Source organism: Anas acuta, chromosome 1 (genome assembly GCF_963932015.1).
Source record: "Anas acuta chromosome 1, bAnaAcu1.1, whole genome shotgun sequence".
Classification (NCBI taxonomy): Eukaryota; Metazoa; Chordata; class Aves; order Anseriformes; family Anatidae; genus Anas; species Anas acuta.
Genome location: NC_088979.1, coordinates 70,426,684 through 70,498,772, shown reverse-complemented (window position 1 = coordinate 70,498,772; position 72,089 = coordinate 70,426,684). Strand labels below are relative to the sequence as shown.

The window sequence follows — 72,089 nt, the reverse complement described above, 5'->3', positions numbered from 1 at the left end:
TCCAGACTAAAATTAAAATTAAAAGTCCATTTTTCACTACTGCATACCTTAGCATTTCAGTGCCTCAGAGTGTTTGAGCAGAACTGTTTAACATAATTGCTAGTCATTTGGATGCCGAGCACTGAGATGGCAATATTTGCAGATGATGCAATTACTTAAATGACCAGGACTGAATTATCTGTCACTAACCTTCTTAGAAGCAAAACATGAACTATGTAGATTGCTGATCTGACTTGGCATCTCCTGTAAAGCATTTTCACTGTCTGATACCTATACTGAGCTTTCAAATTTTTGTCTATCACTATTGACTAAAAACCATACGAAACATGAGCAACAGCAGCAGAAAATCTCCAGTAGATTTTCATGTGTTGTTCTGTTTTAAAGAATCAAAGTCCTGCTGAAGATGAGACAGAAGAATGGAGTAATTTTGAGCAATTAAGGTTTGAGTTGGAAAGAATATAACTGTATTATGAACCTGACTTTTGGTCAAGACTTTTTGTTTGTTTGTTTGTTTGTTTGTTTGCTTGCTTTTCCAATAAAAAACTTTTGAGAAGTTTCCTGAGCTTTTTTTGGAACATTATTCTATATCAAATTCCCTTTTCAGCCAGAAAAGTTTTATTCCCAATTTTCATGCATTTTGCTCTGAATTCCCTGCTGAGACAGAAAGGAGGCTCAATCCCCAAATGCAATCCAGGGAAGAAAGTTGGCAATATCCTTCTTACAGTATCTCAACACTTGTGTACTAAGTGCCAAAGTGCCAGCCAGAAAGCAAAAGTAAAGAGCTAAAGAGACAATCTTGAAATCTTGAAAATTGATTTTTTTTTCCTGTAAAACTTTAGCAAAATACCAGGGAATGAAGGAGCTCTTATTTTATCCACATCAGATTCTAATTATCAGAACAGAATTTTTTTCAGGTAAGGTCTATCTAAACACTGTTGTTTTTTTTTTTTTTTCTTTGCTGCAAGTCCAAAATGCAGTGGGATGAGAACTGAGAGAATACCTCTTACTTATTCTCTGCAGCTTAAAGACAGCTCTATCTTTGTCATGGAACAAGCATGGAGTAACTTTAATAACAACACAAGACACAGTGCTGTAACCCAGGTTCATAAGTTTCGTTTTCGTTGCCTTCAACAAAACCACCACTTAAATCAAACTCTCCTTAAGAAATGCTGATCTGCAGAATATTACCAGATGGGTCTCCTGCCTTCTGAAGAAAGGGGGAAATGAGAGAGCCTCATGTTTAACGGCATATGAAAGAAGAAATACAATGTGTAAACTTTCCACTGACGGATATAATAGTGTTCTCACTTTTAAAGAAAAACAGTACTTCCTAGCAGGAGGCCTGCAAGAAATTTAACAATTACTCAAGATTTAGTTGTACAGCATGGCATTTTCGAACATGTGCAGAGTCTGTTATTTTTTGTAATTAAATTAATTTAAATAATAAATAATGTAATTAAAATACATTTGGACTGTGCAATCCCTAGGGCTGGAACTGAGTGTAGAGAAGTGATGCATATTCAATGTGAAGTTTAATGAGTAAGAAAATGCAGAATCCTGGAAATCTGGTAATGTGCAATATAGTTTTGGCACCCTCCCTCTTCTCCCCCATTCTTTTTTTTTTTTTTTTTTTTTTTCAGAGTAAAAGAGGGCCCAATTTACTGAATCAGGTTTTAAATCATTCACAAGTCTCTTTTCCTAAAAAGGAAATGTTGCTAGTGTTTAGGGCTTTTTTTAGCACAACATGTGGTTGCCCAAATGTTTCCCTACAATAGTCCTAGTGAAAAGTGATAGGAAATTGACTCTGTAACCCTGTAATAGCAATGTTTACTTTACCCTCATCAGTATTTTACAGACTATAGGAAATCATTACTTGTCTCTTCGTTACAAGGCTGACCCTGATTAAAAACTCCTGCTGAGTTTTTTTGTTGTTTTTTTTTTTTTTTTTTTTTTCCAGAGGAGACTAATGCTGTCAGAGTTCTGCTTTTAGAGTTCATCACAGTCCTTGATTTGCTGAGGGGGGTGCTGCGTGTTTTCTGAATGTCAGGCTCTGTTATGCTCTGCAGCAAAAATTGAGGGACCCTAGGCTCACACCTCTGGGCAGTTTGTGCCTCCCTTCCTAAGGACCTTGACATTGCTTTCAAGGAGGACTCACGGCCCCTCTTATTTTCTGCCAACAGTGGTAATCTGCAAGCAGTAACCCTGCAGCACCCTATTCCCTTTCAGAGTGTGGTGCTATCCAGACAAAAGGCACTCTGAGAGGTCTCCAAAACCCAGAGTCCTGTGAGAAAGGGGAGTCCTGCTCACAGCAGAGAATCCAGGGCATGCTGCTTTGCAGGAGAATGACAGGGACCTTATGCTTATGCATCTTGCTTCTCTGGTGGCCAGCTTGGGATGCAAAAGTGATCCTGAGCTGTCAGAGAGAGCCAGGGATGCTGTCACCCCCATAAGGGGATAGCACCATTGCTAAATGACATCTTAATGTTCTGCATATCTTGATAGGCTGCAAAAAACTTACACTGTTGATCTTTTGAAATCAGAGTAATGCATTTTGTGGGTTTTTTGTTCTTCTTCAGTTATTTCCCCCCCCCTTCCTGTACTCCTCAAACCCAGGTCCTGCAGCCAGGTAATCATAGGAGAGCCTGCATTTCCACTAAAAATCTTCTGCCAGGGTGTCTGATGAAAATATAAAGCACAGATTTATAAAGATTCAAAAAAAAAAAAAAAAAAAAAAAAAAAAACAGATGAAAAATGCTACTAATAAAAACCTAAAAACCCCTACATCTTTATTATTGTCTTAAGCTCTGCTGATCGTAAGGCTTGTCTAATGGTTTCAGGAGGCCTGAGTCTAGGGTTTGAAATCATTAGCAATATTGATGCCTTTGGAAAGTGAATGTTTAATATTGTCTATCTTGTGGCTAGCCAAAATTAGTCTTCAGCCTTCTGCTTACAGAAAAAGAGACTTTATTTCAAGTGGTGAAGGTCACGTTTTTGGTGTTGAAGATCCAGGAAAATATTCTGGCAGATGATTATGGTCTATACATGTACGTGTGTATTTAGTTATTATCAGTATTTACATACCAGAGTAATTCAAGGTTTGAAATAAGTGATTGCAGAGAAGCCAAGGGATAGCTGAAGAATTCCTGAGAATTTAAAAGCTCCAGCAGCAGGAATATTCCATTCACACATGTTCTTTACCATTCCCGTCATGCCAAATATTAAGGACTACAAATTTGACATGTTCTTAACAAATGAAAATAGTGAGGGGTTTAAAACTCTTGTGATGGTTCAAAATAAGCTGGTTTCTGTTTCCATTTCCATTTTGATGCAAAATATATATAAATATTTAGATTTCTAACTCCCACCAATTTCATTGGTAACTTTGGGTATGTTTACTGGAGTTTGGTGTGTAATGCTTTTGTATGCTACATGCACAAAAGTGGGACCCCATTCCTAGATATTTCACTCATTATTGGATTTTCTTCAAAGCTCTTAATGCATTTTTGATTACAACTAATACCATGTACAGATATAGATCACAGCAGGATATTGTCGCCTTTCAGTGAGATTTTGCTCCTTTGCTGACTTGGTGCTATTTCTGCATTGGGGATGTGGAAGGATTTCCTTGTGAGCAGAAGGTGGCAGCAGATCTCTGCTTCATTTCTCCTGAGGTGATTTCTGCTTCTGTAGCAATTGCATAAGGGAGAAATTAAGAATAAAAGGAAGAAAGAAAAGTTTAAAATTAACTTTCCGAGAAAAAATGCATATCAATTTTAACACCACGTGTAGCTATGAGAGGACCTCTCACTCCTACTCATCACATTGCACTAATTTAAAGACAGTTCCTTCACCAGATGCCCTGAGGATTCAGCAGAGATGGGAATATGTCCCCATCAGACTAAGAGCACAATGCAAGTGATAGCCTGGGAAGTGGTCAACCTCTGTGCATGCACAAGCAAGGGCAGAAGTGGCCTCAGTTCTCACACTGGACATGTCAGCTGTGTAGCCCTCATAGAATCACAGAAAGGTTTGGGTTGGAAGGGATATTAAAGATCACCCCCTGCCATGGACGTGGACACCTCCCACCAGACCAGGTTGCCCAAAGCCCCATCCAACATGGCCTTGAACACCTTCAGGGCATCCACAGCTTCTCTGGGCAACCTGTGCCAGGGCCTCACCACTCACTTTACTCACACTGAACAAACTCAAGTTTTCAGCTTCTGCATTTCAACATATTCCAGTGGCCGTCATTGCAAACCATCATGGCTAACAAGCAGCAATAAAGAAAGAGGAGTCATTGCTTTGCCTTTTCATATACTGCCTCCTGCAGGCTTGTCTGCATTGCTTTTTTTTTTTTTTTTAATTCCTTTGATCTGTGGATGCTACTTACATGTTACAACTGCTGGAGACCACGAGCCACTGACACAGAAGGTTCACTGTTAGAAAAGGAAAAGAATTTGAAGGGAAAGGGGGGAACTGCTTAATAACAGCACTAAAAAGGTCATAATTAATGATTTGGCTGTAAAGGTGAGAAGCTGAAGCCCAACATGTACTAAATAGTTTATTGTTAAAAAGGGAAACTTCATCTGTGTTGATATTTTTAAGCAGGTGAGGTGGAGCTTACCAATGAAAGGGAAGCTTTCTTTTTCTATGTTCAGCTTAGGTGTCAAAACACATTTTAAATGAATTTACTTCCACTGGTGCAAAGCAGTCAGTTTTGTTTGTCTGGAGACTGCCTCTGATTGTTTTACTTAGTTTCTTTGGAAATAAAACAAGGCATTGGGTATGATTCATGGGACCTTAAATCCAAAGGGGAGTGGTGTAGGTACCTGCTCTGACCTGAGGTAGAACACAAGCCATACTCTTTCACTGCATCAAGTTCAGTGGTGTGGGTGGTTGAACTGGAATAAATCTTTTAGAAAAATAACCAGATTTGACTTATAGACTCCATGTGAGGTAGTGAAGTAGTCCCGATTGTTAGTTCCCAGCACAGTTAAAAGATGTATCCCATTTCCAGTTCTTCCAGGATCTTCCTAACTGATACAGGAATGACAGTAGCTACAGACCCACAAGGACAGGTAATAAACACTGGCAGCGACCAGATCAGAAGATCATGGGATGTCTAGAGTAGGAAAGGGAAAATCTGTGATGAGATGATGCCCATTACTGTGCACAATGCATTCTAGAGCTTTATTGTGTGTCTATTTGCCTCCTACAGAAAGACAACTCCTACTGGAAAATCCTAGAGTCCCCAGATTGTCAGTATTCAGAACTTTATTACAGATATGAGTATATTTGACCAGAAAATGTTAGAGAAATAAATCACAGTAGGTAGGGGCAAGGCACATCAGCAATCTAATAGCTGTCTTGTCCATGAAGGACTTCCACATTCTTATGTTGAAGGTTTACTTTGTTACTTTTACTGTTGTTACTTTGCCAGCATCTGCTCTCACTTCCAGTTTATACATTTGAGATCAAAACCAGTGCTATTGGTGAAATTATGCCACACAGTCCTCCACTCATCTAACTAGAAGCAGACACTAGCCCTTCAGCTTTAAAGTTTTTTTTTTTTTTCCATTTAATTATATTGTTAATTTTTATAATGATTATTTTAATTACCGTGAGTATAATTAAAAAATAGACTATACCTTGTAGCAATTATTATAAAAACATGCCTTTTTCCTAGGAGAGGGAGATAGTTCAGAGAGACATTTTCTAGCTCATCCTCTTAAAGCATCAACTCAGTTGAAGCAAAGGAAAACTCAAAAAAAGCCCAACTACTGGCATGAAGAAAGAGGAAAATAATGAGATGAACAATTCTTAGTAAGGGTTTCAAAGAGTATAGATGTTTAGTGGGGCTATGCCAGATTAGTATTACAGAATCTTTCAGAATAATTTACAGGAAGAAGCTCATTTTTTAGGAAGGAGTTGTCACTAGCAGAAACAGTGCCAGTATTGTAAAAATGGTGGTTTGGAAAGGAGGTTGGAGTCTAATCACTTAGATCCTCGAGGTAGAAAGAATAAAGGGAAGAGATTTGGAATATCCTTGTGCCAAACTAGTCAATAGATGGCTCAGGGCCCGGACTCAGCCTGTAAGGACATTTTTCTGGCTTGGGGGAGAACACTGGCCAGTCAGCAATTGGCCTGTTCCTACATCATGTTGTAAGAGGGAGATGGTGCAGATCTGTATTTGGTCTGGTCAATTGGAGCAGCACTGTAACAATATGTCTATATCTGTTTGGCTCCATAACACCTGGCTGGGAATAAAAATAGCTTTTAGGATATGAAAGTTGGCCATCCATGCTTTGGAGGATGAAATAAATCCCAAGCAGGTGTGAAGGGTAGACTATGTGAGATATTGAGTGCATCTCTGTCAACTCAAACAAGAACTGATGAGAAATTTGCCCCTTTAGGGACTATAGGGACTAAACCTGAGGTAAGAACAATGGTCACTTTTTTTTTTTTTTTTTTTTTTTTTTTTCACCAGTAAATTTGTTCCAAGCTATATTATAGGACTGAAAGACATCTATTTCCCTTTCATTATCATGACATGAAAGCATGTCTGATTACAAAGCCCTTATTTCTGAACTGATAATGTCTTGAGCTGATTGTTAGTATTATCCGTAGATTTAGTTTTACCTAAATATTTGCTTACTAAGTTTGACTAAACTCTGCTTGTCTGCTTTTGTGATTTCAGTTTATAAAATATATATTCACCACTGTGCATTTTACAAGTGGCAAGAGAAATATTCTTGTGCTTGTATTACCCTAGTGTAACAAAGACAAATACAAGGAACAAAACAAAAGACAAAGCTCAAATTACAGATGACAGGAAGTATTATACTTTACACTGATGGAAAGAGTAGGTCAGCCTCATGCTTGTTCTTTTCATGTTGTCTTTACACATGCATGGTTGCATTGACTCCAGACACATTTTTCCTGATCTAGACTCATGATAGAGAATAGTTGAAGTCAAGATGATCAAACTTTCCAGGATTTCAGTGAAGATCACTGCTCCTGGCGTACTTAGAAGGTAGAAAGTAGTACAGGAATTCTGGAATGTGTGGAATAACATCTGCTCTACAAATCTTAAACATTGTAGACTAAAGGTAGCACTGCTAAACCCAGACACTGAAAAATAATGTTTCTAAGCCTTCAAATATCAGGGAAGTATTCATATCAAATATTCTTTTGGAATAAAAGGATAAATAATAAATGATAATTTAAGGTAATTGTCTTTTAAAGTGCTAATGGCCCAACAAAAGTTCAAAGATTATTTATCTGTAAATTGGGAAAAAATAAAAAACAAACAAACAAACAGAAAGTCCTGATTACCTCTTCCAAAATACTATGTTTGAACTACAACTCCATGTTGTACTGTGAAATGACAGAGATTTCACCAAAGGGTCCTACTGAGAATCTGTTTCCTGCCTTACTTCACCCTGACTTGAATGTGCCCACCATCAAAACATATCGCAAGGCCCACTTATTCTGAAGAACATTTTCTGGAGAAGAGAGAACAAATGGAAGAACATTGGTAGGAAGAGCTTTGTTATTACTTCAGCTACTGTTGTTTGCATCTCAGAACTAGGTAGTTTAGGAGTGAAACATTTCATGATATAGTGTGACACTAAAACTTTCCCTCTTGTTATGGTAGGCTGTATGCCAGTGCAGTGAAGGCTGGACAAACAAAGAAAAAAAAATACACCAGAAAATAAGAATGTCATAGTACATCAGATCAAAGTTTAATATCTTCTAAAAGAACATAAAAATGGTTAAAAAAAAAAATCGCAATATTTTTGTGAAACACATTCTTGGTTTCTACTGATTTATAACTCAAGAGCTTCTTTGCATGTGATGGAATCTTTGCACATAAATGGAAAGAAAGCCATACAAAACAAACAAACAGAAAAACAAACAAAAAAAAAAAAAAAAGAAAAAAAAAGGGACACCAACTTCAGGCAAAGGAAGGTGCACATGTGAAGTACTGAGAACTGGTATTGTTTTGTTATACTTGTGGTGCTGTCCTTATATAAACTTGTATTAAGTCCATGGGACCATCTAAGATCACAGTATTGTCCAATCACTGTAATAAGGACAGAAGCTGTCCTAAACCACCAGAACAAACAGATGATGTAACTAGGACTTTTTCTGACATTCATTTGAGATGACGTGAGCTACAGAGAAAACTTTTAAATATTTACTTTTTCATATCTACCACATGCTACTAGGAGCAATATGTAGAGCAGGGCCTACTTGGCACCGGTGCCAAGTAGGCCCTGCTCTACATATTGCTCCTAGTAGCATGTGGTAGATATGAAAAAGCACTGGTGTTGCCAAGTATGTTTTACTTTGCTGTAAAAATGAAATATTTTGAGAGTGCTTTATATGGCAGTAAGCAGGGATTATTTAAACGTGGCATCCACATTCATAATGAGTGCACTTTAATCTGTAAACAGTCCTTACAGCTGAAGCAGGGATATTGCTTTTAATAGTGCATTTTCTAGTCCTATGAATGTGCATAACAAGAGAATGTTTCCTACTGTAGTCAACTGACTTCCCCCGATTTACACCATTTTTCAGTCATTGCTCCACATGCTCCAGAGGTTTGAGTTCCAATGTCTATTTGGACCTGATTTGGATTAATTTTATTTAATTCCCCAGGTAGTCCAGGCAGCAAGACAAGAATTACACACATGACTGTATGCATAACACTTGCCTCCACTTAGTAAGAAATATATTGTTTCAAGTAACATTTCCTTTGAAAAATAATGGTTTAAATTGAGGTGTGAAATGTTCTGTTATACTCCACTTTTCCACATCTTTTTTTTTTTTTTTTTTTTTTTCTTTCAAATGGAATTTCATGTGAAACCTAAAGGACTAGTTTGAATTTTACACCTGCTGCTGTTTGTACATTTGTTGTTTCTCATGGAATCATTGGTCATTTTTTAGAGATATGTTTCATTCAAAATTCGGTAGATGTGTGACAGTTCCATGAATCACTGCTCTACAGCCCTGGGGACTTTTCAGATGTGAAGTTCTGTGCATTGAATGGTTAGGAAAAAGGATGTTTGTCTATGTAACCAGAAAGAACAAAATATAATGTGAAAATAAAGGGAATCCACCTCATCATCTGTCTCCATCGATGTCTTTTGGGCATAGCAGGTAACATACTCCACCTCTTCACTTCTGTTAAATGCCATTTAAAAGAACTTAACGTTTTTTAGCTCTTGCAAGAATATGTTATGGAAAATCCCTCAAGGGATTATAAACCTAGTAAAATGGTTCATCATAGCATACATTTTTCCAGAAGGAGGTATGAATATGTTCTTGTTAAATAACATCAGAGTACAGGAATCACTGCAGTCCCACAGACTGCAGAATCATTAAGGTTGGAAAAGACCTCCAAAAACATCTGGTCCAACCAACCTTCTACCACCAATACCACCCACTAAACCACGCCCCTTAGTACCACATCCAACCTTTCCTTAAACACACCCAAGGACGATGACTCCACCACCTCTCTGGGCAACCAATTCCTATGCCTAACCACTCTTCCTGAGAAGAAAGTGTCTGGTAGCCCACCGTCTGTGGAAGGTCCCTTCTCTACATCTGGAATCCAAGTGCACAAATACCAGTCCAGAGCAGTATATCTAAGCTAAATTTAAGCCAGGTTATTCCATTATCAGTTAGATAACTGTGATGGAATAGATTCTACAAGGTTCTCCAGAGTGTTTTTAAGCCCTCAGATAGTTAAACCTGTGTGAATAGAGGTACTGTTGTTTAGGGCAATAGTAAGTTAAAGCTATCTCAGTAACACCTGCAGCACCATATCCTCTGACATAGTGTCTGTGTACTTTTACAGTCCAGTGCTACATCCAGCTTCTCCTTGCACTGACATTTCATACTGCCTAGACTGGAAGTCTCTACCCTGCACCTACATTTTTTTCTCTTGTCTGAAGATCCCAACACACTTTTTAAATACAAGCTCTCAACAGGATGAATGTTTCGTATCTGAATGTAAAATCACCCACAAGCTAAGTTTCTTTATTTGCCTGAAAAGGAAGGTGTCTGATATCAGCAAAAATCTCACTAACTCAAGTGAGCAGTGGGAGCTAACACCATTTTCACTTTGAGTAGGCATACTTGTAAGTGACACAGAACTTGTTTGCTTGGTTTGCCATGCCTGAAATAACCTGTTGGTAGAGGGCTGAGCAAATATGGCACTTGAAACCTCATGAGAAAGAACATATTTTTAAAATATTTTTATTAGAACAGCAATTCTATCAATAATTATATAAAGGACCTCACCTTAATAAAACTACATAAAACATAAAATGGCAGGAATCTCAGCTTTACTTTTCATAAGGAGTCTTTCAAAAAGTTCAAAGGGAATCATAACTATGGGAGATCCCATCCAAACTTTCATATGAGTAGCAATAAATATATTTAGAATATTATCGTTGTTTAAAATGTGACTGTCAACAATTCTTTTCAATTATCTAGAAATTATTTTTTCTTGAATTTATCCTTCTTGTATATTTATCAAAGCCCATTGAATTTTTCTTGACATGAACACCGCACATTTTTGTATAGGCCTAGTCTGCATTCACATCAGTACTGATATGATGGTAGGTGTGTAGTTTCCTTCCAAAAGGACTAGGATAAAGAAATTCACTCTTGATCTCATTACAACAGTTTAAGCTTCTGCAGTGATAAGGCCTTGATTTGTATAGTAAAAATGAGATGTTGACTTTAACAGATCTTAATCATCCCATTAAGAACAGGTTGCTCTTGTCCCTGATTACTTAATTGTAACTTACTGAAAGAAAATACCATTTGCCTGCTAATGTCAAGGCCAATGTTCATAAAAGAAGCAACGAACACCTGTAAGCTGCAGACTGCACCTCAGGGGAAGGCTTTAAGCCAGGGAAAGGAAAGAAGGATAATAAGGGAAATGCAGGAATATTTTTTGTTTGTTTGTTTGTCTGTTACTTATCATAGAGAAAGAAGTTAAAAAAAAATAAAATTGTAAAGCAATAGCTCTAGGCATGTTTTTGCTAATTCAGATTATTTACTAGTCATTTCAGTTTTAATGACTCAATAAGGTGTGTGACTACAACTGGCTATTGCCTTTTTTATAGGGGTATTTCCCAGACAGTGCCTGAGTTTGGTGTAATCAGAATCATACGTAATCAGAAGATTTTTTATGTTTTGCTACATTTTTGCATTTCACATCGCCCTGCTCGCAACATATCTTTACCTCTTTTTCTCCAAGGGATGCTATTTGCTTTCCTGTAGGAACAGATACATTCAAAACCTAGGACCTACGAACACAATCACCAAGTTTTGCAAGTGTATTCCACTCCAACAATTCAGTCTTGAAGACAAATTGGACAAAAAGCACTCAATCCAATATATTCAGAATCAGGTGTCTTACACCGGTAGATGTGATGAGATGGGGTGAAGGGAAAGGGAGAGAGAGAAACAGAGGACTAGAAAGTCTTAGATTTCAGTCTGAGCACCCAAAGCTATTTCTTCGTATTCGGTTCAGTGATTGCTTGATATAAAAGGCTACCTATGTGTTTTATCTGAAACTGTTATTGGATAAAAATACTCTTTTTGGATCAAAGATCCTTTTCATACAAACCACATAGAGAATTGGACCAAAACTGAACGTGGGTCTTCCATGTCCTAGTAAAATGCTCCCTGGCACCTTCGTTGTACCAAGCCTTCTTCTGCTATGGCCACACTGTGATGTGAGTTTTTCTTCCATCCAAGAGCTTTCAGTGTGTTCTGAAAACACAGGCTTCCTTGGCTGCCTCAAGGGTCTTTGGCACAGGCAAATTACTGTCTGAATTCTACTCAGACTTTGGTGTGAGATGATGCCTAGTTAAACTGTGCTGTCAGAACCAAGGTGCTTCCTGGCATGCAGAGAAGTATGTTTCCTAGGAACCTTCAATGGAAATTGCACATGGAAAATAAGGAGGTGATTGGTGACAGCCAACATGGGTTCACTAAAGGCAGATCATGTCTGACAAATCTGCTGGCCTTCTACAACGCGGTTATAGCTTTGGCAGGTAGGGGAAGAGCAACTGAAATCATCTACCTGAACTTTTGCAAAGCATTTGACACTGTCCCCCATGATATCCTTGTCTCTAAATTGGAGAGACATGTATTTGATGGATGTACCACTTGGTGGGTAAGGAATTGGCTGGATGGTTGCACTCAGAGTTGTGGTCAACAGCTCAGTGTCCAGGTGGATATCAGTAACAAGTGGTGGTCCACAGAGGTCAGTATTGGGACCATTTTTAACATCTTTGTTGGTGACATGGACTGTGAGATTGAGGGCACCCTCAGCAATTTTACTGATGACACCAAGCTGTGTGGTGTGATCAATATGCTGGAGGGAGAGGATGCCATCCAGAAGGACCTTGATAGGCTTGCGAGATGGGTCTGTGCGAACCTCATGAGGTTCAACAAGGCCAAGTGCAAGGTCCTGCACCTGGGCTGGGGCAATCCCAAGTAGAAATATAGGCTGGGCAGAGAATGGATTGAGAGCAACTCTGAGGAGAAAGATCTGAGGGTGTTGGTTGACTAAAACCTTGACATGAGCTGGCAATGTGTGCTTGCAGCCCAGAAAGCTGACTTGTCTGCATCAAAAGAAGAATGGACAACAGGTCGAGGGAGGTGATTCTCTCCCTCTACTCCACTCTTGTCACTCTGGAGTACTACATTCATCTGTATTGCTCCTAGCACAAGAAGGATATGCAAGTATTAGAATGAGTCCAGAAGAAGGCCACAAAGATGATCAGATGACTGGAGCACTTCTACAGACAGACTGAGAGAGTTGGAGTTTTTCAGTCTGGAGAAGAAAAGGCTCTGGGGAGGCATTATAGCACCCTTCCAATACATATAGGGGGTCTAAAGGAAAGATGAGGAGGGACTCTTTGTCATGGACTATAATGATACGACAGGGAGTATTGGCTTTAAACTAAAATAAGGTAGATATACTAAAGGTAGTAAATAAAAAGTAGATATACTTAAAGTAGTAAACTAAAATAAGATTAGATATAAGGAGGAAATTATTTACTGTGAGGGTAGTAAGGCACTGGAACAGGTTGCCCAGAGAAGCTGTGGATGCCCCATCCCTGGAAGTGTTCAAGGCCAGGCTGGATGGGGCTTTGAGCAACCTGGTCTGGTGGGAGGTGTCGCAGGGGGGTTGGAACTGGGTGATCTTTAAGGTCCCTTCCAACACAAACCATTCTATGAGAAGAAGTGATATGCTAAACGTTTCTCTGTACATACTCTGTTTGAGGCAAAAAACTCTTAAACTACACAGACCACTAAACTGCCTCTGTTAGTACCATTTCCAACTTCAAGTAGAAAGGAACGAGTAATATTGTAGTTTTTTTTTTTTTTTTTTTTAATATATATATACATATACAGTACAATCCATGCACAGCTGTTAGCTATTCTCCTTGCAGCTTTCACAGAACATCAACCACAGCCATTCTGTAGCTGTAGGATGATAAATCAGAGAGGCCTATGGAAGGAATGGACACCAATAAGATGCAGAAAATAACAAATGTATTCTTCATTTAACTTTAATGTTGAAAGCTGCACTGTCCAGAGCCACAGAATGATAACAATCACACCTCTGCCAGAGCTTTCAAAGTCTGTGAGGAGCACCTCTGCATATCCCAAGCGAGTGAGACAGGTACAAGTGCTGTTGAACACATGGTTGACTAACAAAGCAAAACTAATTAAATATACAAAATTTTGTCTCCTAGCAGAGTATAAAAACACATAAAACAGACACTACAGACTCCTCAGTGGCATTTTATAGGTAGGAAAATTTTATGTCATAGACACTTAGGAGTCAGAGTTAGGGATATGTACATATAGAGAGGTTTTTTGTTGTTTTTTTGTTTGTTTGTTTGTTTGTTTGTTTGTTTTTTAAGGGTAATAGCTCTCAGTTAGGTAGAGTCACACCCAGTTCTAAAGATTATGTTCTTCAGATGTCCATGCTGTGACTCATAGCCTCCCACCACACCCCACCATGTTCCCACCATATAAAGGAGCACACAAATACTTTTATTTACTTTCAGCCTTACACCAATAAATAAAATGCTCTTTACTATCTGGAATATAAAACCCATTCTGCCTTCAGGTGTTTGTAGTCTCAGGTAACTACTTGCATTTCAATTCTTGTTTCATTTAGCATTCTGAGACAGTGCTGTTTTACTTTGTAATCAATTAAATGAATCAATCAATATTTTCTCAATAAATATACTTCAAGAAAGAGAAAAAAAAAGTCATAGGACAGTGCACAGGAGTAGGGAAAGCTGCTCCATGACATAATACCTTCTGAATACAGGCAGACTGAGATGAAAATGTTATGTGGAGCAGTTTACTATTCACTGTCACTGCTAAGTCTATCCGCATTATTTGTTTCTTTCTCCTATGTAACATCTGCCTTCTGCATTACAATATTTTTCCCCACTTGCATTAGTTTTCTCAAAACAATCTTCAGTTTATTTTATCCTGTCCATATGCTTATCTCCATCATTATTATTTCTCTATTGTTTGCAACTTCTTTCCAATTTAACATTAACTGTGAATTTAATTAAACCATGGTCATTAACATTCATTTTATATGCCTCACTAACTGAATCCCTCTTCTAGTTCTTAATGACACTTAAATAAATAAAACCTAATAGAGATCCCTGTGGTACCTCACTAGACACCTTAACCTAGTTTGATACTTGCTACTTAACTGTTTACCAAGCTCCTTTGAACACTCTGCAAACCACAGAAGACCATGTATATTCAAACCAAACTGAATTAATATTTTAATCCAATTTTCATGAGACTCCATATTGAATGCTTCAGCTGAATGCAAATAACCTACATGTCTCACTTTTCCTTTTATCTGTAGAGGCCCTGATTCTTCCAACACTAATGATCATGTTTAATTTTAAGCATGTGTTTAAAGTCAATGCAAGTAAACACTACTTGCAGTTAAATGAGTTACGCATGTGCTTGCAAGCTGGTGGCTTATTCACCTGGCTCAGAAATGATTACCTTAAATCTGGAATATTACTGTACCATCAGTTCTTTATCTCCAGAAATATTATCCCTGCAAAGTTCAATGCAAAGAGTCATATATTGTACTGAAATCCTCAGTGACAGGTAAGTTTCAATTTTGCTTAGTAGTACATTTAAGGGAAAAAAAAAAAAAAAAAAGAAAAAAAAAAGATCAAAAACAGTGCAGTAATAAAACATATAGAGATAAACTAACATATTAGTAATCAAACATTTTGCAAAATTATGCAAAGAAAAAACATTTGAAAGTTCTGTACAACTAATTCCAGACCAACTACTGGTAAAACTACTGTTATTCCATCAGAACATACAGCGCTAGTCTTGCCAATTTTAGTGTTAAATTTCTCAAAAGGGAGATCAAAATTTTAAAGAATATATGACAGTGGTAGACAGATGTATTGTTTCCTGGATACTTCTGTAAAAATATTTTCAATTTTTATAGTACTGATTTCTCAGCCCTTCAACTTACAGGATTATGGAAACAACATTTCATACTCGGTCATGAATTTATAAAATTCTTTCAGATTTAAAATTTCAGAGTAAAGTGAAGTGTCCAGATAGATTAAGTTTGTCCAAATGCAAAATAAATGAAAGAGAGAGAGGAAGAGAGAAAGAATGAACATAGGAAAAAGTAAAAAAAAAAAAAAAAAAAAAAAAAAAAAAAAAAGTTTCAAAATATTTATTTGAAAAGAGGTAGAAAATCCTCAACCAATTTCCAGGTGACTTTGTTCACAGCCCCTGCCATCTTTCCATTTCAAAAAGCAAAGTCCAAATTATCCTTGTTCTCCAGCAGTGGATCTGACATCTTCTGCACCGGGACTGACTGATGATGAGCTGTGTCGTTAACACAGTGCCTTTTGTTGCGATAAATGGCTCATGGCAGGGATGCTATCTGAGATGACGGATCCCCTTGCATCCTATACAACAAGAAGACTGGTACAAAGCTTTTGAAGTTGCCTGTGAATGGAATCATTATGAAAATGGGCAAAGTAATATGTCTAGAGATGGTCAGAGAAATGAAAGAAAGAGCACAAAGCCCATCTGGTTAGAGACAATTTAAAAAATAATGTCCTTAAAAAAGATCAGGTTGTCTGTGTAGAAATGTATACTATACATTTATACACACATGTGGGACAAATACATTTTACTCTAATGAAGGTGAATAGCCCATTTAAAGTTGTTGGTTCCTTTAACCAAATGTGTTGAGCATGAAGGTCAGTTTTAATTTGGAGGAAAACCAAGGGATTTCCTCACTTATGGCCATGACTCAGAGAAAAATTAAATAATTTTAAAGAGAATAATCAAAGAAGAAAGAAGTAAAGATATTATTTGAACTGGATATTTGAACTGGATAAAGATATTATTTGAACTATTTGAACTTTCTTTTTTTTTTTTTTCACAAGTTGTGAAACAACTTGTTCACAAGTACCAATGCCAATGTAATTTCTAATCATCTAGACACATACATACGTTTATATAAATACGTGTGTGTCAATTCACTTGCAGGTAGACACCTTATAAATAAGGTGTACCTTATAATTATTATTTATTTTTTATATAATTATTATTTATTATTTATAAGGTACGTAAGGTATTACGTACCTTATAAATAAATGATGTAAGAATCATACGTTATTTTATTTGAAATGATGTATGTAAGGTCCATTACATAGATAATGTTTATGTATATATATATATATAAAATAAATCAATCTCACTCCATTCTAGTGAACAGAATAAATACACGAACTGGTTTCATTTTAAATAAATAAATATTGTGACTGGAGAAAATTCCTCTAAGTACAGGTGCCAGGCTGGGGAACTGAACTCATAATTACTAAGTGATGATAACAGTGGTTAGATTGCCTCTGCAAATCAAATAATGAGCAAAACTCTTGGGACAGAAATAAGAGGAAGAATCTCTAAGAAGAACTTCCTCCCTTAGATCTTGAATGCCTATAATCCTGCTTCCACCAAGCATTTCAGTAGCTCACATATCAGCTCTGTATATAGTCTTTAAGAAGCTTTAAATTTTACCCTGCTACATTTTGCTCAAGCAATTGTGCTACTGAGTTCCATTGAACTCAAAATGCAGAAGCATGGTGAGATCGCAAAGATCAAACATAAACATAAACATATCAAAAACATAATGAAGAAATAATGGTTCTTGCTCACAGAAACTTCGTCAGCAACTCCTTGTGAGGATTCTTTTTCCATTCAGGTCCAAAAATTTTTGACAAATAATTCAGTGGGGCAGGACAAGCTACAAATTCCACATGAATAAATGTAAACCATACCTATTGCAGCAAGAAAACTAACATTTTCAGTTCACTCTTCATTTTTGTCCCTTGAGCTATGAGCTGGAAATTTTATTTTGTCCTTTGAGAAGAAAATTTTGTGTGAGTATAGAATAAGGACATCAATGTAGCCTAATGCAAAATACAACATTCAACTGGACTGAACTCCGTTCATAATTTGGCCAAGATTCTTTGCATGAAAGGCAGTGCACTAGTTCATCTGACCAAGGAACTGTTTCATTTTCATGACAGTGTTGTATACTCCCTATATTGCTTACTTATCCAACATTTTTCTCCCATAGTTTTGTTTTCCTCTTGTTTGAGTGAACCCCTGTAAAAAAATAAAGCAAAAAAAAAAAAAAAAAGTATTCTATAGTATCTATTAATACATATATTCTTATGCTTGTTTCATTTGCAAAAACTGATCATTCTGTTCTTAATAATAATAATAATAATAATAATAAAACATATTTTCTGCTTATGTATAGAGGTATGCATTTTTTTCTGTTTCTAAGATAGCAGAAAAAAATAAGGTGTAATCTGGCTTCTGTTGAAACCAATGGTAATCTAGTAATATTAGCTTGTGTTTGATTCAATTCTATAAAAAGATACTTTTAGTTTGGCAATTATTTTAAAAACCTATGTGGGTTTTGAATTTTATCTCAAAATATTTTTCAGTTTACTTTTCCAAGTGGGAAAGTGGTTCTAGGTAAGACATTTTCCAATCTACGTATGAAAATGTGTGGATCTTCATTCCCTACTTTTTGTTTTAACCTGTATGCTTTCCCATCATCAGCAATAATCTAATGATGTCTTATCTGAACTCTTTATCTTCAAGTCTCATATGTGAGATTTCCTATACACCATAAATAGTGACTATACTGATATATGCCTAATCTTTAAAAGAGGCCTTGCTGAACAGGAAAGAGTTTGTGGGTATAATAAACTAATTCTACTATTCCCTGCCATATGTCACAGAACAATGACATTTAGGAAACCCGGGTCTAACTACAGAAATTTAATCAACAGGTCCCCCGAGTTCTGGTTATGTAACCCCCAGCTAATAACTATGCTGACCAGTAATAAAATCATGGAATTAATTGGTGTACTAAACTGTTATTATTATATATAAGAAAGGATATAATAATGTCTTCTAATAGTACAATTGTCCATTCTGCATGCATATGCATTTTTATCATGGCAAAAACACATATTTTAATTCTTTTTTAAAATGACCAACAAGGGTCTGATTTCTCCTAAGATTTAGCAAAAGCATTTGACACTTCCTACCATGTCAGGTGTTGCTTTTAGGACTAAATACTAAGAAAGATGACATTGGGCTAAAACCACTTTCTTTTGTAAATACATACTATTAACAAAAGATTCAAAGAAACAAACTGAGTTTGCAAACAAATTTAGTCCAAAACCAATACGCAAATTAGCTTTTTCCAATGGCTTTCCCCCCCTGTAAATAATTAACTGGGAAGTGACCTACAAGATTCTAAACAAAGTTCTCTGTGGTTCTCGTATAATGACTTTCACCTTGTTCAGTAGAAAACTTACTGTATGTTCAACAGCAAAATAAACAACTTCCTCCTTCCAAAACATTTACAAATATTGCATTAACCTCCTGCAAGCTGTTGAGCCCTGCTACAATAATCAGTTGGGTGGCCACTGTAATATCTCTTTTATACCGAAGATGATCAGACTTATTAATTAATTAATTAATTTATGGGCAGGCCTTTAGGGACCCAGGAGTTGGAGTTGATGATCCTCCTGGGTCCCTATTGTATGATTCTATGATAAGAGCCCCATCCTCATAAGCAATTCTCTATTGACTGGATGTGACCCCTCCAGCATCTTTTTACTGAATTGAATCTTGCCCTCGTACCTCTCCTTCATATGTCGTACAAGGCCTGGAAGCCCTTTGAAGTCATGATGTCCTTACAGTCTCACTAACCCAAGGTGACCTCTCAGGAACCTTCCCGCTTTCAAGTCTTCTGCAAGATGAATGCAAAATACTACACACTAGCTGAGGGACAGTCCAAGGCTAGCTTCTTTTCCTGTTATTGTTAAGCCTCCATTTCACAACAGGTAGGATCTGACATCGTTCTCTGTTATCGTGCTGGAGTCTGTTTCAATGGCTTTTTGTTGGAAGGGATGATCAAGTTTCCTGATTTTAACGGCAGTTAAAGGAGCTCTGAATTCTAAAGAGGTGGCCCAAAATGTATTGATGAGGTTCTGTTGAAAGGCTTTGTGCTTTTTTGTTTTTCTTTTGTATTGCTTTGTTTTATTTTTGGTGTGTGTTTGTTTCTTTTTTCTTTTTCCTTTTTGTAATTTAAACAACAAAGGCAGAAGCTGAGATGCTGGATTTTGCGATGCCCTCAAATGTTATCTCTTTATTAAAAGGAGATAAAAAGCAAGAAGTTGTCAGGGAAAGACAGAAGGAAAAGAGTAATTCTTAGAGAAGAAATCATTTTAAAAACACATACTCAGGAGACTCTGAAAGCCTCTAACACTTTTTTTTTCTTTTTTTTTTCCTTTTTTTTTTTTATTGTTTTTCTCAGTTTATACATCCTTTATCTTAATTTAATTCATCTTTGCTTTAACAGGACATTCAGTAAACTGGCTGTACTCAAAACCTCATCACATCAATAGAAAATCAGTATGTGAAATAAGAATACATTATTTTTCCTTGTTCTAGTTACAAGTTAATACATACTGACTTGTCTTTTTTTACATCAACGTTATCTACAAACACTTGGGGGTCTTATTCCTTCTCCTGCTGAGACTAATTCACCAATATTATGTTTCATTATAACAAAGTACTACACTGTACACCTTGCTTGCTTAGCAAAGAGAGGAGCATGTCTTGTCTTTGAATTGTAAGCCTGCTCCAGTTCCCACCAGCTGCCCTGTAGGGATGAATGGAAGTCCTGCATGGCACAATAGCTAATCATTGAGCTGGCAAAAACATCGTGCCTCCTTCTCACTTCCACACTTGTGCAGTGTCTTTTTGTTTGTTTGCTTTGGGATTTTTTTGTTTGTTTGTTTGGTGGTTTGTTGTTGTTTTGCTGTTTTGTTAGTTTGTTTTCAGTAAAACAGAACAAAACAGAAACACAAGGTTCAGTAATAGAAGATCATGTGCAGTTGGGTATCATTCTAACCTGAAATCAGGGGTGGGTCAGACTAAGTTTCAAGGAGCAGTAGCTGAGAAGTACCACCTTAGGCCCACACAGTTTAGGCATAACCTCTGAGATTTTTTCTGAGTTGTTATTATACTGGATGACACTGTAAGATGCTAGTGGTGTAACCACTTGCTGCCACAATGTGCTATTCAAAAAAAAAAAATATTCACCCCATGATCCAAATATGATAATATCCCATTGTGGCTCATAACTAAGCAATAAATATCCTTCATTCAACCTTCTCTTGGCAAAAAAATAATGTCATCTACAGTGTTGTGGTTTAACCCCAGCAGGCAGCTAAGAATCACACAGCCATTTTCTCACTCCACCCCTGTGGGATGGGGGAGACAATCAGAAATGGTAAAACTTGTGAGTTGAGATAAAGACTGTTTAATAGGACAGAAATTGAAGGAATGATAATAATAATAATAACTTGAAATATTTATTATTATTATTACATATACAAAACAACAGATGTACAATGCAGCTGCTCACCACCCACTGACTGATGCCCAGCAAGACACTGAACAGTGGCGGCTCCCCCAGGGCCAACCCTCCCAGTTTTATTGTTCTGCATGACATCACATGATATGGGACATCCCTTTGGCCAGTCTGGATCAGGTGTCCTGGTCCTGTCCCCTCCTGGCTTCTTGTACACCCTAGCCTCCTCATTGGCAGGGCAGCACAAGAAGCTGGAAAGTCCTTGGCTCTGTGTAAGCACTGCTCTCCAATAACCAAAACTTCAGTGTGTTAACAGTGATAGTTTTTCTCCTAAATCCAAAATACAACAAGATACCAGCTACTATGAAGAAAATTATCTCTATCTCAGCCAAAACCAGGACACAGAGTCACTAGAACTCTGAAAACTCAGAGGAAAGCAAATTTCTAGGTAGGACCTGCCAGGAAAGGAGTTCAGAGAGCTACTTGTAGTCTAATGTGGAAGTCTGCTAACAATCTTGGACTGGGTAGATCCTCCAACTGCATTTTGTGGCTGTTTTTTGAGAGCTGTTTGGGAGCTGTTCTTTAGCACAAGATAAAGCACACCAAAGGCTTGGTGGTGTGCAAGATAGTGTTTTGGTGCCATGAAATGTTACTGACACCAGTTAATTTATTAGAACATGTAAACCCTGCTTTTTTCCTTGCTTTTCCCAGAGGAATAGTCTTCCCGAGAGTGCCAGGACTGCTGAGCTGTTGTTTCCTGCAGCCCATTCCTCTCTAATGAGGAAAAATGCAAAACACCAGCCAGCAGAATAGATCTGGATATTGTAGAATGAGCATCTGTTGCATTGTCTACCACAGGGATAGTCAAGCTGTGATCTTGCACCTCATGCAGCTGTTGGGAAGTTATAGGATGACCCACCTAAAGAGTTATATCACTTGACGGGTATCAAGGCTTTCTTATCTCAGATGAATACCTAAAATAAGGACATATATGCCTGGGCTCCATGTTTTGGTCATATTTCACGATTAGGTACCTTTTACCCACTATTTCTTATAAATTTTAACTTACACTGAGGATGCACAAAGAATAGAAATATACAATGACTTGCCAAAACAATTATGACTTTTTAATTCCATATCTTTCAACCACACCTTTGACAGGCTTTCCCTTCCTGAATCAGATCATCGAGAAGAAGCCTATTTTATATTATAATTGCATTTATTTCTATCACAGTACCGACAAGAAGTTCTAGTCAGGAGTAGAAGCCCAATGTGTTAAAGCTGTGTGGATACATCAAAAAAGAAAGCAATCACCTGAAAACAGAGAGTTTAGGGCAAAACTAACCATCAAAGAAAAAAACCAGACCTGGTAAATTGTCTAAGGACAGGTAAAAAGGTCAAAACCAGTCTGCAAGATGCTACAGGTTGATTGTACCTCTCAGAAAATAAACAAATAAACAAAACCCAATGGCTGCCACTTCAGACATCCCAGCCATTTTGCTCTGCAGCCTGCAGACTGTTGCCTCCTCAAAGGTATGCTAAAAAGTTGCCCCCATACACTGTACAAAGTATTCTGAATGGATCTGACGTTTATTGGAGAGAGTGCACCTTCTACTTCATTTACCTCTGAGCTGAGAAAGAAGAATATAATTGAACATGCTTCCCTCTTTAGTGCAATTTGTTCATGAACACTGTTACACTGAGAGCAAGCGGGTATAAAAAGCACTCCTTCCTCAACCATGGAAAGAATGTGTGCACATTCTTACACAGGCTGTGTACAGGAAATCGTTCACAAACCTTCAAAGGCATTGATGGGGGAAGGGAGGAGGCTGGAATGGCATTCCTTGGATAAGAGCACATGAAAGTCTGGTCAGATTAGTGTAATATATTACACAAATGTGACACAAAAATGTTCATGGATTACACTTCCTTCGCTGTATCATATTAGCACCTCATCATCCCAGCCTACCACAAACAGATGCTAACAAGATATGAGGAGAGAGCTAGAATACACTGAAGTTTCTGTCTCACATTAGCAGTGTGTGCAATATACCATGATACTGCTTGCCAGCACGTGATGCACAAAATACTAATGCATAATCTACAAAACAAAACAAAACCAAAACAAGACATTGCCATGAGAAGTGTTTTTTACAATGTGCTGCAAAGTGGAGAAGTGTGCTCTATAGCGGGGAAAATCTGTCCAAGGTCACCAAGGTACAGAGAAGCAAGTTAAAGTTCCTTATTGGGACTCACTAGAAATACACTGTTCCCTTTCAGTGAGTTTTTCTTAAGACACTTTTAAGAAAGTCCTCAGGCATCAATTTACTCAAATTGTATTATTTTAACAGGTTTCATATGGATTTTATTTAGCTAGATCTTTTTTTTTTTTTTTTTTTTTTTTTTTTTTTCCAAATAAAGTTGGCCTTGGTGTTGAACAAGAGGAAATAGAAAAGCATCAGCCATTTGCCAGTCCAAGCTCCAGCAAAGCCTCTGGGAGATTTCGACTCAATAGAGATTCTTCCTTACATTCAGCCCTATGATTCATTAAATATGATGATATTACACATGCATGGCAGCCTTATTATACTGGCTAATTACATTTTAAAGGACCAGAAGACTGCAGATGCACATGCTCACGTTTGCAGAGTAAAACCTACTTTTACCCTATACAGCCTCACTTGTCATGCGGAGGCAGTCAAGGAAAAATGCATGTGCATATTTGAAGATGCTTTTTTTTTTTTTTCCCCACAAGCAACAGATGAAATTTGCAGCTGCTAAAAAAACAGCCTTCCAGATTGCTGTCTCAAGTGCTTTACTGCACATGAATATGTAGAATATTAATAATTATTATAATTATACACTTCATATATACACTAGGTTATATTCTGAGCATCAAAAGTTTATTTTTGTTTTGGTTTAATATACTTATATGAGGGAAATATATATGACAGATAAAATCTCTTTGGCTTTCTGTCTCTCAGTGGTAATTATGACAGGCCTTCAGTGCAGTAAGGTTACGATTATACAGCCCCGTTTCTGGTTTCCTCTGGACATATGTGCAATATATACATTGCACATAAATTAGCTCAAGCTAATTATTTTTAAATAATATATATGCTTTTAAAAATAGTAAGCAAAAATGGAACTGCCTAAAACTATTGTGGGTCATGTTTTGTTTTTCTCCAGACATTAAGAAACTGTGTCTGATCTTTTCTTGAAAACATTTTTGAAGGGGCAAAGTAGGGGGAAGACTTCCTCCTAGGCTGAAAACCAGATATATATTGCTCTGTTCTGTGTCCATCACAGCCACAGAGCACCAGTTTGAACAGTACCCTGCCTGTTAGAACTTAAATTTGAAGCCTTGGCCCCAAACGATTTTTTTTTCATGTGGTTATAAATAGGGGTTTACATGGGATGTTTGGACACAAACCTGCATTCATTACCATGGAAAAACATGCTTGTCAAACAGGTGATATATGCGTTTTCAAAAACTGGTTATTTATAAAGTAAACCATAATGGATTATTTCATAATGCAAACCAAGGATGTTGCAAGAGGAAAGCTGCAGCTGCTGGTGGCATCACAGTGATGACAGCATTTAAAGTCCTGATAGGTATTTTCTTCAGGGACCTCAAGTGCAAAGTCACTGAAATCGTATGGAAGTGCTGGAAAAAGTGTAAAGAACAAAAGTCTCATCAATGCTGTCCTGTTGCTACATCCTGTAGCAACAAGAGAATTTCAAAGAACACACGCTGGCAAAAGAACAATATGCTGAATTTCTAGGATCTGATGAGTCTGGTGTAATGAGTTTTGTACATCTAACCACTCTGAAAGAGTAGCTTCCCAAAATCACAGAACAGAGAGCGGCAGGGGTTGGAGCAGAAACCATAAATCCTGATTTCCAGTTCCCTGTCCAGTCCCAGGGACCCAAACACTTTACACACTCCTTTCTGTAACTGGCTCACGTGACATATTTAAAAAAGAATATAAATAAATAAAAAATATTAAAAAATACATTAATTTATAGCATTTAATTGTATGGCATGAATATTAAATCAAGAGTGAGAGGGTTCATCACCACAATTCACACTCAATTCTCTTTGTCACCTGAAAAAGGCAGTGAGCAAGGAGCCCAAGGCAGGTTGCCAAGCATGTTCACTCTCCAAGGCTTTTTCCTCCAGACAGTTGGAAGGGAGGAGTCTGAGTTTTCCTCACGTGTTATTTGTTTATTTGACTATCCTTGGTTGACATTGTGTCAGATGGTTAATGAATGAATCTGGTTTTATGGCTTTTGCACGTGTGCCTAGAGGTCAACCTAGGCATATTTTCACAAATTAGAAAAATAAATTAATTAATTAAACTTATTTTCTACTGGGAACCTGAGCACCTGAAATAACAACTATTTTCTCCGTATATTTAGTTGTGTTCTGCCAGGAGGCATTCCTCCCTCCCCTCTTCCCCCTCTCCTCTTCTTGGCTGAAAACCTGTTCTAGCCATTTGCAATCAGGCACTCTTGAGTAATAAGGGTTTTATAAGCTCTCACATACACAGATGCACACAAAGTTACTGGCTACTTCCAAACTGCACATTTTAATTCTCTAACTAAACTAGGTCTCATCTTCTTCTTGCGTTATGCATATGTTTTGGAGGTAACTTTTACCTGACTGAATTCAGGCACCTATACGGGTGTAGAAGGAAAAAAGCTCGCCTCCCACATAGAGTTTCAGCCACCACTGTTCTTCCCCACTGGAGGCTCATCGATGGGGCCAGGTGGTCAGTGAGGCAATGGTAGCCATCAGTGAAAAATCTGGAGATTTATTTATTTGGGGAGAGGGAGTCAGATTAAAGACACATCTCATAGGTTTATTTTTATTTGGGGAAAACAAAACACAACAAACAAAACAGAACATTTCTCGTCAACCTCCTTATGTGAAAAAAATTAATAAACATACGCTTACTACAAATCAGAAAGCTGTGGATAGGTTCAATGAACTTCAAAATGTTTCACTGAAAAAAAGTTTTCATCTCTTTAAACCAGTGTCAACATTTCTTTGCAGGCTTCCTCCTGCTAGGCTGAGATTTGGGACACTGTTTCTGTGTTGAAAGGAGAAGGAGGGTGTGGAAAGGGAAACCTGACTGAAACCATCTAGTGGGTCTCACCTCAGATATCAAGAGTTTGCTGGTGAATCAGCACCTTCACAGTTGATGGCTTTATCACACAGCTCCATCACTGAGCCCAGGTGGGTGCCATGATATATCAGCTTATGTGGCAAGGCTTTGGTAGCAAGGGGGCTGCAGAGTGGCTTCTCTGAGCAGAGCCCAGCAGCTGCCCCATGTCAGATCAGAGCCAGCTCCAAAAGGGACACACTGCTGGCCAGAGCCAAGCCACTGAGTGATGCTGGGTGGGCTTCAGGGAGAGCAGATTTAAGAATGGAAAAAAAAATAACAAAAAAAACCCTGTGCAACATCAGCTGGGAGGGGAGTGAGAAACTGCGAGAGAAGCAGCCCTGCAGTCCCCAAGGTCAGTGCAGCAGGAGGGCAGGAGGTGCTCCAGGCAGGCAGCAGCAGTTCCCCTGCGGCCCATGAAGAGGCCCCTGGTGGAGCAGGCTGTACCCCTGCAGCCTATGGGTCCCACATGGAGCAGATCTCCACGCTGCAGGCCGTGGAAAGGAGCCCACGCAGCAGCAGGGGTCTGGGGGGGGCTGCCGCCCACCCGCAGGGGACCCATGCTGGAGCAGTTTGCTCCTGGGGGATGGATGGACCCAATGGTACGGAGCCATGTGGGAGCAGTGCTTGAAGAGCTGCTGCCTGTGGGCAGCTGCCGCAGGCTCAGTTTGGGAAGGACGGCATCCCATGGGAGGGACCCCACGTGGAGCAGGGGTAGAGAGGGACCGTGAAGGAACAAGGAGTGGCAGAGATGAAGAGTTAGGGACTGACCACAGCCCCTGTTCCCCTGCACCACTCAGGGGGAAGGAGGTAGAAGAGGGCAGATCTGGGGAATCTTTCTATGCTTAGTCTGTTTTGCCTGTGACAGTAATTTATGAGTGATCTCCCAGTACTTATCTCAACCTGTTAAGTTTTTTCCATATTTTCTTACCTTGTTCTTTTAGGAGGGTGGGTGGGAGAGCAGCATGGTGGGGCTGAGCTGCCCATCAGAGTGAAACCAACACACATGGGTTGGCTGTGGTACTGGCAGGGAGCCCCTTGGAGTTCCCTCCATGATGTCTTGGGAGCAAGGTCAGGTGGGAAAACACCTGGTCTGGTCTCACTTGTACTTCCTTCCAGGATTTAAAACACAGTTTCCTTGCTCTGTCCCTAAGGAAGACAGAAACAATCCTTTGCTTGGTAATGACTCTAAATACTGGTGTCATGTCTTCACACCTTTTAGATTTTACAGCTGTCAACATTTTCACCCTTGTCATGGTTTTGCTTGGGAGAGAGTTAATTTTCTTTGTAGAGGCTCACACAATGCTGTGTTTGGGATTTTTGATTAAAATAGCAGCGCTAACACACTGATGTTTTTATTTGTTGCAGAGCAGTGCTTACATAGAACCGAGGACTTTTTTGCTTCTTATGCTGCCCTGTCGGTGAGGTTGCTGGCGGTGCATGTGAAGTTGTGAGGGGACACAGCCAGATGACCCGGAATGGTCAAAGAGATATCCTGAACCATGTGGCATCATGCTCAGCAACAGAAACTGAGGCAAAGACGAAGGAAGGCTTGGGACATTTGGAGTGATTGTATTTGTTTTCCCAAGGCCCTGCTTTCCTGGAAGTGGCTGAACACCTGCTTTCCAATGGGAAGTAGTGAATTAATTCCTTATTTTGCTTTGTTTGCATGCATTGCTTTTGCTTTACCTGGTAAACTGTCCTTATCTCAACCCATACATTCTTGCACTTTTACCTTTATGATTCTCTCCTTCATCCCACATGGGGAAAGTGAGTGAGTGGCTGTATGGTGCTGAGCTGCCTGCTGGGGCTAAACCACAACAACCTTTTTCTTTTGCTCAGTTTTTCTGAGACTAACCTCTTGAACTTTCTGCTGTTTGGCCATGTCATTCTCAAAGAGTTGTGCCTCAGCTGACACTGCAGCAAAAGCCTTTCTCATAAGTAAGGTAACACCTCCTGTGACTTGTACATAATATTCATGTTAGCACATCCCAGAATCTGTTGTGTCGTGTGTCCCCCCCCCCCCCCTCCAACACAGCCCCATATTGAGTTTGCGTAACACTCTGATCATATTTTACAGATAACTGTATATGAAATCTGTATACTGTAAAATAAAGCTTCCTTTTTATCTTGTTTTCTACCTTATTTCTAAAGGAATACAGTTATTTCTTAAAACTGTGACTCCTATAAACATTCTGCATATACCCAGCTGCATCCTGGGTGAAAAAACAGAGCAAGAAACTTCCTCTTTCCTCCCTCTTTTATTTTTTTTTCTTCACTATCCTAATTTGCTTTTTGTGTTCTTCCTGAGAGATTCCATATAAAAATGCTTTCTCCAAACATGTAGGTCATTCTGGGAGGGAAGAGGATCCATAGCGCATTCCTGAGGTGAACAATCATTCAGGCTCAAACAGGGATCTTGATACTCACGGTTAAACTAAGGACTCATGATGTATTGTTCTAAACATCAGGTCTGCTCATTAAAAGAATTCAAAAGGTACTTTAGAAAAATTTAAGCCCTTCTGTAAACTTATATAATCGGATAGGTGCCATAAATCAATTTTAAAAGAAAAGTTTCACACTAATACAAACTAAATTAGTAATCTTTCTTATAGATGGAGAGAAGGTAATTTAGAGTTTTTTTGTTGTTGTTGCTTTTTTTTTTTTTTTTTTTGACTACTTTTCAAAATTTCTGGAAACCTTCATTGTAACTTTTAGCACTATATTTATTCAGTCTCTGAATAACTGTGCAACAAAGAGATTTTATGAAGCTATAGATTAGAACCAGATGAAAAATTGCATTTCCTTAATGTTGATAATTATTTTTTTTTTTGCAAAATTCTCTTAAAAGTGTACTCCTATGCGATTTTTCTTTCTTCCTTCCTTCTTTTCAAAACAGTTTAAAAAAAAAAAAAAAAAGAAACTGTAAGTATTTTTGTTACTACCAAGGGACTTTCATGATTAATACATATTATTCATATTCCCTAACCACAGATTTGACTAATATGGTCTATACTTGTTGCCATCACACTTACAAATGTACATTAACTGAATGCAATTTAAAAGAAAAATATTCTTAATATTTTCAGTGAAAGAGCGAATAACTGGCAATAACTGCAGTATTTAGTTCATTTCACCTCTTTTTCTAAATATAGAGTTTCTGTTGTTTATGATTTCAGTTAAATACTTTTCATAAATTTTGTTTGATCCATGACATGGTATTATTCATTTGCACTGTGGCATATCTGAACTATGTCATTGGTGATTATTGGTCTGTTGCATGACACTGTTTTGGTCCTGTTATGACATAATTCTTGAGCTCACAGAGAAGAAATTCATTTTTCATCATGTTGAAACATGTTAGCTTTTTTTTTTTTCTTTTTCTTTTCATGAGCAAACTAGATTGTACAAATGTTCACATAAAGCCAAGGCTTTATGAGGGAATAAAAGCAGATGAAGACAATTCATTTGAAAATCAAAGCAACGCTCACAAAAATATGTTGGCAGGATTCATCCAGCTCCATTTCAGAGTTGTTTAAACACCATATAGAACAGAAGAGAAACAGGAGTAATGGTTTCTCCTGGAACCAGTTCAATCAATTAATCTCTTTTTTTTTTTTTTTTTTTTTTTCCTTCCCTTTCTTGTTTAATTACCACTGTGAAAAAGCAGGGGGAATTAAATCACAAAATAACCATTCAGATAACATGATGGATCTAAATGAGGTCTTTGTAAGTGATCAGGTCCTGGGGTAAAGCTGAAGCAGCCTCATCCCACCCAGTTGTGCACTGTCAGCGCACACTGCACTGGCTGCTGTCTTCAGCAGAGTTGCTGCACTGAGACCAAAATTTTCTTGCCTGCATGGCTAAAAATCAGACCCCTCACACAGACAGTGAAACCTGACAACTGTGGTCTCTGTGGAGGAAGGGGCACCACTATATGGGCAGCCCTGATCGGGGCAGCCTCTGGGAGGCAAAGAGGGAACTAACTCAATGGAAACCTCCCTGTCCAGCAGTGCTGGGTGAAGTGAAAACACTTATTCCTGTTTCTTATTCCCTGCATGCTGCCCATCTGCCCCTACAGCAGGCCTTGGGGAACCCTGCTCCAGCAGGAGGTGCTCTCTCCACAGGTATGGAGGCTGGCCTCCCTCAGGCCAAGCCTGTTTTTGGACCTGAACCACTACCCCTTTAGGATGCAGCAGTACTGCTCACCCAGCCCTTCTTACTTGGGCTGGGACAAGGGAATTGCAAGAGCAGGGCAGGGCAGGGAAGGACAAGGTGGGCAGCTCCACACTGCTCTCCTGTCACCATCTTTGTTGCCTTTCATAGCCTGGTTGAGCAGCAACCAGCAAGGGTGTTATTAAACTTGGGGGTCCCAGACAGCACAGAGCCACAGATCTCTCTCGCACAAGGAGGCCTGGTGCCGGCTGCATGTGGTGGGGGTGAAACTCCTAACATGGTAGCGTGGCAACATGTCTGGGGACAACACGAAGAGCAATGCTGGGGCCTATGCCTGCGCCATACAGTGGCGGGGGAGTGCAGCCTGACATGCTTTCCCCTGCTTCTCTCACTGAAGCAGCACAGCTGAGAGGAGCACCAGTGATTTCCTTCCCGTTGCCCCTTGCTGGAGGCACTTCGGCCTTATTTAGTCTGGTCTCCCCGTCCTCTCGTCCCCCACTATGTTTTGATGCAAAGGAGATGCAGGTGAGGCAGGCAAAGCCTCCCAGCCCGCGCTGTTGAGAACGCAAAATGGATTCCCCCGGTAGAGGGCATTCAGCCCACGCCGATCCAGCCCAGGGCCGGGCTCCGACACCCCACTGCGTCAAGTACAGGAGCCTGCCTGTCGGGGCATGATCCCGGATCTGCGAAGATGGACAGGGCTACATATTTTGTATTAATATCAAAGAAGTTTAGTAAGAGGGTTTCTTTTTATATGTGTGCTTTTCGCTTTTTTTTTTTTTTTTTTTAACTGAAGGTACTAAACCCCCCGGGTAATCAATTTCCTGAAATTCTTCGAGACTTCATAAACCCTAACAATGAAAATCATAAGCAGCAAGCCTTTTAATTTCCTTATTGTGTTATTTAAGCAATAAGACATGACAAGGTTTGTGTTATGCTGGGATATCACCATGCCTCGGGTGAGTTGTGTTAGGCACGAGGCCGAAAACCAAGAGCTGAAGCCACCTGAAGACTGGAGCTGTCCCAGGACACCATGCGTTTTTTAGTATTATTCTGTGGACCTAGATAAAAAGAAAAGAAATAAGGCAGAAACATATAAAGGTAAACACATCAGTCATTTCATTATACAACAAGCAATATGAGTATATCTGTTATTTAATCTTCATTTAATTTTCTCCCTACTAGCCTCAATGTGGAAAAAAAAAAAAAAAAAGTATTATAAATTAACTTGAAATTATATCAAATATAATTACAAAAATATTTATGAAATAATGGGATATTTCAAAAATATCCTTCAATTTCAGCCCTAAAACCACCCTAAATTTCTAGACTAAACATACAGAAAAATAACTAAAATTGTTGAAATCTTCAGTTTCAACTTCATCTAAATATTTTTTTTTTCCTACTTCTTACTTTAAAAATAAAACTTTCATCCTTGCTATAAGTATTTTACTTAGAATAAGGAAGTTGTTTCCTGTTTCATGTTTCTTCTATCAGATATTTTATTTTATTTCTTATTGTCTGCTTTTTATCTTTTGTCACCTGATGGTTAGCAATGTGTATCCCATATTTTTCTCTGAAACATTCTTCCTGGTTAAATTGCTATGACAACAGCAAAATCAGTTAAATGTCCTGGAAGAGATACCAGAGTCATTTCTATTTGCATCAGTGAAGGTTCAGGGAATTTCCCTGCACTGCGAGCACATTCTGTGGAAGGAATTCTGTCTTTTCAGACAGAATTCACTTTTAAAGCCCACTTTTGTAGCTTTTGAAGATGGAGGCACAACCTAGAAGTTACACAAGGTATCATTATACCAGGACAAGGGGATTCTTGACTCTTTGTCTGTGAAAGTATTTCAAAAAGTATTTTCTTAAGTATTTCACAAAGCTGTGCCTCAACCCGTCTCTCTGATTGAAGACATTACAGCTGCAGCTCACTCAAAGTTACACATGTGTGGAAGTCTTTGCAAAATAAGGTGATAGACTTTTTTTTTTTTTTTTTTTTTTTTTTTTAACTATTAGCTTTAAACTCCTAAAGTGCTTTAGGAAAGGAGAGACAGAAGTTAGGAGTCTGTCACTGAGTATGCAAAATAGTCACTGAGTTCAGTGACCTGGATGTGAAAGAACCTCAGAAAAGGTTCCACTAGAAAAATTCTCACACTGACACAAAGTATGGGAGACATAGGAGAGTAAGGAGATTCAAAGGGAGATTAACATACACAGGGAGAAAAGAGAAACGGGAAAAAGAGGTGGGAGGTAAAATCAACCCAACAAGGTGATTTAACAGACAAAAGCTAAGACTGTCATGAAATACATAAATATGTCCATTTTTTTCATAGAAATGCAACAAAAAGGTTGGAAAAATAAGTATTGTCAGAAACGTTTAATTACATAGCACCTATTTGATGAAGTATAATTAAAAACAAAAGTCACCACAAAAACAAGAAGCCACAACAGTATCTAGCAATTTAAAGGCACCTACATGCCAAGGGCTTGGTCTTGGTGGATATTACCCTCATACTTCAGTGGAAACCCACTGAAGAAGTGAAGCAGAAAAACAAGCAATTTAGTCCCACAGGAGAACATCAAGATGTGGTCTCTTACAACAGCTTGAGCTCTTAGTGACACTTGACGGCAACGTGTGAGGGTGTTTGGGTACTATTTGTAGAGAAATCCAAGGACCCTATAATTTTAGATAATTTGTCTTGGAGTGCCAGAATAAGGAATTGCTTCCGTTGTGCTGGAGTCAAAATAACATGGAGAACTGTATTGGAGGCCATCCTGACAGCTATTTATGTTACTCAAAGACAAAGTACACTATGTACTTTTGATTATAGCTGTGCCATTCTCACTGTGATAGATAAAGTTGTGTCAGCACTTCCATTACAAAACCCTATTTTTAGAGGTTTATAACTCAGCTGTTAAATTTCGCTTTAGGCTGAAACTTGGCATGCAAAGTCTCAGCCTGCAAGCACTTTTTTATAAATATGAAAAAAATACTTTTGGTCACTTTTTATTTTATAGGAAAGCATATTTTAACATTCACTCATTTCTACCCCTGAAAAAAAGTTTCATTATTTGAATTTTACAGGCTTGTCCATTATATGTCATGCTGCATTTTTTAAAATAGTGTTGGTTTTATTCATGTTGGCAAATTGGCTACTGTCCATGAGCAGTAACTATTTTTAATCATGTTTTTAAGCATATATCCATATTTATATTGTTATGATCCATACTCTGGACTCTGTAAGGAATAGTAAATGACAGGCCATGCAGGCTTGAGCTAGAGAAAGAACCACAACAGCTGTTACTTTACAACAGCCACACAACTTGAAGTGTAGTCTTCAACACATTATCATAATTAATTTTTAATAATGACAACATTCATTTGTTGCCTGAAAAGCAGAGAGTAAGGTCTTCTACCTCCTTACTTAGAGTCTGTTTTGAGCTAAGTCAATGGTGTCCTATCAGTGGGAAAGGGCTTGCATCCTTCACTTCTGACCTGTGAACAAAACTGTGTTCTCTCTCTGTTTGTGCATCTCCCTGATGTACATGACAGAGGTTTGGGGCATCTGAGAACCTCACCCCGAGACCTGCTCGCTTTACAACATATGCCAACAGAGAGATGCTTATGGTATCTCAAAATGCCCACAGAGGGAGATGACTTTGGCAGTCTCAACTCACTAAATGAATTATAAGTCATGTCCTTTAACAAGATTATTCTGCTTCAAAAACACTGTACATGACCAAGGAAGTAAGAATTTTAAATAGATTGTATGGTTCACCTTTGGTGGTGCCTCTATATTTTTAAAGCAATTAGATAAAATTGATCTATCATAACTGAAGGATGTGTTCTAATCTGTAAAGCACAGATTATTTGCAAGCAGATTAATATTATTTTCACTCAAAACCATTCATAAAATTAAGCTCTGGATGGTGTACTAGGCTACAACCATGATGCGTATTTAGAAATCAGCATATATGAGTGCAGAATTCACCCTGTGCTATGCAGAAATGAATGAACTTTTAAAAATAAACACCTGATCTAAGTTCATATCTGGTCAACGGCACTGATTCTAGTCATGTCCTCCTGCCCTTGCCTCTCTTATTTTAATTTGGCTGAATGGCTATTGCCTCTCTCTCAAGAGATGCAGTGGGAAAAAAAAAAAAAAAAAAAAAAAAAAAGAAAGAAAGAAAGAAACCCACCAAATAGCAATATGTGTATGGACTTGTAAACATGATCAGCTTGGTCTTTGAGTGTCTATCAAGTCAGAGCTCATGCAGACTTCAGAGGGGTACTAGCTTTGTGGCTGCCTGAAAATCTGGTCCTTTGATTGAGCACCGAACCACAGCAATCCTTTCCCACTGAAAGCTAATACATCTCCACTCTGACTGACCACTTTTGCTTTTGCCCTTCACAGCAGTGGGACTTAATCTGTGCAATTTGTGGTTCGCAGTTTCAACATGGCTTAAAACAATATTTCTAAATGATCCTTTTACATTCCAGCAAAGCAATTACGCTGTAAGCTTGATACCATTCAAAAAGGACAACGTAACCCTCTTGACAAAGGGCATACCCATTTCCCCATTTTTTTTCACAAACAGGCAAACATGGATTTGCAGGGATCTGGGTAAGTAGAAACACCTCCTCTCTTTAACCTGACTGTAATCCATCCTGGAGTGGGAAACTGCAGTGAATTTGCACGAGAGCCGCTAGTATTGACAGTATAAACTGGCACCTCTCTAGATGCTGCTACAAGCAGGCAAGGACAGGTGACCAGATAATTAGTCCTGGTACCCACGGGCAGTGTGGCCAGCTCAGAGCATTACAAACCTTTTCTAAATAATATTACTACCACCAAAATATAAAGCAAAATGGAGGGGGCACTTTTTTTTTTATTTTTTTTATTTTTTTTTTAATGAGAAGGCACTCTTCCTCTCTGCTGCAGACAGGAAGGGGTGGGGTCTGGTTATTGTTGCAGATTTTTCCCCCCTCTTTCTCCAGGTCTTTAATCCCAGACTTGGCTTGTTGCGCTTCAAATTGAAATATCCTGAACAGATGTAAAAACACATGTGAGCCACTGCTCACAAGCTGTGCAAAGCTTTGTTTCATCTGCTGATGATGTGAGCCTAAAGGAGATCTTTTTAAAATTTCATCACTATTCAAAAGGATAATTAATACGTACCCCCAGGCTTTGATTATGCTATACCCAGTGTGTACTGCTGGTACAAAAATAATGAGGCTCTCATCAGGCCGAATGAATACTTGCAGCAAACATTCAGTTTCCATAAGAAATTTAAGATTCAGCAGTGGTACCATGTAGGTGGCTTAATCTAATTTTAATTTGTAACACAATACAATAGATAAGATCATTTGTTTGTAACCAGCACAGGCATTTTGTTTACATGAAACCCCAGTCAGCATTCAGCAGATGGTCTTTTTAAAGGCTTAATTGAAGTTTTCTAATCTAACCTTTTTTCCCTCCATTACGAAGGGGAAAATAAGACAGGAAAAAAAAAAAAAAAAAAAAAAGAAAGAAAAAAAAAAGAACTACAAGGAGGCAGAAAAATAGCTGTAAAATCCTTTTGCAGGGAAAGCACATAAGAGCATTTCTGCCTGCTGTCAGCTGCAGCTTCAGTCAGGGCTGGGAAGACACTGAGGTCAAAGTTTTTAAGCTTTTAAGCAGCTCTAGAGGTGTCAGGATAGGGCCCTTCACCCAATACCTTTGTTGTTAGTGTGAAGGTCAGCAGCGAATCACTGCCCTGGCCATAGTGGCTGTTCAGCCTCCACCAAGCTACCTGAGCCTTTTCAGTGATCATGCATCTCATCCTCACACCTGCCTTGTCAGAGGCTCATTATTAGATTATAATTTTCTGTGTACTTTGCACATTCAGCTATTACTGTTTCAGTCTCCTTCTGGTCTGTCCCTGCTGCCCTCTTTATTACCACGCTGCCCACAATAAACACTTTTCTCATCAATGGCTCCAGGCTGCCTCTGGCAGTCTTCCAGTGATGTGCACTGGAATACAACCTTTCCCAAACATTTAATTCCCCCTCACATATTATCTGTGTGAAGATTTTGTCTCACTGGGATTTCTAACAACAACAACAATAATATATGTGTTTATTTATTTATTTTTTTATTTTTTTCCTTCCATGGGCCATGGGGAACACACAGACAGAGAATGGATGCCAGTTTTTAGGCCCTGTCAGAGTGATGTGTGACCAGAGCACTGGTGCAGAGAAGACCCCATGCCATAGAGTTGTAGAAGAGGCAAGAAACTATATCATACAGTTAAGAAAAACATGTCTTGCTCATAGTAAATGGCTCAGTAACATTCTTTGTTGTTGTTGTTGTGGATTGGATTTCTACCTGGTGGTTCACAGCCATAGAAGATATCAAAGAAGAAGGTGGTCAAAATAGAAATGAGCTAAAACTGGTAATCCCACTGGCCTAGTTGTCCTTAGGTACAGCTCATGCCCGCATAGCTGTCTGCAGAGGGAGATGCATTCGTTTCCTTGTGGGAGAGGAGCCATTTCCAATGCAAAAGTAATAATACTGGGTAACAGTTAAGAGGCCAAGGTAATAACACTAAACATTATGATGATATAATGGCCATCAGTGCAAGTAGAGGACTATACATGGAGTGATTTATAAACTGAAAGAAGACAAATATCAGTGTTAGGATAAAAATATCCTCCAAGGAACCACAAGCCAGCTGGGCCTATAAGGTCAAGTTCAGCACCTCATTCATGCAGCTGTGTGTCTTTTGGCAGGGGACAACTTGAGTCCTGCTGACTCAGAATCCACCAAGTGGAGGGGAGACTAACAGATGTGCCCACATGAAATTTGGAAAGCTTAGTAGGTTCTCACAGAAACAAAAGCCCTCATGGGCTATCGAGATATATTCTAAATCAATGTTGTTCTAGGTCCATATTATTTTCCTTCAGAGAATGGGATTGCTGAAGAAATGTTATTATTGTTGAGGTACATTTAGCTGGTCTAAGTCATTCAGGAAAAAAGTGCTCATACATAGAAGCTGGCACCATCATTATTTGCTTACTGGAGCTGCACCATGGAATCACCTTGTTCTCAGGAAACTGCACTGATTTACAGCAGAATAGATCTTTCCCATACTTTGCCATGAGCTTTGGAGATTCTTCTCCATGACACATGCAACACCTCAAGTAATAGAGATACATGTATATCCCTTTAGCCATCAGTCATATCTGTGCTGAATTTGTATCCTCGTTTCAGGAGAAAAAAATATCATATGAATTAAGATTATCATACATACTCCAATATGTTTCATTCCAGAGAGAGTAGTGACAAATGCATATATAGAATGCCATGGATTATGGGAAGGATGAAGAGAGAGAGCAAGAGATACACAATAATTGCATTTATTTCCAATTATATAAATGAAGGCCTCTGTATACAGAGTGATTTAGACACTGGAAGAAAACTAGTACCAGTTTAGGTTTAGGATTAGAATTTTTCCCGAGGAAACATTAACTAGCAAGCATTTCTTGAGCTGCTTTTTCTGAAGTGAAGCACAGCAGAACCCATTAACCACAAGATATCTAATCTGATATGTGGGTTTTGTTTGTTTGTCTTTTCCCCTAACATTATTATTTCAGTATGCTGTAAGGACTTTAAATAGACCTTCATATATGATGTTCTATTCAAGAACAAAGAAAATGTCTTTGTTTATAAGGTTTCACTTTGTTAATTTCATCATATTTCATCATTTCACCCTTCAAAGACTCTTGGCTATTCCATACTTATATATGTCCACTTTAAACCTCATATTTTCAAGGTAGTATGCAGGAATATTTCCTCATATTAGTGAGCTACTAATAATTCAAGTTCTCTGCTAGCTATCTGAAAATACAGATACAAACCAAATGCTTATCATTCCTGTAATTCTGCAGGAATTTGGAAAATGTAAAGTTATGGAATATAAATGTTTATTGATTGAAAAAAGTGCATCAGAGATAACCAGTGCCACATTGTTTTCAAGTAGCAGAGTAGGGGGAAGAGCATGGGAAACACAGAAGTGAACTTCTATGTTTTGTTTGTGTTATACAGCTTCTATATTTTCAGGGCTACCAGGTAGAAGTACAGAGGTAGCACCAACAAAATCATAAATGCAAGTTAGAGGCCACTGCCTTTTTGAAGCCAACCATCAAAATGGAGAACAATTGCAAAATACTTCCATGACAACACTCTGATTTAACTTCAGGAAGCATGGTTTCTTCTCTGCTTTTTCATGTGTCTTAAACCTACAGTTTAAGACAAATTACCTGGACTTCAAACTGATGTCACTCCTTTTAGCCTTTTGCATCTCTGGTTAGGCAGCAAACCCTCCAGAACAGCTGGAGGCACAGAGGTTGTTTGATACTCATTTAAGGGCCTTATTCTGTGAAAATATCGGGTCCACAGATTAAATCTATCTGACACATCAAAGAGGCATGTCACCCTAGTTGTTTTATACAAACCACTGGATGCATGATCAGAAGAACTCAGCTGTGTACTGTTTCTTGCAGTATAAAGAACAGCAGTCATTCGTATTCCAAATCCCTTGTGAAGTACCGTATCTGCTCACTGAGAAGGAGCAGTTCATAACCAGTTGGAAAACACAGAAGAAAGTACTGTCAGACATAAAATCACTATTTTCATTGTCTGTGCATATATTGCATATATAAGTCTCTAGACTTAGATTGAAAATCATGTTCCTTAGATAATACTTCCTTCTAGTTAAAGGACATCAGCTCTTTTGGGACTGGTTTAATAAGAGACTGTGCCTTTTTGCATGTGCAAGATTCATTTAATATAACTTTCTTGGCTGTGAACCTTAGAAAAGTTGGCATTTTTACAAAGCTGCTTTCCCCAAGTTGAATATGAATGCAAACCCATCTCCAGGCTGGGATTCTGTAACTTGACATCTGTTCACATTGATTTGCTAGTAGACCTGCACTGAAGGTACAGGACATAATGTCCAAACTCTTAGAAAAGAGGAAACATATTCCCCTCTGATCAAATTGAGATATAATTGTCACATGAACTAAAGAAGCAGTCTGCAGTATCTGAGGGATTCTGTAACTACTAAGCCGTTAAATCTACTCAGCTCCTATCAAGTCATCCAGCATTTTGCGTGAACCTGCCCAAATCAGAAGGGCATAAAACAAGGAATTTATTTTTAAGATGGAGGTTTCTACAGGTCAGTTCACTGCATGATATTTGTCTCTAAGCAAGCACATCTAGTGATTAGTTAACTAATTAACTGCCTAACTTACATCCATACATATGCTGCCACTAAGGACATGACTGATCTGCTAAGGGACTACAAGAAATGTGGCATTATCTGCATCATTCAGTGTAAATTGACAAACCAAGTTTATATTCAGAATGTACTGGAAACAAGTAAATAAATTTCAGAGTAGGAATTCCCTGGGAAACAAACAAACAAACAAAACAATAACAACAAAACAATGAAACAATGAAACAAACAAACAAACAAACAAAAATACAAACTCTCTGTGGATAGAAAAAAAATGGAATGAGCTCCATATGGTTTGTAGGTGGAAAGTAAGACCATGGTTGTGTACAGATCCTTCCAGATTATGACGAACCAGTTCCAAAGACCTAAAGAATGTTTTGTTCTTTCTTTAAAAGTATGGTTGGACAAACAAAAGTCACTGTGTATGCAAACCAGGCAAGTGAAGAGCTGCAAACCAACCCTGAGCAGGAGAGTTAAAGATTTGCTGCATTTCCAGTGCTTCAAAATTATGCAAGAGAGGACATTCTTTCTGTTTCTCCAGGATCCATACACCATCTCTCTTTGCTGAGCCTCAAGGGACACTGCTCATGAGACAACCTGGAATGAGCACTAATAGGGTTCATATAGGAAAACTACAGTGGCTGTTTTTGTTTTCTGACTCTTAGCTGCTAATTTCTTTTTCTTGTTAGTATCATCTTGACAACAAATAAAATTGTACTGTTCTTATTTTGAAGAAGATTGTTCTTGTTGACATCCATTACATCATATGCATGTGAACATACAGAAATGCCTGCCACAAGACTTTCTGTTGAGATTCCTATGAGCTAAAGTTTATTAGAGCCATCGCAGGCTCCACAGTCAGGTTCAGACCACTTTCACTCACATTTTTGCCATTCCAGAGAACCTAGCACACAAGATTTGAAGAGAAAGACCCTGGTGAGAACAGAGACATGAAACAGAGATTTTGCTTTTTGCAGGTAAGGCACATATGCATCCAGAGTAGACAATGCTAATGTGAAGAGCTTGGTCAGGCATTTCCAAAAACATTGACAGGTACCAAAAATCATACAAGGCTCTTTGATAGATCGTGACTCTGAATCAGTCATCTATATACTTTACTATTGACTTAGTCACTGCCCTGTGCTTTTCCCTGAACCAGCACTTGCAGGCCGATATGAATACACTTGTTGTGATACAGAAATCAAAACAAAACAAACAATAAATCAGTGTATACATGTCTGTCAGTAGGCTTTGAAAGGTCACATAAATAATCAGCAGACACTAGGAAACACAACTGTGAAGGCAGTATCTGAGGCTGATTCTCTAAATCACTTTCTGCTTGTCTGGTCCACATGCTAAAATGCTGCATGACAGGTATGTTAGCAGTCATAATACCTGTCTTAGCATAAGGCATACTTTAGTGAGGATCAGAAAATACCACGCACAGCCAGCCAGCTAACACTACAAGACACAACTGCAGCTGGGCATAAACGTCTGCAGCAGACAGCAGGCAGTGGTGATTGCCTCCTGCAAAAGCACAGGCTTTGCTATGGAAGGCAGAAGTTAGTCTTCTGGACTTCTAGCATGTCTTTTCCCCCTTTTTTTATTGTGTAACCCAGCAACCTAACTTCAGGACATCAGTCATCGGGATGTATTTAACATAATGAACAAAATACACAAACAATGGTATCTATCAGGAAAAAAACAAGTAATCCAAAGAGATGTTTCTACTTGAAGGAAAGCATTCAAATCACTTCACAGTGCATGCTATTTGGTCCCTTTGAGTGAAGACAGATATGGTTTCAGGCTTGACGTTCAGTTACCCATTCTGCAGTTGATCTCATTTGTTTCTTCCAAACAAAAGAACATTTTGCAGTCCCCTCCCTCCTTTACCCCAACACATTCTTCTACTAAGGTAAATGATCAAATCCAAATCCCGGGTTAATGAGTGCCAATCATAGCTTCAGCCCCTTTTTCAGGCTTGGCAACAAGTTCCCCGAGCCTTAGCAAACAATTATCATTCAGCTACTGTAGAAATTGATTCTTGGGTTGACGAGAGCAGTCCTCCCTCGGCTGGTAAGGTCCTGCCATGGGAAGCAATTACTGCAAGATGCCAGCTGACAGACTCATTCCGTGGAAAGTCAGGTTGTCTTGATCCTCAGGCACTCTCTAGGCAAATTGTATCCTTACACTCATCTCAAACCTCTTACGAACTGTTGGCTTCTATCAGGAAAAATGGATTGTTCCCTTTGTTTCTGTGGCATTTGATAGAATAAAACTGGACATCCTGCCTGCACAATAAGGAGATTTAATTTTAAAATTCTCACACCAAAATGCTGCAGTATGATAAAGAAAAAGAGAATCATAAAGCAATGAAGATTGCTACTTGCCTAGGGAACAGTAATACAGTGCAGCTAGAATGACATTTTTTGTGTATAAAAAGACCCAAATTCCATCAGCAGTGGCCTGTCTCTAATGGTGATAATTTTATTTTTCCTCTAATTTTCAAATATTTTGTAGTAACACTTCCACGTCATTTTGTGTGACATTTTATGTTTATTATTTTTTTTTTTTTTTTCCTAGTCTTTCATATTCCAATGGAGGCAACTGGGGAAAAGAAAAAACTGTCTACATAATTAACTTTTGAGACAACATTTGTACTTTGATTTAGATTTTTCCAAATGCTCATGAGACAAAGACACGTAGCCAATATTAGCTAACAAAAGAAGGTAGTATTTACAGTTAGCTAAAAGTGTCTTGATATCTATCATTAGATGATTGAAATGGAAGACTGACTAAATAAACCAATAGTAATCCATGTGATCCACTTCAAATACTGTCAGTGAGAAATAACATTCTTTTTCATGAATTCATAAAATAATTCTTGGATTAGCATTGCTGGTTGTACCAGAAGGTCATGGAAGTATTATCCCTAACTTTAATGACTGCAAAGCCTAGACGTATAAATATCCATACAAAGAAGTATAAAGAAAGATAATAGGAAGAAAACAAACAAACAAACAAACAAACAAACAGGATGTAAGAACTTCTCAAACTCATCTGAATTCTAAATTTTACCTTGAGGTACAAGGACAAGTGCTGGAAGCAACACAGGTGATATAAGCCTTTAAGGAAATACAGAAATGTATATTTTAAATGGTCATTTGCAGTCACAGATACCTGAGAAAAGAGAGAACCTTTGATAGCCAGTTTAAAATGTGTTTTTATTGAGAGGTGCTATATCTGGAAAAGAGGAAAAAAAAAGTCTACTCTGTCTCCAGAGTGTCAAAAATGTTCACTCAAATATCAGTTATTGTTGCTATTTCTATAGCTATTAATCCATCAGTTTTACTGAAATTCTTAGGACCTAAGAGGATTTAAAAATTGTATTTCAGGACAAAATCCCTGCCTTTATGGCATCAAGCAACCCTTGTGTTCAGTAGAGTTAAGTAGGCTTGAAAAAGCTAAGAATCAAGCTAGGCTGTTCCTCAAATTCTGATGAAACATTTTTCAGGATTCTTCCTAATTAATTTTCTGTCTTCTTAGAGTTTTTATTCCCCCTGAAAACCTTTTACAATATATTTTCACCTTTTCTTTTCGCATTAACTGCATTCCAGATTCAGTGAGTGCTGAGTACACTCTTAGAAAGCCTTTTAACCTGGCTGGTAAGTTAAAACTCTCTAAATCTCACATGCCCACAGGGTTTCCCACCTTAATTAATTAATAACCCCCTCCTTGTCCTTTTAACTGGGTCATGAATTAATTTAAAAAGTTAATTATGCAATTCTTTCCTCTCTCTTTACTTATACTTTTCATCCCTGTGTCCATTGGCTATAAACAATGTGGAAATACAGCCATATAAGCAAGAAAGGATGTTGTAAGCTTTGGACTGATAAAAAAAAAACAACAAAACAGACAAACAAAAAAAACCAACACATATCATGTCCCTGTTTTCCCCTTCTCCCATTTTTTTTTTCTGTTTTCTAAAGTGAGATTTTGCAGGCTTTGTTGAGAGTAATAAATCACACCAATCACCTGAGCAATAAATTAAGTTAAAAAAATAAAAGAAAAAAAGAAGTAACTGTAGCTGTTGGTAGGCCTCTGGGGAAGCAGAGACCACCAGCTAGGTTAAAAAAAAAAAATAAAAATCAAATGACTTTGTTATTCTGTCCAGCAGCTATTGTATTGACCACATTATTTAGGGTGGAAAAGAGGTTACAGAAAAGAACCAACTCCTCCATGTAAGATATTTAGGTACAGAACATGCCTGTTCTGGTGTGTTTCTTCCTAGGCATGTAGAAACAGGGAGGATAACAGCATACAAAGGCTTTTCATCCCCTCTGTGTCTGATGTGAAGAACAAAACATACCTGTTGGATATTTTTTACCATCTCTATGAAATCCTGAATTTTAAATATCAATGGACCTAAAGAAGAGGTGTACCCATTGTTTGATCTTTGTTGCTGCCCAGAAGACGAATATGATCTGTGAGACTGGCAGCCCCCAAAGCCTCACAAATACATCCTTAAGGATGTACTGTCAAACGGAAATCCACTGATGTATCCTGAGCAATAACTGTGCATACTTGGCAAGAATTACCAATTTGACCAGAAAGTACCTCTTAGGTCAAGTTGTTGGAGGCTAAGTATTACTGTCATCCAACAAAATAGCATGACACACTGTCTGGTATTAATTCTAGTTAGTATAATCAGAAAGCTTTACCATCTAGTCCCATATGGGATCTCGGTGTGTTTTACCAACATATCTAGGTAAGGTGCAGAAAACCCCCTAGGATTTAGTTAACAATAATGTTTCCTCTTTGAGAAATGAGGGAGCTGAGACACAGAAAAAGTACCCATTGAGACTATGGTGCAGACAGGAATAGGATCCGACATCTGAATCCCTGTCTGCAGCTGTAGCCACCAGATACACTGCAGAATGTTTCATTTTAGCATTACTGTTTCGGAGATTAATATTTCATACAATCATCAAGACAAAGGACAAAGGTTGCCATAAGGCTGCAATATTCTGTACAGGAAGTAGTATCTACACAAAGAACACTTGCATCAAATCTAACATGCACAGCAGGGACCATTTATCTTGGCACATTGCCCATTAAAGCTATCACTTGCTTTTTCTTTTCCTTCTTCTGGAGTAAGTGACAAATTTCAAACAGTAAGAACATCTTAACTTTGTAAGCAGATAACAGGAAATATGACTATGAATGAACCTGCTCTGAAGATTAGCTGAGGTGAATGCCCATTGAAAATGCATAAAGGTTTCAAATGTTACTCATGTCACTAAGGGGACGCTGCATATTCATTAAGGTATCACAAGGAGCTCATTTCATATTAATGAAGAGGTCAGACATCCTTCCAGAGGAATTCCAGTGCAAAGCAGCACAAATCAACGTGCTATTATTTTAAGTGTTACCAATTTGAACCTCTACAAATTCACAGAACAGCCTGAATTTGCAAAATGATTTAGTCACTAGGAAAAATGTTAGTGACTTTTTTCATCTAGTGTGGTTACAACAGAAATGTAGTAACTGTCTGGATATATGGAAACTTAATTGAAACCGCACATTAGGTATTCCCTTTTGATGCTCAGGGAAGCTTTAAACATTGTGTAATATGTACATATGGTGTCAGCGCTCTGAGGCTACTTTATTTGACTGAAGTACAGAAATCTGAAAGTTTTTTTTTTTTTTTTTTTTTTTTTGTAAAGTTCACCATTTTAATCCTTTTAAAGATTGCATATATATGTTTCATCACATTTTCATAATGGTCAAAAGCTTCACAAATATATACCATAGAAGGATATTTATAGACTGATGTTTTGAAAATTAGAAGCAGAGAAGTATTCAGTACATACAAATTTGTGTCCACTTGCTACAGAAATTCTTGCCCCCTGCGGTTACACATTGGAATGATACAGTCATGCTGACTTCAATAAAGATCTAAATATTTCTCCCATTTGCAGGATAAAAGCACCCCAATATTGTATGTTACTAAAATGTATCATCTGTGTAGCTAATTGGAAACTATCCAGGCAGTCTAAGTGCCATAAGAAAATGACACTACTCCGCATTTGAGAAAGTCTGGACATCCCTTTCGGTAACATTGCAGAGTGTCCACAGCTTTCCAGCATGTTCATCAAGACAGCAGACTTCTGTGGTTCCAGCCACACTTGTGGATCACTGGTTGTGAAGGGGACTGCTGGATCTCTGGACAGAAATTTCACATTTTCAAAAAATCAGGCTGGCCATCTCCCCAGAAACTTCTCTACACCCTAGCCATGCCATGACATGCAGCTGTACAGTGACCTTGCTCTGTAACATACCTGTAATTCAGAACTGACTCTAGCATGGCTGGGCAGTGGTGTAGGCATAGCTACGCTGTTGCTTTAACCTCTAGTGAGCGGACCATCACTGATGTATCTGTGACAGTCTAGAAGCAAAGGCACATCACAGCAAGGACTGATTTGTTTGTTGGGCTTAATTTTCTGAAATCGTGTCTGAACTGCTATAGAGGCAGGCTTGGGTGTGATGACTTCATTGGGTGAAGGGTCCTGCCGTCCAGGGAGTCAGGCACATATGCAGACAGGTGTTTTGGAAGTCCAGCTGCCTAGGGAGGAAGGGAAAAAAGATAAGGATGTGAAGGAAATTGTTCCAAACCTAAATCCTACAATCCTTAGTCCTTGGCAGCTGCCAAGGAAATTGACATGAGTTGGTAAGTGTCGCACAGCATTCTGCTGAAGAACCTATGTGAAGCTGAGTATAGTCAAGTCAATACCTTTCAGCGGAGAGAACAGTAGAAGCAAAACAAAACAAAACAAAACAAAAACAAACAAACAAACAAACAAACAAACCAAACCAAACCAAACCAAACCAAACCAAACCAACCAACCAAACAAAAAAAAAACCCACAATTTAAAAAACAATGATCATGAGTTTTTTTCTATGATTTTTTTTTTCAGAATTTCCACTTGTGATGTGTTCTAAATAATTGGAGATTGTTCTAAATGAGAAACAAAACCAAAGTTGTCCTTGCCAAAATTTCCTATGAAAGGTAAAATTTCATGTTTCAGCCATCTGTAATTTCAAGTAGGTGTTCTTGAGTAAAGAAACATTTGCAACACATTTTTATGTAAGAGGGAAAAAGTAGTCATGGATTAGTGATGGAGTCTGAGGTCTGCCAGGATAGTTCAGGTATGTTCCTGTCCAGTTCTTCAGACATTAATTGCATGCAGTGCTCCCTCAAATTTGGTCTGTTTTGACTTTTACTGCAGTCTCTCATCTCTTTTTCCATTTCCCCCCCTTCTCTTCCTCTCTCTCCTTCCATTTTACATTCTGAGTTTTGCAGCTTGTTGGGAAATGAGACCCTCCCACACAATGGTTATAGAGTTAGGAATATATTTGAATACACATTTAGGAAACATAGGCTGTGTGGTGCTGCTATGATACCCAATTCAAATTGTTTAGATTAATGACAGCTACATGCCTAATTTATTACTGTAATTATTGTGATAATTTAGAGGAGATAAATTGAAATCTATTAGAATTTAATGTAAAAAGCTGTAATTAGTCTGCTTTGGAGAGGGGAGAAATCCAATGCACATAACTGAAAATCCATTAAGCCAATTATAATGTTACTGAGGCAGAAAATTTGCAGCCATCTAAAATATACCCATGACTTTAGTATAACTGTACCCTAAGCATACAAGCCCATGTGTCAGATTCCTTCATTAATTTAATAAACACATCAAGGCAAAAAATGAGAGAATTCCTTAATCATGATAATTAATGCACATAGTTCAGACTGAGAGTTAGGGTGGGGAGATCAGGGAGAATAAAATTTTGTTGCCATTGAGCAATTATCATGTAAATAAAACAGCAGCAAAAGCTTTGGAATGGGGTTACAGGAGAGGAGGGTACACTGCTAATCATGGCATAGGCTTTCTGAGCTATTCCCAGAAGTGCTAAAAGCTGTCCTGGTGCAATTAAAAAAATAATAAAAATAATAATAAAAAAGAGAAGACAGCAATTGCTACCACCTATTTACTGTCAAATTAATTCAGCTGCTCCTGAGATGCCATCTGTATCAGGAGAGCGAGGGTGTCACTAGCTTTACGATCCATCAGGAGAAGTGAGAGCGCTGTTCTGTTTGATGGCTCTGATAATGGAAAGAAGCTAAGCAATTGCAACAGATACATCATAGATTTTCTCATAATTACCTGACCTGTTACACTGTGTCACTCTGCCGCCAAACACACTGTTTTTATGTCAGAAGCTGTATGGGCATTCTTTACTTTGATCATTTTGTATTCTGCAGATGTCAGCATTACTGTATTTTAATTGACTCTGGGGTAGCATTAAAAAGCACCTTCTATTTCGGTTGCTTAGACCTGATGAGACTGACAACCTGGCATTTATGAACATTAGGCCTTCGTGGTAACTATGTCAGGAACTGTGTTTTTCCTAAATCCCCTAGGTATGAATAGCAAAATGATGTTAGTAAACCAGTTGAAAAACAGTGTCTATGCAAAGAGCACCTCTGACATTCTCTAGCCATAAAGATTGCAAACCTTTTCATTAAATTAGACTCTGGAGTCAAAAGTGCATGTTGTATCCCAATATGCAATTAGGAATTGACCAGTATGTTGAAAGAGAGCTACAGCTGGCAAGGACTGAAGCTCTGGGTAAAATTGTTGGTAAACTCAAAATAAGAATTTATTGACAACTTCCATATTCCCAGCATGCCCCATTTGCCAGGATCATCTTTTCCCTCTCCTGTAGGAAGAGACAGCTAGATTTTTCACTGCTTAGCCTTCTTGTAACATTCATTGTAATCCTCAAAAAATGACAGTTAAAATGGTAGAAATTTCACAGGCTGCTGTAGGGGAAACACTTTCTTTCTTTCTTTCTTTCTTTCTTTCTTTCTTTCTTTCTTTCTTTCTTTCTTTCTTTCTTTCTTTCTTTCTTTCTTTCTTTCTTTCTTTCTTTCTTTCTTTCTTTCTTTCTTTCTTTCTTTCTTTCTTTCTTTCCTGCCTTCCTGCCTTTCTCTCTCTCTCTCTCTCTCTCTTTCTCTCTCTCTCTCTCTCTCTCTCTCTCTCTCTCTTTCTCTCTTTCTCTCTTTCTCTCTTTCTCTTTCTTTTACAGAAATATTTTTGTTGAGTAAAATAAACAAGAATACTTGTGCATTGTCCATATTTCCTACAGGCTTTGCCAACAATTTATTTCATAAGCAATCCACACATTCTAAAGATATCACCAAGGAGTTGAGTTTGTTGCTTGACTTACTGTCAACAGCTATCAATAACTGCAAGAAAAGTGGAAATGTAAATCAGACTCAGAAACAAGAGTCCTTTTTTCTTTCACTGTTGCCACTTTAATAAATGTCTCACACCAGATTGTGAGACAACTCTTGCTTCACTATCAACGCACAAGGATAATCTGTCTTTCTTCCACCACTCCAATGGGCAGGGATGCTCTCATTCTTCCTTGGATTCTAATGAACATGGTTTGAAATCATGTTCACTGTTAAAGTCCTTCCACACAGATGCCAATATACCTAGCTGGTTGTTCCTTTTCATGTCTCAGCGGTATCACTGTATTTTCACTTATTGAAAAATTAAACTATGTCAGAATATTTATGGGCTGGAGTAAATGAATCTGCCCTTGGACATTAAAAAGTTTTCTTGTTGTGTGTAGGTTGATAGGTGAGTTGTGTCCAAATCAAGTATAAGTATGAGATCACAAAATCGCAGAATGGCCGAGGTTGAAAGGGACCTCTGAAAATCATCTAGTCCAACCCCTCATCTGAGCAGGATCACCTAGAGCACATTACACAGGATGACATCCAGGCAGGTTTTGAACATCTCCAAAGAAGGAAACCCCATCACCTCTCGGGGCAACCTGTGCCAGTGCTCTGTCACCCTCTGTCACCATCCGTCAAGCCTAGATACCTAATTAGCACATAAATTTTAAGTGTTTATTAGAAAAAGTCCTCCAAAGGCATTCCATTAAGTCAACAGAGAGACATAAGTGCTTGTAAAGGTTATCAAAGAGATCTCCCACTTCAGCTAACATATGCAGTTTAGCAGGATTATTTTCCAGAAATCTTTGGAACCATGCACTATTTTCCAGTAAGCTTTTCCCCTTCCCTAAGGTGGATATACTCAATAAAACGAACGTGCAAACTAGAAGTCTAAACTATTCATTCAGGCATCTGATTCTCTACAGCAGCTCTTCCATGGCTAGCTCTTACTAGCTCCACGTATCAGCATCACAATGGGTTCTGCTTTTGAAAATTCCTTTATGGGTAGTTTTTGAGATGGTGTGTATAAACTACTGATATGTTAATGAACAGTCCCAGCAGGTCTAAAGAAATTACTGTAACATAGCAACAAGAAAGGTATCAGTACCCTCTAAATTTCACAAAGAATAAAATCTCTATTTGTAGTATATATCTGTAGTTTTACAGTCCATTGCTGTAAAAAAAAAAAACAAACAAACAAACAAAAAAAACTAAATCAGCTTTTTTACCTACTGATTAAAATGAGTAAACAATGTAATACAATCTCTTCATTCGGTGCTGTAACAACAAAGGGTATTCCCAAGCCACTTTGTAAAGGTTAGGAGGCTGCTTTACATCTAGGATGAAGATGTAAGTGGGATGGTTTACCTGTTCTGCAGCCCACAGTTAGGAAAGATTGATAAAAGTTTGAAAAACACTCCTGTAAGAGCCACAGAAATGAGACTAAGAGATAGCTTGATTACAGTGTATGACCTTTACAAGAAAAATATAGCAGATCCTATCAGAACAAACAGTCAGTCTTACTAACACAGACCTTACAACAACCACTGGCTGAACTTTGAAGATGACATGGAACAATTCAGGGGAAAAAGAAAAATTGAATAGTGTACTTTTTACTGTCTTTAACTCATGCTTATCTGTGAAGGAGTCTAGGTGTTTGGGTGATGCTTTCTGGCCTTAAACCCTAGTTTTTCCTCTTCTCTCCTGCCCACCCACACCCCCAAACTACAAAGTGTGTGAGGAAATCCTGGTGGAATCATTCACTAGGCTCTCCCTTAGGCTCACAGAAACCTAACTGAGCTTCCCAAAATCCTGCAGACAAAAAGTTCCTTGCCTATAATGATGAAAAGCAAAAGAGAGCATATTTCAGAGAACATATTTCAGTTCACAGTCAGTTACAATATCTCACTTAAAATATATAAGAATGTCTGGGCTAGGTCAGACCATGTAGTTATATATCTTGTCTCTGGCAGTGAATGATATCAGCTATCTAGGGAAGATAATGAAATCATAATGTATGTAATGATTCTTCCCCAGTATAGTCTTGCAGAAATCAGGTGACTGAATCTTGAGATTTTCTTGGTCAGGAAATGGTATTTTTGTTTACAAAGCTATGAACTATTTTTTTTTTCTTTCTGCAGCAATTTTGAACTTATGTATGCTTTCAGCATCCACATTTTTTTTTTTTTTTGTGGTGAAAAATAAATAAATCAATAAATAAACATTCATATATACTCATTTTGCAAACTACTCTTTTGTTTCTTTGTAACTTCTCAGCATCATGTTGATGCCCCTTCATGTATTAGAGGAGACAGTGAACAAATGCTCCAAACTGACTTTCTTTTCATTATTTTTTTTGCAGATCTCTGAAATGAAGGTGCCTTCACTTGTTCTTTTTTTTTTTTTTTTCAGATCTGGATATTGTTTGGACATGTATTATCTAAACTCTTTTTCTCTCCAACAGAGAAGCTCTTTTTCTTGCCAACAGAGCATATCCCTGTGGATTTCCCAGTCCTTTGTCTAGTACAAAGATACCTTCCACTGCTGGGTGAAGCTTCCCCACGCATCCCATGGGAGACTATTTTGTCAGAGCTCATCCAGTAGGTGCCATAAGTGATAGAACAGGAAAGCAGACCAGGTTATCCCAGATTACAAGAGGATAAATACCATTAAAAGAAACTAAGAATGCATAACCAAACAAAGCTCTGACAACTGCTTACTGTACTTCCGCCATCATATGTCTTCTATATATATAATATTTGCATGATTTCTATGTAAATATTGTAGATATATACATGATTTCCTTTATTATTATTATTGATTTTGTACATTTAAACTGATTTTCTTCTTCTTCTTCTTCTTCTTCTTCTTGATTATTAATATTTTATTTATTTAACTTTTTCCCTACCAGAGAACATTGTAATGTACATTTCTGAGCTCTTTCCAACAACATCTTAAGAGCCAGTCAGGATGTGAACAAAATCAATACATAGAAAAAGTATATACTGTAATATTAGAATGATTCTGCCCATTAATTAATTATGCCACCTAGGACTGCCATCTACAAGATTTTAAAGCAGTCAGGCAAAGTTAATTGAGAACAATTCTGAGAGAAAGATGGATCCCGAGGTATTTGAAGCCCTGAAGTAGCCTGCTGGCCAGAAGATCTAGTGAGATGGAGAAAGTAATTAGATGTTCCAAGCAAATTGCCAAAGATTTATTGATATTTATTTAGAATCCAGAAAATCCTCTATAAGATTTTCAAAGGAAATAACTCCCTTATTTAAAAATAGTAAAATAAGTAAAGCAGCACTGTTTGCTGATTGTTTCTGCTATACAAACACACACAATTTAATACTTTCCTTTGGAAAAATGGTACAACCAGCTTCACAGGCAATGGGAGTTTCTCCCTGTTTTCAGTAGAAGGCAAACGGGCCTGTAACAGATTTCACATTACAGTTATGCAAGCTTCAACAAAAACAAGAAGCAAACTAGCTTATTGTTAGACATTGGTAGAGACAGTGTCTTAACAATATGCCATATAATTATCAAAATCTTTCAGTTGATCCATTTAGAATTTCTACTTTTGAACTTATTATTAAGCAGCTCTTCATAGTACAGGACAAAGCATCAAAAGCTTCATTCTGAGGATGGTGAGGCTGTGGAACAGGTTGCCCAGAGAAGCTGTGGATGCTCCATGCCTGGAAATGTTCAAAGCCAGGCTGGATGGGGCTTTGGGCAAGCTGGTCTAATGGTAGGTGTCCCTGCCTATGGCAGGGAGGTTGAAACTAGATGAGTTTTGAGGTCCCTTCCAACCCAAGCCATTCTGTAATTCTAAGGCAAATCCATCACACCAAAATATTTTGAAAGGGGTAATAGCTGTTCTGACAGAAACAAATCTGTTTAATGTCCCTCAGGTGATTATGGTATTTGGCTATAAACTGAGTTTTAAGGCACTCTGAAATGATGACAGCTGCTCTTCAGACTGGTTAGGTATATCATAAATTGCCTGAACAGATTGATCTTGAGATTACCCTGTTGTGTACTTGCTTCTGCCAATGGCCATTATGTGGGTCTTCAGGGTTCTCGTCCAGAATTTTTATTACTGACAATAACCAAATATTCTTGTTAAAAGTATATGTATATACTTTACACACACATATATATGAACTCCTTTGTGGTGCTGGAGATCAACTCAGATTACAAATAGTAGAATTTGTATTATTTTTTTGCTTTCAGAAAACCCACAAGTGATTTGCAAATGTCCGCTGTGTGAGTCATGCAAAAACTGTATCATAGAGGATGTTGTGTTGATAACTCCATTCAATTGAGTTAACATGGGTGTAGATAAAGTGGAATACAGAACTTTTACAAATGAGATTTAAAATATTGCCTATCAAAATAAGTAGATAAAAATAGGTAGATTACTTGATATCACTGGATTGAAAACACAATGATGGACAGATTTCTAGCTATAAATCCAGAGATCTTAAAAGACAAAAAAGAATCCATGTGACAGTCTTGGATCTACAGCTGGCAGTCACTGAGGTCAAGGGGAAAATACGTAGCAGGCTTCAGGAGAGAGTGGAACCTGGAGTTTAGTCAGCAAAAGGAAAAAAAATCCTCACCTGACTTGTATAGTATGGGTCATATAAAAGTGATCAAGAAATCCAGCCCTCATACTATTTCCATGGCAGTGTTACAGGTAATCTTGCCAATTACTGAGTCACTGGCTTAATTTCAAACCAAGATACTACTAGAGAATTAGAGGATAATAAATAATAAGAGTGGTGAAGATAGACAAGAAAATTTGAGCCAAGAAATCATTCTTTTTTGGGGATGAATCTGGAAAACATATTGCTCAGTCTAGCAAAGAGCACGTAATTAGCACTACTCGTACCTCAGTAAAAGTAGAGACTTAGCAAGCTTATTTACCCACTGCACTGGCAGAGCCTAAAGGCTTACTCAGATGTATGGATGTGGTCTAGATGAATATGTCAACCAGGCTTTTCTTCTAGCCAATTTGAATGGAAAACTGAGGTTCAGCCACAGATCTGTTGATGAAGAAGTCCATGAGCCCCATACATTAGCATGGGAGGCTGCTCTGATGCTGAGATCACCGGGCTCCTTCTGGGTTCTGGTGTTTCACACAGGCACCTTCCCCACTCCAGCTGAGTGGGACTGACTGAGACTCAGCCAAGAGAGAAAGGAAAACACTTCAAGTGAAATTATTGTCCAAGAAGGGTGTTAAGATTCAAGGTCTAATGATAGGTTACTAAAGTGCTGTTTGTTAATCTTGTTTTATATGTATACCTTGCCACCGTGTTGTAGGTCACATAAATTGGAGTACAAGAACAGAGCACAGTGAAATCTTAACTGCTATGACCACTTCTGCTTGTGTTACCCTGCAAATGTATATACATTGGAAATGTATATGTATTGGAGAAGAGTGTGGGGAGGAGGTCTGCAGTCAGGTGCTGGTACCTAGGGAGGGATGGTGTGGAGAGGGAGGGAAGGGAGAGCATAAGAGAAGGTTGCACCTGCTCCTGACACCAGCTCTCTGAAAGTTTTCAGGACTCTCTCACCTGCGGAGCTTTCCAGACATGGGCAAAGCACATATTTATATGCAAAAATATTCCTGATACTAACAAAAAGCTATCGTATTTCTTCCATAAAAAATGAGCATTTCTATTCTCAGAGAACATACAGACATGGATTGTAAATTCCTAGTAATTATTACAGCTTCCGAACATCTGGATATTTTGTTTTTCTTTTCACAAAGAATGATTTCATTAAAAAAATCAAATAGACCTTTACTTAACAGGATCTAAAGAATATGTGTTCTTTTTTTTTTTTTTTTTTTTTTTTTTTTTTTATAGAAACAATAAAAATAAATGTATGTCCAGTGATTCTTTTGACAAAAATAGTAGACCAAAGTGAAGGACAGTAGGAGGAAATAAGAAGAGAAAAGAGCTAAAGTGTTCTTTTTAAAGGTAAAAGATTCTCATTAAGAATTAAAAAATAATAATAATAAAAAAAAAAAAAAACACAAAATAACAACAAAAAACAAAGCAAAAAAGTAAAACACCTTCTTGTGAGAATCAAAAAAAACCAAAACAATGTATATACTGGCCACAGAAATTAAAATTAGGAAACAGTTGATGCAGCTGGTAATGTCCATATCAGAGAGATAAAAGGATATAACAATACAAAAGCAACATGTACTTTTGGATTAAAAAGATAATAAGTCGCAGAAAACAGTACCATGTTACCAGGAATTCATCTGAACATGTAGAGTATGTCATTAAATAGAGAAGCATTTCGGGATGGCCACTCATTCAAACAACTATATTTTGTGTAAAAAAGTTCTCGCTTCATTTTATTTGTGTTTTCACAGCCTTTCTGATGGTCTGTGTGGGAACACTTCTGTATATATTCAATACTCATTAATTTTGTTTAATGAAAGATTGTAAAATTAGACCATGGGTGGAAATGTTGGCTCTGTTGAAGCTAATGGCAAAAATATCCCAACTTCTGGCTAATCTACTTACTGTCTCAAACAGACAAATATTGCAAGTCATAGTCTTTTGCCAAATTGCTCTAAAAAGAATATTGCTCTGACTGAACAAGTAAAAAAACAATCCTGAGTGTAATATTAATATTTGAAATCTCTCATTTTCTACTTATTTCTCAGCTTTAACTGCCAAGTTTATTCTTTAACCAGAGGTATGAAACACATCAGTGAGTCTGTTTCCTGTGATCTGATATGTTATACTACCTGCTAAAATATGTAAATGTATTAAAGAGATCTTCTTGTGAAGAAAATAATTTCAGCACAAACACCCTTCAACAGTATGAGTAAAGAAAAGCAATATATGTGATGAAAGCAGTGAGAGTTGATTCTGTAGCCTAGCAAGGTACCAACACAATTTCACTGTAAAATCTGGATTGCTTGATATATGTAACTGAGTTCTATGAATGGCAGGCACGAGCAGAGTCTGTCATGTACTCCTCTTTCATTATAGCCAGCAAATGGCTATGTGATGGAGCATCAAAGCCCTTCAAATGTATGCTTTTCTTGGCTGTTCTCAGGTTAGGCTTTGTGTAGATTCAACTCTGATAATAAGCACTTCAAATTGCACAGGCATTTTGATCACAGAGAAGCAAAATGCTGTCTATGAATCTAAACTGCAGTGAACTGGATCCTCCGTAATGCTAGTGAACTAGGTAAGAGTTTCAAAGGCTGTCTAACTCTACTTCAACATCAATTGCCAAACTCTAAGAAGTTTTTATACAGGAACAGAGAACAAATATTTTACACCCCCTCTTTTTTTTTTCCCCCTTTTTAATTTTTTTTCCTCACAAAGGCATGCCAGAATGACTATTTTTTAATAATAAAGAATGAGTATGCATACTCTCAATTTCCCAATTGAAGCTCTTATTTCAATCCAGGCCACAGGCTAAAAACCTAAAAGACAATGGTAGCAGGAGCCTCCTGGGATCTTGGACTGCTGCATTATTCCATCTCAGCTACGCACACCTAAGATATAACAAAAGTTAAAAAGGCTGTGTCAGGAATATCAGTCCTGACATTTCTCTTTGTAACTAATTTTGTACAGTTATGCTACTGAACTCCACATAAGCAGTTCATTTATTCATTGGAAAAGGAGTGAAGAAAAAACAAATATCATGTGTAACACTAATGTAGGAGGCAGCAAAATTGTATCAACAATTCTGCCATATTATATGGGCGTGGGTGTGTTTTATTGTTTTATAGAAAACTTGAATAAGTAAATCTTGAAAAACTAGTCATGATTTAGTACAGATATAGATCTATTTCTCTAGCTTTACTTTTTCTCTAAGGGCCATTTCCACAGTATTTAAGTGCCTTGCAACAGACTGTATTTAGACAAACACACAGAATCACTTGCTTTTCCCTCTTTGGGCTTCCTTGCATGTACAAACTTATTAGAATATACACACAGTACATACACATAACTGCATATATTTCTTATAACATTTAATAAGAAGGAGTATTAAGATAACCCCAACATCCTTAAGCTGGCAATTTTGTTGTAACTAAAATAAAATAAAATAAAACAAATAGATCTGTAATTTCATGTTTTGACCACTGTTGCATACAAGCCTGTAGATTCATACATTTATGAAAGTGTTTCAGGATATAGATTAATTTAATTTGTTCTTTAAACTTAGTCCCTGAATGATTACTAGAAAAGCAGATGTTTGTTTTCCAATATCTGTCAAACACGGGCTTACACACTGCTTGAGCAGAAAGATGTCGAACAGAAATTGACTGGTGAGGAGCCACTGTGGCACACCTCTGATTCTGCGCATGCAGCTGGCACCATACAGATGCTTGCTTTCCTGAAGATACAGTGAATGCCTTAGCCCAGTTTTCTTCTGCAGGTAAAAATACCCAGGTACAAAGGGGAGCCTAGTTAAGCCTGGTGAAATTGCTGCTGTATCCTTGAGAAAACATCAATGATGTACAAAAGCCAGTATGAAGTCTGCTTGTATGCCCTGTGTCTTTATGCAGTGGCAGTGCAGCCGTATGTCCTTGTTTAGCAGGACTGACATGTTAACCTGCATGGCACAGCTTTTTTGACCAGTTCTGAGCATTGATTTTACTTTATTTATTCGGTACTCGAGCTATCAAAGGGAAAAAGTGCCCATGGCAAGCTAGCTGTAGTAACAATCTGTGCATTTTAAACTGCCTGCATCTACTTAGTTACTATAACTACTCCCAACTGCATGATTAAATACAAATGATCTTTCCATATATTAACCACAAGCTTCTTTCCAATATGTGCTGAACATGATACTTAAAACATTGGATTCTCAAATGGAATAATAACATTTATGGAAGTAATTTCCCAAATGTGTATGATTATCACTTGCAAGGATGTATACACCAGTTAAAATTCACAGTGTGATGAGGAATCATTTCCAATCTGCTGAGAATGGAAACACAGAATTAAAAGTTTGCTTCTTCACAAAGATGTCTCTCACATAAATCAGCTACTTGTTTGTCACTCAAACATTAATATGGTGCTCAAACTTGTACATTATTTATACTATTTGTGTGTAAATATTGTCCTTTCTTTAAATGCTGTCATAGGAAAAAATGGTGATTTAAATAGAAGACAGCATTTGAAATTACCTTAAATACCTGTTTTTTGTTTTGTTTTGTTTTTTCCCAAAATTAGTTAGATTTTAATCAATGAACTGCTGACTAAAACGGAGTAGTTGCTTTAGCACATTTGAAAAGAACAAGTAACCTGGAAAAGTAAATAAAGGATAGGATAAAATGAGCAATGGTAGATCACTCCAAGCAGTTATCTCCCTCTTCTAAGGGTACTAGCTCCTTAAGCAAGAGAGAGTTGATAGCTCTGTTTAATCTTAACTTTCATAACTTTTTTGATATGTCATGTGTAAATTGTTAGCAAAACAAGGTAAGAAATAGAATGTTAAGGGGAAGAATGTTAAAATGGAAAGGGGAGAGGAAAGGGCAAAATAAAGTATGGTACTCAGTTCTAGTCTGAGCCCTGAGACTGATTTCCAAGTGATCTGCCAACTCTAACATTGTCAGTTACAATTTTTGAGCTCTGTGGTTCTAAAAGGTTTGAACCACATGAGATTTATGATGTTTAGTCATTGCCTGTTTAACCACAGAATGAGCAGGGTGCAAGAGAGAGACAGGCATGAGAGAGACAAAACATACTGCCAAGATGAGGGGAGAGATGTGCTTCCAGGGAGTAGCCCTCTACAAGGAAGAAATGATGCCTATGTGCTTGGCATTGGGATAAGCTTCATCTGACTTCATGTGCGCTTCACCTCCCTGTTCCAGACAGAAAGGCTCACACAGAAGCAGGTGCAGGAGGGGTTCTGAGGAGGGTGGAACAATTACGTTCCAGGTTAAATCCAGCAACGGTCTGAAGGAGGACCTATCTATAGACACCTTCTTCAGCCTGCCCTGGTCCCTAGGCACTGCTGCAGGAACTCACTGACATCTCCTCCCTTGCTGTGGTTTAGCAATATTATCCTATTCACTCAGTGCCTGTGATCCTGTCCTGGGATGCAGAGAACTGAGGACATCTCCCCGTGTTTGGTCTCACAGGAGGCTGCTGGTCTCTAAAACCATAAACCAGACTCTGGTATGTCTGAAGGGCTTCCATAGCAGAGACCTCCAACCTGTCACTAGGACCTTTTGAATGGCAGTATTTTCCATGTATTCTATTCAGAAAAGTGTTGAAGATAACTTGAGGCTGAAAGCAAATAAAGGGATGTGGGGGACTGTTACTTTGTGGTTAGGGTTCTAACAGGGGAGACAATGTATCTGCTCCCAAAACTTTATCTCAGTGTAAAATAATAAATAAATAAATACATTAAAATTAAAGTTAAAAAAAAAAATAATAAATTTGCCCTCTGTCCACCATTGAAATAATAATAAAAGAATAATAATAACTTTGTGTTTAGCAGAGAGGACTGAAGGTAATACTGATTTCTGCTTCTGGGCACGATTTACAAGAGTGCTGCAGAGAATTACAGTTTTCCTGTCTTCTGGCAGATACTATTGATCTCACCATCTACTGTTACTTCTTTTAGTCAACAGTGAACAAGTCTACATTAATGTATCCCATGAAAATCCAACCACCTGCACATTACTCATCAGTTGGGAGCATTGCTTGGTCAAAGCAAATAATATAGTGCTCCTAAAGGAATAGAGAACTTTCTAAGGTAGAAGGGTAGAAATACATGTATTATCTCAATTTTGCAAAAGATGAAAAAGGACGTGGTTTCTTCTTACATGTTCCTTCTTCTCCGTATAATGTATCTTCAGGAAGAATTTGGACCATTTAGGCATTCAGATGCAAATATCAGCAAAAAATAACATATCTATATGTTGGAACAGCCTTAAGAAGTGTGAGCACAGTCTTGGTGTTTTATGTCTCAAAGTAACTACTATTTATATATATAAAAAAATGAGGGGAGATTTTTTTTAATCTTAAAAATATTCCTCAGGCAAAACATAAACAAAATGGATTCACAAAGAAATTAAAAAATATAAATATATAACGTATCTAGCATATTTTCATCTATTAAAAATATAGGTAGACTAAATTTTACATTACCTTTACATTAATATCTCTGGTGTGCATGATTCTGAGATGTAGAACAGATTGAATACGTCAAAGTCTGCAATTTATCCTTATTTTTGTTTATTGCTTAAAAAAAAAATAATAATTGTTTTTTCCTTTCCTGGCTGCACAACAAATGCTACACCTAACATTTCACATCTAAAAAATACAAGCTGTTCTCATAATGATCACAGCATTTAGAGAAAAGCAAAGTATTGGATGTGACAGATTTGTATAAGAGTTTTGTAGTTAAATATTTTGTGTTTCTTCATCTTTGTGTTTACAATATAAGTTATATATTTTGTTTGAGTTCTAAAAATATAGCCTTTTTGGATTTAGTTCTTAATGAAAACAGAGTATTATACTATGAAAGGTGACCTATTGAAGGCAAAGTGCTAATAAGTAGCAGATTGTTCAACATGACCTAAACCCCCTTTTTATTGAAAAAATGAGATCTACAAAGGTACTTTGTAACATGTTTCATAAGGACTTAATTTTGCTCAGCACTAACAGGGCCATTAAATCCACTTAGAATCGGGATTACAAGGAAACAGGGATATTTGTATTCTCTTTTACCTTTTATTTGAAAGTAAAAATGCATGCCTCTTACATTCCCTTAAGATGTTTTCTAAAGAAACAAGAAACTTACAAAAGTCACCTCTCTACATTCAGGGTTAGAGAGAAAAAAGTGGAGCAGGAGGGGAGAGTCTGAGTTCTGGAACATATATATATATTTTTTGTAACCTCTAAGTACAAATGACTGTGCAACTCATAAGAGACCTAATATTCCTAATGCATCCTTTCCTAATGCATCCAAGTAGTGGTTGTCTATGGAGTAGCCACATTAAGATAGTCTTACACTCACCAGTCCTTGTCCAATTACAAAAGCAGATGTATTTCACAGATACATTCACATAACACATGGAGCTAGTGGCCAAGCAGTAAGTGTGCTGTGACAATTACTAACCAAGGTTTTCACTGTTGTGCCATTGTTATCTTTCAGGGTCACTAACCCACTCTTGATTCCTTTCCATATTCACCCATCAGTGCTGCTCCCACATTTGAACTGTAAACTCTTCAAGGTTACTAATTTACATCTTTGAAGAGAATGCACTGCTGGGGTGCCAAGACTCAGAGATGTCACCACAAAATAAACCAGTTGTTTGCACTAGAAATTTAGCTGTAGACAGATTCTACATCTGACCCAGCTTTGCAGATATACCTGCTCAGTGAATGCTCACCTGTTCAGACAGTGCCCTGCTGGGGGTCCTTCAACACCTCTGAACTCATTGAAGACTGGGCACTCTTACCTGGATTCTCATCACCCTCATTTGGGACAGAGTAGCGAGGGGCTCTTCTGCTTTGGACAATTAGAGTCTTTTCCACCACACCTTAGAACAAAGACAAGAAATGACAGGATGAGTGACTCCTGATAGCCTGTGGTACTAATTAGACTCAAACCTAGGCTATGTGTCATTGATTTTGATAGACACATACAACAGCAGAGAAATTGATACCTCTGGAATTTTGTAGACACAAACTTGGACACTAAGGAAGTTCAGATGCCTAAAGGTTATCAGAGGTTTTGTGAACAATACCTAGGCTTAAATATTTTATACTGAAACATTTTAGTTGTCCTTGCTGTTCTTTAAGATTGTCTTTATTTTTATTGCGATACATCAATTTAGTCTTAACAAAAGAATAAAATCCTTCCTTTACCCAGTTTAAGGTTACTTGAAGTATGTATTTTTATTTGAAGAGGAACTGAAGAACTTGCTAGTGGTACTTTTTTTGTGCAATACAGAAAGATCTCGATATCCCTCCCATTCCCCACTTATAATATTGTCAGTAGCATAATATGAGCTGCTTGCCTGTGCTATTGTCAGTTGTCCCAGCAAGAAGGAAAGAAGATGCAGACTGCCTGACAGCTTTCTCAGAGGTATTTCTTTTACCGCAGGCAATGATTGGCTACTCTGAAGCCCTGGTGCCAAGGATGGTTTTCTCTCCCATTTTCGGGCTTATTTCAGTCTCCCTGGTGTTGGTGTCCTATTCACATGTCAGCTGCAGCTCATGAGACCAAGCTTTTCATGAGGGCTATAGTGTAAACAGGATCATTTGTAGAGAGGCAAGGAGTAAAGTTTTTGAAAGAAGGATTTATGGAAATGGCTTAAAGTTTACATTATGAGATTTCAGAGTATTAGTCTTCTCCACAAAACACAGTTTCCCTGGGCTTTTTTTTTTTTTTTTTTTTTTTTTTGGTATTATGCTTTCAATTTCTTATTCCTTGTTCTTATAAAAAAGAATCCAAATCCTGCTTCTACTAGGCTCCTTCAGTTGCTACTTTGCCAGAACTTTATGATAGGGTCTCTCTGATAAGTTCAGGGATGGTTATATCCCAGATCTTTGTCTTGGAGGGACAAAAGGATCCAAAACTTATGGCCTGGCTTCAGCAGCTCACAAAATTATAATACAAGATGCACTTGCCCCTTGTGGAAGAAGTGAGTGAGGTTGTTTTAGGTTAGATGTTAGGAAGAACTTCTTTACTGAAAGGGTTGTTAGACACTGGAACAGGCTGCCCAGGGAGGTGGTTGAGTCACCATCCCTGGAAGTCTTTAAAAGACATTTAGATGTAGAGCTTAGGCATATGGTTTAGTGGGGACTGTTAGTGTTAGGTTAGAGGTTGGACTCGATGATCTTGAGGTCTCTTCCAACCTAGAAATTCTGTGTGTGTCTGTGTGTGTGTGTAGGAATGGTAGTTAACCTCTCCTCAGCCTGAGAGCAGTACCTGTTCCTCAACACACCCCAAACACACAACTCTGCCAGAGAAAAACCACCCTGGTCCTCACCACAGACAAGTAGAGCCAGGCACATGATGGTTGGCTGACTCGACAGAAGGCATGCAGCAGAGTGGGGAAATGTGGCAATGCTCTTGACTGCCAGTCCCCTGCCTTAACCTCCAGAACACACTTCATAAATGTTTGAATCTTTAATAAAATCTTCTGGGTGTCTGCTTCCTGCAATGCTAACTCTTTTAAAGTATTCATGGGTTATTTGTTTATGACTCTTAAACAAATCTATTAAATGCTCTGTGTTATTTTTAGATTTTTTTTTTTCCCTTTCCTTTTAATAATTTATATTGTTTTGGATATATAAATATGTCCTAAGAGTATTTGTCATTTCTTAATGTTTACAGTGGGGATTTTTTTTTCCCTAGAATACTGTGTTTTTTCTTGTATATGGAGTATTCTTTTCTGATAAATGCACATTTCAGAAACAGTCACAGACAATAAAATAATGGCATATGAATTTGCAGAAATTATAGTTAATGCCACTTCGAAAAACTCATTTTTTAATTTTTCACTCATCATGTGGTCACAGAGAACAAAGATACCCCTTCTCAGAATTCTGTTAAGCAATGGATAAAAATTACTGGTATGCTCTTACCTATTTTCAGCCATTACTGAATTAGGACTTTTTATCTAACATACTGGGAACAGATGGGAAGGTACAAAGAACAGAAGAGTACAAAGGAATATGACAGTCTCTTAGATAAGGGGCTTATTGAATGCCATTCAAAGCTGATACTGGTTTTAATGCACTGCAAATACATTCAAGTAAAAAGTGGATGTAAATCCTGGGCTGGTCTAGGCCTAGATTTTGCAGACAGAAATAGTCAGGAGAGTCAGCAACAAGATTAAACAGTCTTACTGGGTCTGCTCTACAATAAGTATATTTCTGCTTATATTCATTAAAAAAAAAAAAAAAGTCTCCTGAAGTTACTGTGGAATCATCTTGGTATGGAGCTGGTGGAAACAATAGTGTGGATTCACTAAAGGAATGGTCCTCGTCACCTGATATGGTCACATATGTTCACAGTTAAGAAAATCTTACATTGCCCGCTACTCCCCTAGGAAAATATAAGAGCATCTACTACTTCTTATCTCTTTTTCAAAAACTTGAGTCTCTTGTGCTTGAACCATTTCCAGCTACTTGAATGAGATGAGAAAAAAATATATTCATGATTGAGTAATACCTGTTATTAGCACTTAGGTTAGAACTGCTGTTTAAACTCATTGGAAAAGCCAAGCAAGCCAATGGACATCACCAAAGCACAGCAGAAAATCTTACACTTTTCCATCTCTCTGTATTTTAATCATCCTTTTCTTCCTCTAGTCAATGAGCCTGTATCTATGCCCATATCTGCAATGATTTCTAGCATGAGAGCAATATTTTCCAGAGTGGATTCACCAGGTGGCAGTGCTATATACAGTCTGCAACTGCTAGGGGCTCTTAAAGAAATGGCACCTTGCTGCCAGCGGGAGACAGGACAGCAGCAGTTTTTCTCAGAAACATGAAAGGAAGGAATAAGAAAAAAGAGAATGAGATTTCACTCCTAGAAGGTCAGAAAAGTCAAGAAGAGTTTGTCTTGCATTCATATGATGGTGGTCCTGTGCTGGGGACAAGAGGGAGTCTGCTGGGCTGCCATCCATCCAGGCATGAGGAGGGATCTATCTGCAGAGATGAGCCCCACCACACTACCTGTTTGTCTTGCACTATGCTTGTTCCTGTGGCAGACAAGTGAAGAAGTGTATAATGACAGTAGAGATTCAACTAATAAATGCTCAGATAAATTCTTGTGGATGCATTGTACCTGGCCTACTGGTAACAAAGGCAGAATGTAGATGTCACTGAAAACTAATACTTATGTACATTCTTGTCCAAACTAGAAGAAAGAGAAATCTCATAGGTATGGAAGAGTACCTGGACTAATGCAGTATACAAGCTGGGTGTGGCTAATGTCCAATGCATCTCTGGAAAGGCCAAGAGGGAAATAAAATCACAACTGCAATAAATGAGGAAGGCATATTAAGCCACCTACAAAGCCATTTGTTTTGCCTGGGCATTATTAAACAACAGAATAAAAATTATAAGTAGTTGTACGTATCAGTACTAAAAATAATGTGAGAGATAATTTTTCTAGAGAAAATAGTTACTTCCTGGAACAGCTATTCTCAGAAACCACAAGAAAAGAGGTTATTTTGGGTATAATCTGGAGTGATACAAAGGACCCTCTTCAGTTAGAGCCTCTTTGATTGTAACCATAGTACTCAATTTCTATTCTATTCTATTCTATTCTATTCTATTCTATTCTATTCTATTCTATTCTATTCTATTCTATTCTATTCTATTCTATTCTATTCTATTCTATTCTATTCTAATCTTGAGACAGGGAACATTGTAAAAATTAGGTAATTTGTAAAAAATGAACAAACGAACAAACATAGAATAAAACCTGTAAAAACAGCTGCCCAAAATCAAAGAAACATAGGAACGACCTGGAGGCCATTGAAAAATAGAGTGCTAGGAGTCAGGTAAAATGATGTGTGTCACTATTACAAAAAGAAAACAAAGCAGTCAAAAAATCCTTTCAAGGCTTAATTGGTAAGTTATGCAGGCTATCGCATAGCAAAGCTTTCTAAAAAAATGGAAATCTGGCCCTCAAAGAGAGAATAAGAAAGTCCATATATATAGAATGTTGGAAAAAAAAAAAAAAAAAAAAAAGACAACAACAGCAGAAACAACTAAAAAACAGAAGGTCTGAAAGGAATATGAAGAATATAGCAGAGAGTTAGCCAAAAGCATCTAAGGAAGGAAGAAGACAAGGGAGTTAACAGGACAGTGTGGCCACCAAACGGGGGAACACAGACCAGGATGACTCCCATCTGGAGAGTTCCGGAACCTCAGGCCCATGACTGCCTCCAGTTCTGTCCACTGAGCACCCATGTCAGTGTTCAATACCTTCAGCAATGATCTGGGAGAGGCAATGAAATCTCCAAAAATTGTGTAGTCGAGCCTCAATATCAATACAGAAGAGATAATACATCTAGAGAACAGTAAAATAAACCATGTTTGTACATTGCTGTAGCATGAGCTGTAAATGCCAGCTAAAACCACCAGAAAGGGACCTTGGAGTCATTACTGGATGGTTTTAAAAATCCGTGTCTCAAAGTGCAGTGGCAAATATAAATGGAATGGTTTTGGCCATCAGGAGGACAAAGCATTATCAAGATATCATCACTGGGAACAAGACAGAATTATTTTGCTACCAGCTACCATAGCTGGGATGTGCTATGCTTCCAGCGCTGTGTGCAGTCCTAGCTGTGAATCTAAGGCAGGACTTAGTGGAGCTGAGGTGGTATGGGAGAGGAGAAGTTAAAAGGATCGGGGGGGATGAAGTGATTTTCTTTCATGCAGTGACTACAAATGTTGGGACTCTTCCTTTTGCAGATAGAAAATCTTGAAGCAGAAAAAGAATGTGTGACAAAATAACGAGGGTGCTAGCTAAGCTGAATGCAGAGCTGTTATTTGCCACATCCTTGAACTTGATGAAAGAGGGAGACTTGTTTAAAAGAAACTTTCCTTTACCACGTGCATAGTGAAGCCCTGTACCTTGCTCCCATAGGGGAGTGACATGAAGGCAAGCAGTGCCATCAGTCTGGAAAAAGGAGGAGACAAATTCATGGGCAGCAGGTCGATAAGTAGATACCAAAAGAACTAGAGAGGAAATTACCTTCTGACATCCTTAATCAAGCAACTGCAGAGGCTGTGGCAGTGTGAGGGAAATGGACTGCCCTGAAATGGCTAGGGTTGTGCATTACATCTCTGATGTCCATTTCCGAACACTGGGCTGGATGGACCATAGGTCCTGCCCCGTCTAGTACCTCTTCTCTTCTTCCTTTCTAGTGCAATACTGGGGTTCAAGAAGGAAAAATGAGGAATTTCACAATGAATCAAGTAAACTTGTTGTCTGTCTTCATCTCTGTACCCTGCCTAGAATTCTGTTTGTGCTGAGCTTGCTGAAAAAAAAAAAAAATGTTATATGACTAATTGTAACTGTTCCTCCTGAAGAACCATCTTGTGCCAACAAGAAATCACATGGTAAATACAGGCAGTTTCTAGTTGTAAATTGCTTAGATTTATTCTATCAATTAACAGAAAGGTGGCATCAATGGAGTGGAAAGAAACAATTGAGCAAACAAACAGAAACCTTAGACTAGCAGAAATATGCTCAGTAGCCGAAAATACCTGGAGTGTGAGCTCAGGTCCTTGGTTATGGGAACAGATCGCAGTGGAATTTTGCAACTTCAGAGTTGCCTCCATTTAGAAAGCAGAATTTTTCCCTGTTATTTTTATAGCTATTCCTAGTTAGCTGATATTCCAACCCTAATGCCTTTACTGGCATTTTGCTAGGCTCTGTGATTATTTCCTCAGCTTTCTTCCATTTTCTCATTGACCACATCTAACCTTTTTCCTTTTGTGATCCTCTTTACTTCTGTACTGCACTCAGAGGCAACACAGTGACCTGGCAGACCAGCACAGCTCAGACTATGGCATTTACATCTTCTCAGATGAAGTGTTAGATTCTCTCTAAGTTGCCAGTTTCTTCTCCTTCCCTCCTTATCCTTGCAAGAGGTAGTCACAGACCTGACTATTCTCAGCCCTTGCTACCCTCTGCCTTCTCCCAGCTTCTCCCATTTTCTCTGTACAATACTATTTGCTTTCATGCAATATATTAGTATTATATATGTCCTGATATAGATAGGCATAGTCAAGGAACAAAGACTCTAGAGGGCTGGCCATTAGAATTAGCAATTTTGTCCTTCACTAGCAAAATAACTGTTCCTGAAAGAGATCAGTGTTGTATTTTATTATTCTTCTTATTATTGTTTTATTATAAACCAGTCTAGGAATGTGAACGCAAAGGAACTGGCTTGCCCAGGTTGGTTTCAGAGAGTGCCGTCACATAGTTCAAGTGGGGTGATGACCCCATGGTGGAAAATCATACTGCCCTTTCATGTTAGGGCAGCTGGCTCATGTCCTCACCTTCCCCAGCGTCAATCTGTGTGCATGTCAGAAAGCTACTTGATCCGTGCTCACGTGACAGTCTCTTGAGTTTAATTGCCCAAGAAAATCTGGTAGCATGAATGCAGTTGATCTTAGTGGGCTGTTTAAATTCTCTTTCTATCAGGAAATCTCAGTGTTTGCACAACAAGAATCAAGGAAAAGAGAATGAAAGGAGAACATGAAAGAGCTACAAATTATGTTAACACAAAAGTCACAAGTAAAAAATTACTATGATATATTAAAAGTATTTCCCCCTACAAGCACTTTTATTTCCTCCTTAACTTGCAAGCCCATAAAACACATGGATATTGAGGGGTAAATGCTTTGTGCAAAGCCCTCTGAACGCTCATTTACTACCAATACCTAGAGCTGCAGTTGTCACAGTACAGCAGCAGACACACTGACCCACAACTATTCCTGTTCCCACTGCTCAAAATGAAGCTCAGAAGTTGTGCCTAAATTCTTTCTGCACATTCCCAGGCAGCTATTGAGTCTGGTTTCCTAATGACCCACTACCTCTTGTCAACACCAGTCCATGGTCCTGGGTGATATGGTGATGTGATTGTGACCATGTTCTTACTAAGATGTCTCCCCCACCACAATTTTAAGCTGAGTTTCAGGTTTCCCTGCTGCCTTTATTTGGCCTAGAATAGACAGCATTTTTAGAGTGATATACTTAGTTTAATACTGTCATAAATGGATTTTATGACAGCAGAATCATTTCCAGCCAAACCTTTGGCAAAACATAAAGAATCCACCCTAAGCTTATGACTTTTTCTATGGTGTTTCAAACATAAAAAGGAGTCTAGATTCTTTTTTATTTATTTATTTATTTATTTTTGTCTCATATTGAGTGCTTTTCTGAAATTTTCATGCACATGTTGTTTTCCAGCATAATCCTAAGGTATTTTTTAGCCTCCATCCATTCACTGTGCCTTTAAATTGCTTGCATTGTCATCTTTAATAGCACTTCTTCTGGCTCATAGTAAGATTGTACTTTGCCCTTTTCTTTTTCTCTTTCCACAATACTTTTTTTTTTCTTTTTTTTTTTTCCAGAGTAAAGTATATTGAGGAAATTATACACTACTTTATAAGTGCATTACAGCTTGACTACTAGAAAAATCATGAAGTGCATGAAGTGAAGAAATTCCAGATTGAGTATCTTCCCAGAGTTGGTGTCTCTCTCTCTCTCTTTTTTTTTTTTTTTTTTAAGTGTTAGGTTTGTAGTGAGGAGAAGAAATGGCCAGGAAAAGGAAAAAATCTTAAATTTTAAATCTTACTATCTATCTTGTACAGCTGTCTCCTAGCTCACAGAAATACTGCGTCATCTTCATCTGAGAAAATTAATACTCCTTAGAAAAGTAAGATTCCATTTTATTGCTTTATACATCTTTTATAAATACTTAGTCATTTTCAGTAGACAACAGTGCCTTAGTGTCGTGGTTCCGCTTGAGTGGGCAGCCGAGCTCCACCACAGCTGCTCTCTCACTCCCCCTCCTCAAAGAAGAATGGGGAGAAAATATGTGAAAAGGGCTTAAGGGTTGAGATAAGGACTAGAAAATCATGCAATAATTATTGTAACGGTCAAAACAGACTCAGCATAAGAAGATAGTAAGATGTATTGCTCATTACTAACAAGCTAGAGAAGTGAGAAACAAAGGAAAGAAACCAAAAGCACCTTCCCCCCTATCCACCCTCTTCCACCTCCTCCCCCCGAGCGGCGCAGGGGAACGGGGGAATGGGGGTCATGGTCAGTCTACAGCGCTTCTCTGCCGCTCCTTCTCGGTCACTCTCGTCCCCTGTGCTGTGGGGTCCCACCCACGGGATGCAGTCCTTGATGAACTGATCCGGCGTGGGCTTCCCACAGGCAGCAGCTCTTCCAGAACTGCTCCAGATATGGGTCCGTACCACGGGGTCCATCCCTCAGGAGAAAACTGCTCCAACCTGGCTCCCCTACGGGCAGCAGCTCCTGCCAGATCACCTGCTCCTGCGTGGTCTCCTCTCCACGGGCTACAGGTCCGGCCCGGAATCTGCTCCGGCAGGGGTCTTCCACAGGCGTCAGCCTCCATCAGTGCAGGGCGACCTGCTCCACCGTGGTCTCCTCCACGGGCTGCAGCATGGAACCCTGCTCCACCGTGGTACTCCATGGGCTGCAGGGGGACATCCTGCTTCACCATGGTCCTCACCACAGGCCGCAGGGGACTTCTGCTCTGGCGCCTGGAGCACCTCTCCCCCTCCTTCTGCACTGACCTTGGTGCCTGCAAGGCCATTTCTCACTGTTCTCTCCCTCCCAGCTGCTGTGTGGCGCAGCAGTTTTTTTCCTGTCTTAAATATGCTCTCACAGAGGCACAAAACAACATTGCTTATTGGCTCAGCTCTGGAAAACAGTGGGGCCCTTCCCAAACATGGGGCGGCTTCTAGATCTTTCTCACAGAAACCAACCCTATGGCCCCCTGCTACCAAAACCTTGCCACGTAAACCCACTACACTTAGTTATTTTTACTATTGTGATTGCTAAACATTTGTTCATACTTATTGCCAGTGCTGGCCATCCAGACCACGTCAGGTGGGAGGACAGGCTCTTTTCCTACTGGTACACCTCTCATATTTCTTGTTTTTCTGAATAATCCTTTTACTTGTCTCTGTTTCTACTAAGGCATGGATACGTATCCCAGTTTGCAAAAGGAGCATTTTGTTAGAGCTTTTTGTATAAATATTGTCTACTTCACTATTCAACCTGAATAAATGTGAACCCATCTAAATGGGTTCCAGATCTCAAACTCTTCCAAATACATGCAGACATGAAAGTATGATGAGTCAAATTTGCAAAGTGAAACTCACCCTAACTACAGCCTAGCACAAAGTAACCTGTTTTGGTTTAAGTACATTAAACTGTATTTATTTTTTCCTCTTTCTGGATGTTTTCTTTGACATCCTAGCTGAATGCAGTATGAAGTAGCTAATACTCCCCTCAACACAAAGGAAAAACTTCATGCCAACTGTCTCTGTGAGATTACTTTCCATTTAATTTCAGTCCAAACCTCAACTCCACAATCCAGTTCAATCTCAGTTCTGGAACCACTTCTGATGTTGAACCTCAATACAGAACTTAGATCTAAGCACTTCTTGTCCCCTTGTTTAAAAGTACATGGATCACATGCAAAAGCAAATTCATTGCATTGATTCCTAAAATGCTGTCTCAGTATTCTAAAACCAAGGTTATATTAAAAGAGCAACTATTAATATTTATACAATTTCATCTCAGAAAATGCTCTATCTGAGTCTATGGCAATACAAATTGGACAGCATATAAAGCTAGTGATTTGTGCTGAAACTCTAAAAATAAAACAGAGGGTGGAAAGACATGAAAAACTGTCAAGAAATCTGGAAGAACTCACATGTTTGTGTATGCTTCTTTTGAAAAAGAAGTGTTAGGAAATACTGAGCTGTGTGAATTCCAGGGGGACAGGGAAGCTATAAGGTTGGAGCACCAGGATATAACAGAAATGTGAGTGCCTTCTACAAGAAATATTTTTGATGTGAAAAGCAGCAAGGAAAAGAACTCTGTGGGTAAAGTTTGCCAAAAATTAGAGCATTTCACTGTCTGATAGAGTACCAGAGCAATATAAAATGGAATAAAAGCTGATGAATCACTGTCATTTCTATTGGTAAAAAAGCAATACAAGATCCTTCAATGTCAACATTAGATATGAAATGTGTTCCTTGCTGTATTAAATTGCATTTTATTGAAACAGCCAAGGTAAATTTTAACTCTTGAGTACTCAAAGTGTTTACTTTTATGCTGTATGGCATGGACCATAACTGTGGCAACAAAAGGGTTCACAGGCCCATTATAGGTAACCTGGTAGGATATCACATGCTTTATGTGTCCTCACTGGGGAAAAATGGAACAATGAATGACTTTTCATATAAGGAAAAACAAAGAGCAGGGTGAAGAAAAAGGTCAGGGGGGTCTCTGGGAGAAGAGTGGGGTTGCTCATGAAAAGTCCTGTAGGAAGTTCCAAATAAAGCTGGTTGTCTGTGCC

The 72,089-nt window shown here is 38.2% G+C and overlaps 1 long non-coding RNA gene across 1 annotated transcript; it reads right to left on the bottom strand.

Annotated features, from left to right (window-relative positions):
• Nucleotides 1-42,328: 42,328 nt before the first annotated feature.
• Nucleotides 42,329-70,319, bottom strand: LOC137856426 (uncharacterized). Its single transcript, XR_011096442.1, has 3 exons — nucleotides 70,025-70,319; nucleotides 61,380-61,529; nucleotides 42,329-46,288 (listed from the first exon to the last, which is right to left on the bottom strand). It is a non-coding gene; the product is annotated as an uncharacterized lncRNA (long non-coding RNA).
• Nucleotides 70,320-72,089: the final 1,770 nt, after the last annotated feature.